The sequence below is a fragment of the Lytechinus variegatus genome, chromosome 9 (assembly GCF_018143015.1).
Source record: "Lytechinus variegatus isolate NC3 chromosome 9, Lvar_3.0, whole genome shotgun sequence".
NCBI lineage: Eukaryota > Metazoa > Echinodermata > Echinoidea > Temnopleuroida > Toxopneustidae > Lytechinus > Lytechinus variegatus.
Window position 1 is genome coordinate 5,168,195 of NC_054748.1, and position 72,089 is coordinate 5,240,283.

The 72,089-nt window shown below is 36.0% G+C and overlaps 2 protein-coding genes across 2 annotated transcripts; one reads left to right on the plus strand and one right to left on the minus strand.

Annotated features, from left to right (window-relative positions):
• The first annotated feature begins 2,596 nt into the window (after window positions 1–2,596).
• On the plus strand, window positions 2,597–45,140 carry LOC121421236. The gene is made up of 12 exons (XM_041615898.1): window positions 2,597–2,977; window positions 3,330–3,757; window positions 4,224–4,507; window positions 12,048–13,693; window positions 14,360–14,509; window positions 14,770–15,167; window positions 16,249–16,342; window positions 21,954–22,109; window positions 38,993–39,160; window positions 42,885–43,055; window positions 43,865–44,035; window positions 44,847–45,140. Exons 1-12 carry the CDS (start codon window positions 2,642–2,644, stop codon window positions 45,051–45,053), a joined length of 4,209 nt encoding a protein of 1,402 aa, XP_041471832.1. The 5' UTR covers window positions 2,597–2,641; the 3' UTR covers window positions 45,054–45,140.
• A 21,259-nt stretch (window positions 45,141–66,399) lies between these two features.
• On the minus strand, window positions 66,400–70,492 carry LOC121421718 (piggyBac transposable element-derived protein 4-like). The gene is made up of 3 exons (XM_041616500.1): window positions 69,940–70,492; window positions 68,763–68,948; window positions 66,400–68,311 (listed from the first exon to the last, which is right to left on the minus strand). Exons 1-3 carry the CDS (start codon window positions 70,422–70,424, stop codon window positions 67,138–67,140), a joined length of 1,845 nt encoding a protein of 614 aa, XP_041472434.1. The 5' UTR covers window positions 70,425–70,492; the 3' UTR covers window positions 66,400–67,137.
• Between the last annotated feature and the right edge of the window lie 1,597 nt (window positions 70,493–72,089).

Sequence of the window (72,089 nt, forward strand, 5' to 3'; positions counted from 1 at the left end):
AATAACGAAGTTGTTAAATTTTAAAGATTTGCATTATTTCGGTGTAGGCATGTCTTCCTGAATATTCATTAGGTAGGCTGATTGTCACATCCCCACTTGTTCTTTTGTAATTTTATTATAAGAAATAAAGTTTGTTTAAAAAAAATAGTCTACCAAGAACTAAAACAGTTGGATTGACAATTGATTAAGTGCATTCATTATTTTAGTATAATGGAGACACATCATTTACACATTTATGAATTAATGTAATAACATACAAAAGCAGGAAAGTGGAGATATGACGTCATCAGCCCAACGAATGGATACTCATGACGACGTGCATATAACTGTTTTCACAAAATATTGCTTAACTTAAAAAATTAATAATTTCGGTATATGTTATCAATTTTTGATTACATTTTCAGCATTTAGCTCTGTGAATTTTACTCCATTTATTTAGATAAGAATATTTTCAGCCCGGACCATTCCTTTAACTTATGACATAATGTGGTAATGCGCTATACAAGAACTGCGTTATTAGTATTATTTTATCTTGAAGCTGAATAAATTCATTATTTGATATCAGATTTGATAACATTTTTAGCACTTTCAACCGTAAATTTAACTTTGATTATTAGGATAAAATTATTTTCAGCCAGGAGTACCTTAACAAAGCTTTCAGCGTTTTATCCTTTCACATTTTCACACTCGTGATTACTCCTTTGGATGAACAACTGTCTCGCACTATGTTCTACATCATCATTATTACAGTGCTAAAATGAATACGTTTGTAATACAAAACGATTGAAATTGGACTTTGAATCTGACGGTTCAGCAAATTTTCTCTACAAATAAGCATGTCCCATAGACCCTGGATTTTTCTAGGGCGAGTTTTTATTTACAGCCGGAATAAAACACTTGTCTAGATTTAATGAAAATGCAAAAGTATTCCACATCTTTGTTAAATTTAATTCATAAAACGATTTTAACTTAATACATGTAAGCTGATTTGCCGATCCATCGAGACCCGATTCTTAAAAAGCAAAAGTTTGAAAAGTACTGCCAAAAAATCATTCGGCGGTAATATTTTGTCGTCATTAATAGCATGTCTGATGTAGATTATGAATCAAGGTACGGTTAGATAATTCGTTTTTCTGAATTCGAAACGGGAAAAGCAAAAACGAAATATTGAGTGAAAAGTGATTTTTTTTTTATTTAAAACAGAAAGACGGTATTTTTTTATATTATTTTTCATTCAAGAATATGTTAAAACGGGAAAACAGAGACTGTTTTTTTTTTGTTTACTGTCTTTACATATTCAAATTTTGTTTTTCATTGAAAAAAACAAAATTGAATAGAAATTTTGTTTCCTTTTTCCGTTTCAAAATTGGAAGCACGAATTATCTGATTGTACCGCCGTCAAAGTACGATTATATATTCCTTTTCCTTTGGCAAAACGGAATATTGAAGACTGCTGAAGCTTCTGCAAAGGCGGGAGGAGGGGGTGGGGGGGACTAAACGTCTATTGCTGGCCAGCCATGTGAAACATTGATGTCTGTATCGGCTTAGCACGTACAAATGCATTGTGAGTCGGTCGAGTAGGCTAGCCTATGATAGGGGCTCACGTTTGGGCAGTCAGCATTGAGGCCGGACAAGCCTGCATAATCAACCCCGCCAAATCAAAGTTTACGCGCCAGCAAGTAGTCTCTGTTCAACTTTGTTACATACATGTAATATTTTAGACTGTTTTATCATCCTAGATAAAAGTTTGTATTTTAGGTATAAACCAATGCATTAAAACTAAGCTCATTTCGCGAACGGGACGGGGCGGCTTCTGAACGGTACTTTTTTCATTTGGAGTATCGAGAGAACTGAGAATTACAGTAGGTCGGAAAAAAGGGGTCATCAAAGCGGTACGTCCCTGTACCATGCCCCCCCCCCCGCGAAAAAAAAATTATCATAAATAGAGGCAAGTATAGATTCTTGAAAGAAAGCAGCATGAGATAACATGCTGGTGTTTCATTCGCCTGATGAAGCCATTAGGACGATTCCATACGTGTCGTACGGGACATTCTGACAACAATTTCTAGATTCCTAGCCATACGCTTTAGCAATATTCCATATTCCTTTTTTGTCAATGATAAAGCTATAGTGGGTAGTCGTGTGAAAAACTAATAAACAACACAAACAAAAACATGATTATGGGTAAATTATAGGTGAAAATGTTGTGTGTCTCACGGGACAAAGATATGTCCCATACGACAAGCAACTTTTTAAGTTCGAATTCCCCTATGGATAACAAATTTTTGTTGGTTGTCAGTTTTTTGCATCTCTAATACCATTTCTACTACTTCCACTAACACCATTTCTACTACTACTACTACTACAACTTTTACTTCTACTATTACTGCTCCAGTCACCATTGTGGTAGAGCGTCCGCCTCTTGAACTCGGCTGAGTCATACCAAAGACATATAAAAGTGGAACGTTTATGCCTTCTTGCTAGGTGCTCAGCATTTACATTGGAGAAGGTTAATGATACCATATCGTGTTACACAGATTATAATTAAAATCGATAATGATAATAATGATAATAATAATTACTCTGTTATTTATTTTAGATCAGAACTTCTTTTGCTGAAGTGTAGTCTGATTTATTCGTCATGCCTGTGGCTTTAAGCGAGTGGAGAGTGCGAATCGGAACCTTTATCCATAGGATAAAAGAATGGGTGGTCAGAGAGATGAGAGAAGAATTGCTTAAACAACGTATTCAGAGGCTAAGAGTTCTTTGGGAACGACTCAAAGCGAAGAAGAATGATTCTGAAGGAGGGTCGCAAGATCACAAGACCAGACAAGCTGAAGGGGATTCAACCAATTCTTCGTTGGTAAATCAACAAGACGACTGCAATGCCGAACCATGCACTAAAAAGGGTCAAGATTCACCACAGCCATGTTATGTCGGGAGTGATACCTTACATCATGAACCATCTGGTCGAACGGTTGGTAACATTTGTGATCATTTCTTAACAACATTATTTCCATGGGGAAGGTAAACTAAAAGAGCATGAAATGTCTGAGATGTCACTTTTAGAACAATTGAATACATACATCTTCTTTAGCACTAAAAAGGCAATGGAAGCGAAAAAATATTATACCTCAGAGATCATTATCTTTTTTACTATTCCCCTCCGGCTCTTATCCCATTAACATTTCTTATTCCTGTTGTCTTACTCTTCATTTTCTGCCTGTTATATCTCCTCCCTTTCCCTGCATGACATGACAGCATAGCCAAATGGTGTTCTTCGACAGCTCTGCGCCCGTGTAACATGACATGCTTTTCTTTCTCAACAGGTAACATCTCAGACAGACTCCGCTTCATTAAGTACACCGACACATCCAACCTCGGGACTTTGCCTATCCCGCCCCTTTCCCTCTTCCTTTCTTTCTCCTTCCTTTTATTTTTGCTTTCCTGTGATTTTCCTATTGATTTCTTCGTTATTGTTGCCCCTTTCTCCCGGATTTGGTATTCCCGTTTCTGTTTCTCTTCCCTTCCTTGTCGTCTTTCTCTTTGTACTTTCACTTTTTCTCTCCCCTCTCCTTCCCTTTTCCCGACGGGAGCGAACTTTTAGAGAGTGTCACACCTGCACAGTCTCTCCCTCAAACTACGGCTCTGGTACGAATGAAACGGTGGATGAACAGTTACCTCAGCAGCCTAATCTACAGGAGTTAATGCTTGTTACTGCGGGGGATGTGGAGCTCAACCCAGGTCCTCGTGAAGGGTAAATACATTTGGAATTATAGATTTTAAAAATACTCAAGACAATTGTATATGTGGTAATTTAATTAAAGTATTTAAACATAAGCATACCCTCAGAAGAAAGAATGATATATTCTTTACTTCTCGAATTGCATCGACATGTGTTTTCTGTATAATCCACAATTATTTTATTGCCTTGTTGGATCATGATATGCCAATTACATACTTGTTTGACTTCATAAAATAATGAACAAGAAAAAGAAATATTAAATACTGGCACCTTCAAAAATTTATTACAAGTCATACCAGGCCAATAGTTAAATGTGTTGTTTTATTGTGCTTCCTTTTTCCATTTCCATGATCCCCTAGCTCTCCCACACTCCTTCATTCAGAGGTTACAAATTCATCTATCATGTCTATGTCGCTGAAGTATACATCAGTGATATTTTAATCTTAACATAAGTCCATTGTCCATCCTCCCAACGCAGTTCGATTGATAGTGCTCTTCAAGAAAAGGAACTTGTATCACTTGCAAAAGAGGTTCCTGGTAACTTCTACGATACGTTGTGCATCACACTTGGCTTCGGCTATACAGAGTGCCGAAACGTTTTGAGTAAACATCTGTTAGACATCCCAGGAGCTTTGATCGAACTCTTCTGCCGATGGAAAATCAAGCAGGTAGATGGCACAGACTGCAGGGCAGTACTTGGAGAGATTCTGAAAGAGGCCAACATGGGTTCGCTTCAGACAAAGCTATTAGAAGGTTGGTACAGTGTTGTAGTTTTTCAGAACAAACGCTCTTCATTTTTTTAATATGTATTATTTATAATGGGAAGAATGTCCTCTTGGGCAATTACTATTATGATTTATTGATATAAACCAAAATGACTGAATACACACAGTACAATACATACATGATTCTAAGACTAACACTCAGCCTGGGGTATCACTTTAATCAACGTGTCACTACATGGGCATGTGGAAACAAAGGAGATTATACATGGATTACTTCCCATAATAACGTACGGAAATTTCTTTGAATATCTATTTGAAATATCTATACTCAAGAAATAAAGTTAGTCCCACACCCCCCCCCCTTAATCAAAATTCAACAATTTTTGAATGAGATAATTTTGATATTTAGAATTTCGCAAGTGGTTTCTACACTCATTGAGCAACTTCAGGGAAAAAAGACATTGATAGACTCGATAGACTTGATGCATGCATAAGTTATCAAAGTCAAAACGACGATTTTTAACAATAACGAGTAATTTTCGGATATAATTTTTAAAAAAGTTTGGCAAAATCTGTTTCCTGTGACTTTTATGGTGGTTGTGTTGATTCATCATCCCCTTTTTAACCACTCAACACAGAATTTTGATCCTGATACTTCGCGGTTAAATGAACACATATTTGAGGGATGCGTAAACATGATAAAAAAGTGCATGAAGGGGAAAAATGTTGATTGCACCCGCTCCCCATTTTTGAACCTCTTCCCCATTTCACATTCTTGACCTACCACTAATATGTATATGAATTCAATTGATCCTGTGAATCGTTAGTAAAGGATCCATATATAAGTATGAACAGTATTCATTCTCAGGTTTTCAAGAGTGCTCGTTCTTCCATGACAAGTCTGCACTGTACGCTCACTCAGTCATAAATGTAGAAATAAATAAATTTTTGCTCAGAATTCAGCGCATAGGTTGATAAACATTACTGCTGTAGTTCCAACATATTGATTAGTGGGTTACTTATACTGAAACATATGCAATCATATTGTACACAATGTCACAAGAGAGGAAATGAAATGTTAACAGCAGTGCAATGAACCGTTGTTTTATGCATACACAGATCTAGCCCCCCCCCCACCCATGGCCAAGCAAATATATATAGTTATTTTTACTTCTACCATTTTTTTTCATGAAACTTCGCACATGGCTTCTTCTCATTTGTATAATTTTCAAATACTTTGTGCTCACTAAACCATTACTCATTGGGATTTTCATAAAAATAAAATCAAATGAACTGTACACAACGTTTTTTGACAGATATGTATAGTCAGTACCCATATTTAGTCCCCCAACACAAAAATGCAGCTTTTTTACATTCCACATGTTCATTCAAGCTTGAATGTTTATTGAAATAAATTGGAATCATTGAAGCATATACACTGGTCATGAACATACCGAATAGAAAATGTTGATTACATGTAAATAATTTCAGTGCTAAAATAATATTGCAAGGAAATATGAAAATGACAGTTTTATTTTCATTGGATGTCCATTGAACTGCGTGGAGATTAAGATTGTTGAAGCTTTTCATCCCAAAAAGGAATGTCATCAAATTACGCTTGTGACTTTCGAAAAGTGATAATTTTGCCGTCTGGTTGTAATCACTGAAGCGGAGCAATGTAAAAATGGCAGCGGTAATAATTGCAGAGGTAAAAATAGCAGGGGTATAAATGGCAAGAGTAAAAATTGCAAGGGTAAAAATAGCAGAGGTAAAGATGGCAGAGGTAATAATTACAGAGGTAAAGATCATGATATTCTACATTAACAAGAATAAGACGTGCCTTTGCAGTTAATATCATCATAATTATTGACCTTGAATATAATTATTCCCATCGACGAAATGAGCGTTATAAACTGATTACATATTATTTGGATTTTTCCACCAGTTTAGGTCTATACTTCATTGTTGATATGATTAAACTAAAACATTTTCATGCCAATGTTTTTTTTCAATTAGTGAGCGATAACAGGATTTTTCTTGGTTAGTTCATATAGTAGAACATGACTTCATTGCTTACATACCAAACGAATTTTAACGTATACACTAATGTGCGCTACCGTTAGCACGCTGAAATAGATAAGTTGGGGATTTCTTTTTACATTTCAACAACATAATGGGTTCGAATAGATATTGATAGGATAGGTATGTAGTTTAATGTAAATGAAATAATAATAACAATTAATGTTCAGCTTTTCAGAGCAAAATACTCTAGCTAGTCCAAGTGGACGTCGGTTTTCTGAACTAGTTTCAGTGGTAATGGTTAAGTGTAGCGAATCAGATATATGAATGTATAGGTGTTTCTTAGGTACCATTCTATCGACTTGTTTTGAAGGTGAAGTTCACCCTGACAAATGGCTTAATGTAAAAATAGCACAAAAAGTAACTGAAGGTTCGCGGAAACCCGTCAAATATTAAGAAAATTATTAGAAGTTTGAGTTTGGGATCTGTGACGTCAAATACATGTACGAGCATTTGCCCCCGTATTTAAATGCACCAAAATGTATACTTTTTAAATTTTTAATAAGTGGTTCGTGATTGCTAAAAAAGATCTTTCAGGAGCGGATGTGAAATTATTTGTATGCTGATAAACAGTAATTGAGGTACACACAAAAAAAGATTTCCTTTTTTTTTCAGAACTGACATGTCATTAATATTTCTTATTACACCATATACGGGAAAAGGTGCTCGAAAAATTACGTCACCGTTAAAAAATAAAAATCTAATAGCTTTCTAAATCTTCGATGGATTCCATAAAACCCTCACCAATATCATTTTAGTAGCTTTCTGTTAATTTTACAATAAACTTCATTTCAGGGTGAATTCCCCTTTAATGAATTAAGTACAATACTTGGGATCCAAAGTGTGCTCCAAATTTGAATATTAGAGGAGCGATTTGCAGAAGAGTATGATTTAAAAAGGTTACTTTTCCATAAGTCCAGCATCATAATTCTTATTTTCTTCTCAGAACCTTTCTTCTATAATCTACTGAACATCGAGGGGCTTTTGGATTTTGGGGGGTATGGGGGTTTAAGACTTGCCATTTATACCTCTTCTTTTTCTAGTGCTGCCATTTATACCTCTGCCAGTGTCACCTTTACAATGTATACCTTTTCCATTTTTACCTCTGCCATTTAACCTTTGCCATTTTTACCTCTGCCATTTCACCTTTGCCACTTTTACCTCTACTATGTTTAAATGTAGCCTGTTTTCTCTGCCATTCTTGTCTCTGCCATTCTCACACCGAGCCACTGAAGCATGACATAAAATATCACAGTAACAATCAATCAGAGGGTAGCTCTAAACTATTACCTAAATGCTCATGTTAAAAGATGTTTAAAACTCCTCCTAGTTCAGAAATTGTGAATGTTTGTTAAAAGGGGGAGGGGGTAATTTTTTTTCTAACGATTTGTTTTTCAATAGTTCAGGAAAAATAACATGTTTTGCGGTTAACCTCAACGTAATTGCGATAAGTTTTTTTCACTGCAAGTTTTTTCTATGAAATTTCCGAAGTGACATACCAACAGTCCAGAAAAAGCAAAGTGCTGGTAAGACGTCCAATTTGCATTATTCCAGAATGGCTACCATAGTGAGAATTTTAAAGATCATTGGTACACTGATCTGATCATGTCATTATCAAAAATAATTTCACAACTGCTATATTTTACAATTAGCTTCATTTTAAAATAGAATTTAAATTAGATTTGACCTCTGCAGACCTCTAAACGTCAATGACCTTAAGGTCACCTACCTCAGAAAAAAATGATAATTTGCGTCATTAAATCACAATAAATATGGTTAGAATGCAAAAGGTTATTGAATTTTGTCTTTCAAGGTGTCCTGATATTCAACATAGAATTTTATTGCAATGTGTTTGTGATCAAACCTCATTTGTTCCTGGATTACAAGGGTTCGATCCGTATTTACATTGTTAGTGTAAATTTTATCAAAGGGATTGTCCGGGCTAAAAATATTCATATCTAAATAAATAGGAGTAAAATTCACAGAGCAAAATGCAGAAAATTTCATGAAAATCGGATAATGAATAACGAAGTTATTGAATTTTAAAGTTTATCAATATCTTTTTGAAAGCGGTTATATGTACATCGTCATGAATATTCATCAGATGGGCCGATGATGTCATATCCCACTTTCTTTTTCTTATGTTATTACATAAAATAATAATTGATTCATGTTTTCATAAATGTGTAAATGATGTGTCTCCATTTTGATGAAATAAGTTGCGCCAATAATTATTTAATGCACTTAATCAGTTGTCAATCCAACTGTTTTAGTTCTTGGTTGAAAATTTTTGAATAGACCTAATTTCATATAATAAAGTACAAAAATAGGGATATGACATCATCAGCCCATCTCGTGAATATTCATTAAGATATGCCAAGAACGGTATCACTGGAATAATGCAATACAAATCTTTAAAATTCAATAACTTCGTTGTTTGTTATCCGATTTTCATCAAATTCTCAGCATTTTGCTCTGTGAATTTTACTCTATTTATTGGGATATGAATATTTCTAACCTGGACCATCCTTTTAAGGCCAACAATAAAGATGCACCATAACTTTATTGACTTTATTTGATCGACCCCAAACATACGCAGAAGAATTAAGTAAAATCAGTGCAGTAGTAAAGGAGTGGATAAATGAAAATAATTATGTCAAGAAATAATGTGCATTTTTGTTCTCTTTCAGGAGGATATCATAAGTCTGATCTTTCAGGAGGATATCATAAATCTGATAGGAATGGTGAGTGCAACTTATTATAATTATCTGCATTCCTCATTCTTTTAAAAAAAGATCGACTCAATATAGTGCAGTGACGTGGTATCATGGTATGGTTTTGAGAGGTCTTTTTCATTTCCAATTGTGATTTTTTTTTTTTTTTTGGGGGGGGCTCGTGCGAAATTATCGAGCCCCACCCCCAATAAAAAAATAATGATAATGATAAAAAGGTCATTCTGTTAATAAGATTTTTGGCGAAAATATTAACTGCTGATTGAGACACGCCGTATGAGCTACGATAAAAAAAAACAAAGAAGAAAAAATTAGTAGTGTTCATTCTGAAAATAACTTGAAATTTAGATTCAATTATTAAATGCCATTTTTAGCTCAATAAACTTGATCCATTCATTTCAATATTCCATGAGCCTTCTTTAGAGCTATCCATTATGAATAAACATGTAGGTATTATATACAGTGCGTATGAAAAAAGTTTACACTTAGATAAAATCTTGTAAAATTATATATTTGTAATGTCCTAAAGATTTCCTTCTCATTTAAGCATTGGTACAGATCCATTGAAGCAAATGACGATATAACTGTCGAAAAATATTTCCGCTTGAGTGAGCACCACTTACTTTTGAAAGGTTGGTGAAAAATGATTTGCGCAGAACTTTGAAATAGTTTTGCGAATAAAAGTAGACCTTAATCATGAAGAACACGTGGAAATTAGTTAGCAAAATTGATTTGAAGATATCTTTTACCTTCTTAAACTTGTTTCCTTGCCCAAACACTTCGAAGAGTGATTTGTTCCCCATTCCACTCCCCCACACACCTAGTCCATCGTGACGATATTTGCTTTACACTGAGCTGTAATTTACATGAAATGGCTTAGGGTTGATTTTCATTTTGTTAATCATTGCCAAGCTTGGGAAAAGTGTGGAGAAACAAGTATTAAAGTGATTGGTTAACACTGGCTTGACTTTTAAAAAATCTGAGCAAGGAGGTCACACTTGTCACCTGTGTCTGTGATATGTTACAAAAGTGAAGCCAAGAAAAAATTGCGTTCAAAAATGATTATTTAGTGCTTCAAAAATTGAAATATAAAGTGACCGGAAACACCAACTTAATTTCATCCCATACACTTATGTGTACTATTTAGGCGTCTATAAGACGCCTATTTACAAAATCGGGGTTTGCCTTGTAGTTTTAGCTTTTCATTCTCAATAATGGTTGTTTTCAGGGTTTATTAGTTATAATACATGCACTTGTACACATGTTTCATCTTGGTTTGATAATTTTTTAAATAGGCTGGTCACAAAGTTAAACAATACCTTTAAATGAAAAATGAAATGTAAACCAACTTTAAATGATAAAAACTTAGTGAAAAATGCTGGAGATGTCTGATATAAACTTTTGTTCAGATTCAGTTATGTCCTCAGATCCAGCTGGCACAAGAAGGGTAAAGGTTGTGCTTACTAAGTGTTGAAATTTCAAATTTGGGCGGCAAAATTGTTACAGAATGCTTGAATTCATCCGTTTTATGTCAATTGGCTAAAAGTGCTAGGGAAATTTATGAGAAATGCTTCGCAGGGTAAGTTTGATTTCGCTCTTTCCCCTTGACACAGCGTGAAAACAAGCATTTCTGCGCAAACAGATTTCTGCAAGCTTTACAAAAATTGACAGTGCTCACTCAAGTGTAACATTCTGTCAAATTTGTTTACTTTCATTGGATAGATGAGACCCAAACCCATGATTATTTGTGAAAAATTACCCACATGTTGTATGTTTGTTAATTCCAATGGCTTTTTCAAAGTGTAAACTTTTTTGACACGCACTGTATATCGACCCCATATGCACGACATATTTCGATAAATAAAACATTGGTTTTAACGTCACATGTTCTGCTGTATGTGGTGGAAATGTCAATAATTCCTCTTATTTAGTCATGTATTATTTTTTTTTACTTTATCATGACATTCACTAAGAAATTATTATTTTCGTCAAAACTTAGATATTACGTGGATATTTTCTATATTGTCTATTCATTCATTAGTCTTTTTTCAGTAGGGTGCCTCATCAGCAGTTATTGCTATTCTATCGTCATTATAGGCCCTGTAACACAAATACTAATTTTATGAACGTATGAAAGAATACACGATGTAAGGACAGACATTTTCGAACCAAAAATAATGTAAAGCAGTAGCGTACCCAAGTTTCTTTGGAAAGAGGGGAGTTTCTCGAGCTGGATAAAACGTTGACAAGCAAAAACAAAGGTCTTCACCGAAAAGTTAAGATCATTGGGTAGTTATTTCTAACCAAAACATTGACAAGCCAAAATATGTGTTTTAGAAAGAATAAAAATGCCCCCCCCCCCTGCGTAGGCTATAAAGAAAGCATAGCATACAAAAAGGTCAGTTTAAGATCGTTTACCATGGTAATTTTTAAAGTATAATAGTAAGTGCAAAATTTGACTTTGGAACTTCTTTGTAAGATTAAGATGAATTATTAAAAATAATGCACTACTAAAATTATAACATCCCTTACCCATGTCTATTTTAGTTTTGGTAAGTTTGAACATGTGTTAAATGCACTACGTGTTCTTATTTAACTAAAAGTAGCGGGTTTCGGGATCACGTTTACTTAAAGTTGGATAACATTTAAACTTAAAATAAGTCCATCTTTCCTGGACTATTAGGATGTAAACCCACTGGAGTATCTTAAGGTTATTTTTATAGCATTCAATTTTATATATCTCTTTTTTCTCTTATTTCTGTTCAGTACCGAGCAAAGGTAACCCTCAAGAAGCCATGACTGAGGAACAAGTTTTACAGTGCGCTGAAGACCTCAAGTCTTTCTATCTTGAACGAATGTGCAAGATAAAACCTGACCCCTTTGATTTCAATCTAATCGTCGAATTCGAAAAACTTTACACCAATCTAGTACTGCTCAGGCACGACAAGGGATTAACAAAAGAAACAACACGTTTGGATTACAAAGATCTCTTCACCACAAATGTGGACGGAGTGCTCCCTAAAAGGCTTCTGGTTGAAGGTGAAGGTGGTGTTGGTAAAACGACTTTGTGTTCTAAGATTGCGTGTGATTGGACACATGGATGTGAGGAGTATAAGCGCTTCAGTTGGATTTTGGTTATACCATTGCGCAATGTTGTAGAAGGTCAGACAATCGGAAAATGCATGAAAGAATATCTTGGTGAAAATAACAAAGTAAGCACAGAACAGATCGAACATTACATGATATCTCAGCCTTCGAAGGTTTTGATCGTACTTGATGGACTCGATGAGTATGATCGAGACCTATCTACCGATGACGGGTCAGATATTTCACAGGTTCTGCGATTAGATAAATTGAAGGAGTGCACGATACTGGTGACCACAAGACCGTGGAGGGCACACGAGATCAAATGCAATCAACAATTTGGTGGGTCTTATGCTTTCATTGCAGTTAAAGGCTTCAGTGCTGAAAATGTCTCGACCTACATTAGCAGGTATTTTGTAAATGACGCCGATGCAGGGAAAGAACTGATTCGTTTCATTGAAGTGAATGATGTGATCAAGGAGAACATGGCGCCCTTCCCAATTTACGTAGCTATGCTTTGCATCCTGTGGGAAAATATAGACAGTGAAAAACGAGAAACAATTCGCAGACTGAAGACATTTTCTCAATTATTTGAGCAAATGATCCTTTTCTTAATAGACCATTATGTTTCAAAAATGAAGGCCGCAAACGCTTCAAATGAAGAATATGAAAAAAGTGAGAGGCAAACTATCAAACTTTGTCTTAGTCAGATAGGATCAGTGGCCTTTAATGGGCTCTTTCAACGACAGATGGTTTTTACGGTAGATGATTTTAGCACGTGTGCTGACGCAATGACAATCTGTTGCAAAATCGGAGTCTTAAGCAGAGAACAAAAAACGGTTCGGAGGCTGGAAAGATCTTTGAGTGCGTCACAAGCCACCAAAAAAATCGTGTTTTTCCCTCACAAGTTATTCCAGGAATACGTAGCAGCTATATATCTTGCTTCTCTCTATAGCGCTGATCGCCAGGAGTGTAAAAGGGCACTGGGCAAAGTAATGGGATATGACATCAAAGAATTCCGCTATCTATTGTATTTCACTGCTGCCCAGGTGAAAGAGATTGGTCTCAAAATAGTTAATATCTTACAAGAGAGCAATCAAATCCATCCGTCCCTCATGGAGGACATCGTATGCTACTCTCCGTCAATATTGACAAGTGGAATAAATGATACTATTCTTGTAGACGTTACCTTTGAAGCTTATGACAAAGATATAGCGAAGGTAGTTGGGCAAAGGATATTTGCAGAGAAACGAAGGCTTGAAATCGATGAAAACATGTCTGCTCACACGGTATCTGGTTACCTTTTCATCATGGAACAGCATCAAGTGGTTTGTATTACAATTCTTAAAATGAATTTCAAAATATCATTAAAAAGATTATGTTCCTTATGTTGAATACAAATGAAATAAAGAAATATGTTTTGTATTCCCTACCAAAATTGAGGGGTGAAATACTTCATTTATTTTGAAATAATTTCTAGGAAAGTTAGATATATAACGTTTATCTTAAAACTTTAGGCCATTGTTAAACAAACTCCCCCAAAGGAGAGAGGTTTTACTTTGAACTAAAAGTTCCTTTTTGCCAATTTATATATAGGGCTTACCTTCGACCGATTTACCATCTGGGTTTAAAAATATCAAATAATATTGTACGCAGGTGAAATGTGGGGTTTTAATAATTATGCCAAGACATGTTACACAGAAAGAAAGACTCGTGCAGATGTAAGTAAAGTAAAAACAAATATGTATCTATCAGCCCGTGTTTTTCCTTTCTCACATTTTGATTGTAAGTAGACTTCTAGAATATCTATTTGTGCATTTTCGTTTTTGATGCATAAAAGTTCGCGTGTCTCGGAGAAATAAAGGATCTGCTAGATAGCCTTATCAAACGTAAAAAAAATCCTCGATAATTAATGACATAACCTTAAACGTTCTTCTTCAATCTATTCTTTTATCACTCATTTAATAGATTACTTTATGTGTTATGGTTCTCAGGAAACGCTGGAGTTAAGAAGATATTGCGGGCCGACTGTATCTCGTGACATAGCAGATCTGCTTTCTTCACCATCTTCTTTGTCAACATTGGTGCTTTTGGAAACGGATCTCGATAACGAGTTCTATTCTATGACATCAAAGGTTTCGAAGGTATTCATATTCCCAACACCATTTGTATTCAAGCTATACGACACATTATTTTGATAAATAAATTTTAAAACATTATACAAATTAAACAGTACATTTAAATAATTAAATTTGAATAGGATTGAGGACATATTATTACCATAATGGGATTTAAGATGTCAAGTTCACACTGTTTATTTGGTCCCTGTTATTCCTTCTATCGTTTGCGTTATTTTATAGTGAGTAAAGTTGTGTTGTTGTTTTTTTGCTTTATTGTAAATTAGAGAGGTGGGTTGATCAACGTAGTTCAGGAACTCCATATTGATGATCGGTTCCTTGGCGGCCTACACAAATTTGACACAACCATCAAAACCATACTCCCCAACCTGAAACGGCTGAGAATTTTGACTCTTCACACTGTCACTCCGGTGATGGTTAAACGATTGGCGCATGCCAGACTAGAGGAGTTGTCTATCGAGCGCGTACTTGATCCGACATACGGACACCTTGTGTATCGTCAACCAGTTCCTCTCATTGGAGAACCTGTTTCACTAGAACATCTTTTCTCAGAATCATTCCCACAACTCACCTCTCTGGTATTCAAAGAGCTCATGATTGGAAACACACGCACTAGGTCAATACTGCAGAGTCTAAAGAAGCACCGGCATTTAAAATCATTAAGGTAATTCAATTATTTATTTCAATTCCATTCAAACATAATATAAATTAATACAAAACATATACAAATTTACAGATTAAAAGTTTTTAAAAGCGATATTAAATTTAGCGTATGGAAATAGAAATGAAGGGTTCCTACGCTCAGATGTTTGAACTGGCAACATTACATTTACATGCAGATGATATAGTGGTAATTCCCATTAAAGATGAAATGGTGTATTAGGAAAATTTTGTAGTAATATTAAAGAGAACATCTAACATTTTTTAATGTATGGATGACGCATTAACGTGTACTAATGAGTCAATGGCTTTTGATTGAAATTCATGCTTTTTTGAGCACTTAGATTTTGGAAAGCGTCTTAGTTTTTAAATCGTTATTTAAATACTACAATTTAATTAGTTTTTTAAATATCGGTGTTTTAATATCGGTCACATGCGCCCTTGCGTTGTTATTTTGATTGCAGTATATAAAATACCGATTTATTATGCTAAGTGAACGCACCAAATTCGAAAATTATGCAAATAAGAGGAAACTTCAAGGCATTTGGCCCAAAATTACATAATTATCAAAACTCCCCATGAAACAAATCTTCAGTTCACTTTGATTATTTTTTTATTGTTTCCCTCTCATTTATATTTTGTAAAATCTTGATGAATACATTTAAAGGTTACTAGCCAGTTATCTAATATAGTAAATGTTTGGGTAAAAAATATACGGGGCGATATCATTCAATGGTGTGTGTTAACACATGAGCAAGATTGTGGGCAAAAATGACATGATTGAACACACGTGAAATAAAGAAATGCTATTTTCAAAGGCACTATTGCCTGTTGAGGTTTATCAAGCCCCCCCCCCCCCCCTGTAAAATATACCGTCAATAATTAGTTTTAAAATGACAGAGGAGGGGGGGGGGGTCTTCAAACCACTCTGATGATGCGTCATATTATTGGAAATTTCGCTGACTCAACTACAGTTTTGATAACTGAGAGAAAAACAACATACATGTAGGATTACAATCTGTTAGGGATATTTTCAAGTTTAATTAATGTTAACGTAAACCTATATAATGTATATTTCGTTCTAGTATCTTCGCTTGTTTTACGGATAACGAAGTAGATCCCCTGGCAGAACAAATTAATGCCGAGAACAGGATTAAAGTGACACTTCAACATGACGAGGTAAATGCTGTATAAAACTGCCGTATAATAATAAATACAAAAGGAAAATTAAAATGAGCAGATGGATCCGAAATGGCAAGGGGTTATGAACATGCCATATTAATGTGTATTCGAAAATTGTACATTTTTCTTTTAAAATTTCATAGTCACATGCAAAAGCCTTACTTTGTGTGAATGACTAAAGATTTATATACAACACAGTCCAATGTGTATTGTTTTTTGTAAAGCGTGTAATGCTAACATTAAACAGAATACGAAATACTACGATTGTAGATATAATCATTACAATTGCATCAAAATAATGTGTCTGTGGCACGTTACGAGATCAAGAAATCGTGTGATGGACCTCTACAATATGAAAGAGAACAATCAAATAATTAAAGACGGAATGCCATTTAAAATTCCATTTCAACCAAACAGAGAACGTTATGGCTTCATCTCCGTGGATAAAAGAAATACTAAATGTTTTCTCTAGAGTGTCCTTCATTCTCGTGAGGTTATTATATTTTATTTGTAATTGATTTTATATCAAAACTCGATTGACGTGTTTAAACATTTCTTATATTTGTATTGTTGACTATTGTATATCGCTTCCCGGGTATCTTCAAGCAATTTGCAATCAACATGTTTTATTTTGTTAAAGTCTTATTTCTGTCTCACCAAAACAATGATAAAGTAATCGTTCTAAAAGGTGAATAAAATCACATATATGAAAGCAATGTACATCTGGTAAACCTTTGTGTGTGGGGCGGGTATAAAATGTACCCCACCTCATTTCTAGTGAATCCTGTTTGCAGTTTGTGCAACAATCTTGTTCTGGAATTGCATTGTGTGACAACGCAGGATCCAGGCGCTTAACAATATGTCAAAATGATAAACTTGTGCAGAGCCTTGACCCTGATAAAATGGCACAATAATTCTCTTTTCTGGAAAGAAGTGTCACCATTATCAAGAGTTTGTTCTAAATATCTGGTTTGGGTGATAAAACAATATTGACTGGATCTTCTTTCGACGAACATCAAGTGTATTGCCCTTACAAGACACATATTGCCCTCGCCTAAAGATTTGGGCTTATATAACTCTTTTGCCGGCAATACAGTGCGTCACACAAAAAAAGAAAACCCGTTTTTAGAGAGATTTCACAATGTAATTTAATATAAATTCGATACTCATGGCAATAGTGTAATCTCCTCTCGAATTTGAAATCAACAGCTAAGAAAATCGTTCACGCATTGCAGATTGCAAATAATGAATATTGAGGCATATCAGAAACGATTTGCCCAGAAACTCACGTGTGAATCTGTATCCACTCTCATTTCTTGGATCAACGAGAGAATCTTAACAAAGAATTCCAAAAAAAAAAATGTTAATGAGCCAATCGTATCTCGAACCAATCTTGTCCCATTAATCTGCACAACCTGGTTCGACTTTAAAATTTCAAACTCGTCGCGCTCATTAATGCGTGAAATGTTTGTCTCGTGTTAGGTATCAAAGTAAAAAAAAGAATAGATAAATTTGCCTTTGAAGAAAATAGACATGGGAATCCCGGTTACCCCTTTTCACGGACACACTGTATTTATAATGTTCCCCTTAGTTTGGTAGATTTGATCAAAATTATTGCATGACCGTCAAGTTGGGTATGACTGCGATTTATTTTTCTGGAAGATGTAGTAGGGGGTGTCTACTTCAAGAGTCGGCCGGGTTCCACCTGGCACCTGGGTACCCTTGGGCATTTTTTTTCTCGAAGTCATAGGCCACGCCTACTTTTTCACAGGCCTCTTAAATATGAATTTCATATTTTGAGAAATAAACATGTCATGATTGGTATCGAATTAAAGATAATGAAAATCAAATGTAATGTATGGATCACCGGACAATAAAATCACGCATAGGCCGGTAATGGTCATCTGAGATCTTAAACGGTCAAACTGACTTACAAATATAAGTAATACATATAATGTAGAACATATCATGTTTTAAATTAAAACAAGTTGGATATTATGTGAATCTATTGTCAAAGGTTAAGCTGAGGGTGTGCATATCATCTTTGGGAATTTTTTTTTTGTGACGTCATAAACCACACCAGCTTTCTTACATTCCTGTTAAATAATTAGCGGAATTAACATATCGTGTTTGATATCGAATTAAGTCAGATTAAAAATAAAATCCACATATATGAATCTCAAAGCCCTTAAAACTTTTCCAGGGGAATTAAAGGTCATATTAATGTTATTAAAGGTCAAACTTGGCCACAAATGTAATGAATTATAATGTCAAATATCTCATGTTAGGTTGAGGGTGTGTTTATTAAGGAAAGGTGTTACCTCTTCATCCTTTGGCAATATTTATTTTCTGACGCCAAGAACCACGCCCACTTTTCACATAGGCCTATAAGTAATTATCAAAAAATGTGATACTCGACACAAATTCACTTTTAGGCAATATCCAGTTAGACAAGTTAGGCATTTGCTATCATTCTAACTCCAGTACATTTTTTACTCTCATTCATCTTTTATCTTCCAGACCGATTTCCCCCTCTTTAGTCTCAACTGTGTGGTCAGTTTTATCAAATGTTATTTACATTACGATACACGAGAAGTGGCAAATGCTAACCCTAGAGCAGGGGTTGTCAAACTCTTTTCTTTGAAGGGCCAGATAAGGCTCCAAGTAAACCTGAAAGGGCAAAGATGATGTGGATACTTAAAAAAAATGTGCGTGAAGCGCAAAGACCCTTGCGGTCGGGGGTCCTAGATTCTCTCTTGTGCAATCTGGCCCTTATTTTGGGCGCATTTAATTCCAACAAATTTTTGTAGTTTCATATGGAACGCAGGCAAAACAGCGAGAGTCAATATTAATGATAACAAAATTGTATTACTTTGTTAAAAGTAATCTAGATGGTACCTATACATTCTTGGTATTGGGTAGACTGTCAGATAATGTCTTGGAGTATAAATATTTTTCAGTGGCCACGGAAGCAGAGGCCAGGGAAGCGGGGAGGGAGGGGGGGGGCTTGAGCCCCCACTTTTTTCCAAAACCATGTACAAAAACGTAAAAATGACCACATGATTGTAATTTCTTGCATTGCCAGCCCCCCCCCCCCCCCCGCCTTGAAACCGTTCAACGGCCCCTGCCAAGGTACTTCGGTATGAGATAGTTCTTTAAAATATTCATTGTGGAAAATGCACTTTCGCACCTTTATCCAAACATGGTGAGAACAACGCTGGTCATCTAATGAGAAAGTAGATTGAACAGACAGAAAAGTCTCCACTAACCTTTTTTAAAAAGTGAAATTAAGTTGACAGCCACTACTTTTATTACGGTTGGGTCTACATGGATACACAATGTAATCAATTTGAGCTATGTAACATACTATGACTTAAAAGTGATTAAAAAAACCAGCAGAGTCTCGCGGGCCAGATTGAGAAGCTCCAAGGGCCGGATCCGGCCCGCGGGCCGTATTTGAGAACCCCTGCCCTAGAGCATGCTGGCCCCGATTTAAATACACATGGAATAAGTTTGGATAATTCCTTGGGAGTAACTAATGTGCTATGAACAGGTACAGGAGTGTCTTCCTAACTTATACTTCCCACACATACATGGGAGGCAAGCTGCAAGGGAGTCATTCTGATCAGTTGCTCTCCAGATAAAGCTCATGAGGAAGAGCACCTTTGATAATCATGCTCTTTTGCTGACTTGTCAGTTTGGGGTAGGCTCAAGATCTTTGAAGCATATTTCTTCTTGCTAAATAGTGTAAAGTAGTGCTAAGTAATTTTAGACATATCATTGCATTTGTTGTATTAGTTACGAAAGATTAAAAGTATTAATATTATGCCAGTAACTTTTCGGACTTTATAGATTAAGATCTTATTCGAGCAGCAAGTTTAGAGTGGAAAACTTTCCCTTGCCGAATTGTCACAACATGGTATCACAGCCAGATACGGAATTTTCTGTGCGAAGCTAGCATTTTTCTCCAAAACGCCAAATGTCATGAATGTCGTACTTTATTGTCAATTATTTTTCCATCAGTATGCAAAAGGCTTGTAAACCCAAAATAAGAACACTGGTAGAACAGAAGTCTCAGTGTCCGAGAAAAATTATATGTGCTTCTACTGCCATTACATCTTCAGAAGATAGCTCATAGTACATTGAACAGGACATTTTGCCTACTCGTACTTATTCAAGACAGAGTGGTTTACTCCCAAGGAATTAAAAGACTTTCCTTGTCGATAGAAGTCAGCGTCACATTGTTCTATAACTTTTAAGGATTAATGCAGTTGCTGGTCGGCCGTCGAATCATATATTTCATAGTTCATACTGCAAGTGTGAATCGACGTGAGACAGCTCTAGCAGAGGCATGTAGATGAGATTGTTGGTAAAGGGGAATGTTATGAGCATCTGGTCGAAGAGCTATGGTACAGAGGGCAGTTGTGAGAGGAATATAACAGAACATGGTGGAAAATGTTAAAGTGGTGTAGATTATTTGCAGTCACATGATATTTTTGGATGCAAAATTATATATTAAACATTTGGTTTTTAAAGTGACTCTATAACTCGCGCGATCATCAACCCTTTAAGCGTGTAAATGGTCTAAAGGTCACCTCACAAGTGCTTCATCTTTTTCTAACATTTAAATCTACATTTCATTTCCCATAAGCTTTAATCTAATACCAAACATGATCTTGTTTATTTAGTACACTAGATAAGACATAATTAAGAGATTGACCTACATGTATGTAAAAAAGGGTGTGGTTTATACTGTCAGAAAAGGACGTTGCTTAAGGTTGCCAAAATGGCCTTCTTCATATTCTTAATCTGCACATCTTCCACATGACTTTCAGCCAAAAATAGACCTACATTCATAATGCCCCACTTGTTTGTATTCCTCATTATATGTTGCATTACTTACATTTGTGACCCAATTTGACCTTGTATGACCGTAAATGACCTTTAATAGCCCTGGACACGTTTTAAAGGCGCAGTGATTCATATTTATGTGGTTGTTTTTATGCATTTTTTTAATGTGATTTCAAACATGATATGTTTCTTCCACTAAATAGAAACGCCCAATTTAAGAGGAATGTAATTGAAAGTTTGTGTGGCTTAATGACTTCAGAAAAAATAAATTCCTCAAGATGCCAAGGTAGCATCCAACGTAATTGTAATATGCACAATCTCAATTTTATGCTTTGCAAAAACATGCATATTATACTTAACTTGTTTGTGTTTAAAGCATAGTATGTTCCGCATTATATGTCTCACTTACATTTGCTAGACAATTTGACAGATCTTAAATAGCATTTAACTGACCTACGTGTAATTCAAATGCGCAGTTATCCATATATTTGCATTTGACTTTTCATTAGCTTTCGTTTGATACCAAAAATGACATAGGAATTTCGTAAGAAATGAAAATTATATTTGAGAGGTATGTGAAAAAGTAGGCATGGGCTATGACGTCAAAGAAAAGAAAAGGTGCCCAGGTGGCACCCGTCGGTATCTTACAATAAAAAAAAAATGCAGTCATACTCAACTTGACGGTTATGTTGGGGCTCTACTTGACTACCTCAAGGACAGTCAATATTTTGTAATCATTCCACATATATTTCAACAGGAACAAAGCACATTGCAAGTTAAGCCATGGACCATGTCGACAGACTTGCTAGATGCAATTTGCCATCGAACGAGTGTTTGTAAGTTATTGGTGTTTGGAACTGAGAAAGTTGACGTGTGTTTTCCAGACCTTCATGGCAAAGAGGTAGATTCCAAGGTAGGTGAACTGCCCCTCAATACCGGATAGGCAATTGCCATGGTTAAGGGCGCCATGGGAAAATAATACTCGTTTACCCTGATCCCATGTACTCTACCCTGAGGATGATTTCCTTGTTTCGGGGGGGGGGGGGGGGGACTTATCAGAAAATCTCAACCATGACTACTAGGTTATGATTACCATGATTACAGTGCCTACAGAGAACTCCGATATGTATATATTCTATACGATATCTTTGCTCTTTTGCTTTTAATTTGCATAGGGCCTAGCTCTGCGTTTCATCCAACGTATCTTTATTATGTATCATTTTGTAATTATTTCTCCTTGTAACCAAACCTAAAATTTTGTGGTTGATTTTTTTTAGAAAGTGCAGAGGCGGGTTTCAAAAGTCTCGGACCCAGGCCCCCCCCCTTCAAGTTTGATGAAGTTGCAATTCTCCGTTGGGGTTAGTGATTTACAGGGGTTGACTCATTATTCGTAGCCTACGTAATTGAATGAATTTAAAATTGCAATGACGCTTCAAGGGGGAAGGGGCCAAGGACGAGGTTCTCACAAAAGAATGATAAACAAAATTATATTTAGCTGAAAGGGTTTTCTAACAGAGAATCTGCCAAACGTTTGAAAAATTGGCATGTTTGGACCGAGAGTCAGACTGAAGACATCAAAAAAGAGATACAATTTGTGGATATATCCTTCAGCCTCGACAAACCTAACATATCTCCATTGTGCATCCAAAAGAATAGCAACCATCCTCCCATCAATCCTCGAAGTATCAACAAGCGAATGCCCTGCATTTCTTTCAGCAAAGGAACATTCAAACAAACGGCATCCCCGTACAAGGGAGTGTTATACAAAAAAGTGGATATGACTGTAAGCTAAAGTGTACCCCACAACCACCCGTTGAAAACAGAAGACAGAATACCATAGCACTTAAAACCAACATAGGAAAGCTTTCCATTCTGATCATCGATGTGTTCAACCAGATCGTCCACAACACAATATCATCGGTTCTAGGACAATTACCCCCCGACAACTCCCCCCGGACAATTAACCCCCGAGGACAATTACCCCCCGGACAACTACCCCCCGGACAACTACCCCCGGACAATTACCACCCCGGACAATTACCCCCCGGATAACTACCCCTCGGACACTAACCCCGGACAACTACCCCCCCGGACAATTACCCCGGAAAATCCCCCCCCCCCTCTTCTCTCCAGCATCAATGTTAGAATTAAGCGGGACCCAATGTAAGTTTTAGTCGGTGGCACATGTTTTCGAAATATTTCATATTTTATCTTACGTTAATAACTTTTTCTTTCTCTTTTATATTGCTCTTTTTCCTGTTCTTTCACTTTCTTCTTTTTTCCTTTTTTGGTTTAGTGGCGCCTTCTGCATCATGAAAAATGGGGGGGGGGGGGGCTCTACCCAAAACCTCCCGTTTGGTTATGCATATATTCATCAGAAAATGTGTAATAGAAAGATTCAACAAGATTAGTCATAATAACCACAAATGCTGAATATCTCTGATTTTAACTAATCTGATTTCTAAAAATATTTATTTTGGGTTCAATTTCAGGAAAGAAATCAGGCAAATAGATAAAATGTAAAAAAAGACAGTCTTCATAGGTAGAAATATTGAAAGTCGATAGCGCAACTATCAACACTAACACTGTCCCATAAGACCGATAAACCTGTTATTTTAAAATAATTAGTAACAAGAAGCTAAGAATTATGAAACAATTGGTGCACATTCCAGATTAAGATGTGACTCTATGACTTAATACAGTAAGCTTAAAAAAAAAATTATGCAAAGATAATACACACAAGAACACCTTGCAATTTTACCATTTTAGGCCCTAAATGGTAAAATTATAAGGTGTTTTTGTGTGTATTATTCTTGGGTGAAAGCAATTAAACATTAAAGAAGGAAATTAAGTACCAAAATTACTAAATTGTAAACATTATGACATAATCAAATACAGTGTTTTTTCTATACAAATTGGCAATCATGATACAATTCCTTTAAGGTGCATTTTAAGGACGGCTTGTAAGAATTTATAAAGTAGGCCTATGCAAATCAAATAATGCGACCAAGCAGCGTGAGGTGAAATTATTAATAGTTATCAATTCGTCAATTTAAAAATACTAAAAGCTCGATATCTGAGATGAAATATGTTTTGTATATTGACTTAAAAACTTGATATTTTAAGCTCCATATCAACTTATATTGAGCAAGATATGAATCTCATCGAAAAGGCAATGCGAGCGGAAATGAGCGAAAATTTTATAAAGTGACATAAAAATAAAGTCTTCCCTTCACCTTATATTATTCAATCCTCTTCCTCCTTTTTATTTTCCTCTTCTTTTTCTTCTATCTTTCCCCTTACTTTTTCTTTCATTCTCCCCCTTTTTTTTGCTCCGTCAATTTTTTCAGGGGGGCAAACCAAATCTCAGGGAGGGGCACGTGCCCCCTGGCCCCCCCCCCTGTATACTACACCACTGCGAAGATTGCCAAAACGAATGATCTTAAGCTATGGTGACATACAAATTATGATCGAATTCTGGGTTTCGTAAAGTTTTGTAGATGGCAGGGGCGAATCCAGCTCTTCCCAATTGGGGGGCGAATTTTTTTCACCCATATTTACCCAGATCGGCCGCTCAAAGTTGATTTTTATTTGTTTTTGAAGGGGTTGTCCCAGTGAAGTAATGATCCAAAATTTTTGAGGGGGCTCAATACAGCGTATCACGTAAAAATTAATAAGAAGTTGCGGGCGAAGCGAGCTAGCAAGAATTTCAACATTTTTATCACAAAAAAATTTTGATAGATTGTGACATAACCCTTTTTTTTTAATTGTAGGTCTATATTTCACCCTCATCCCTTTTCATTTCTCTTTTTTCTTGGTCGTGAAAAATAAGGGCGGTGAGGGGGGGTGTTGCACCCACAAATGTAATATTCCCACTTTTCCCACAAATGTAAAAATGCACTTTACCCACAAAGTAATAATATTTGATCGCCCACAAATGTAATAATGACTTTACCCACAAATGAATAAATTTGAAGGGATTTTGGCGATTCCGTTCTAAACTAAAATCCTATAGTAATGCGTTCATATAGCACAAAGTGCAAAGTCTTTGTTGGAGATAAGTCCAAAGTATTTTTCCTGACCAGGTTGTTTAAAAAACTATTATATAAGTCCAAAGTCTTTTTTCCAGACCTGGTTGTTTGAAAAATTATAATATAAGTCCAAACTAAGATACGATAATGATATTCCAGTGGAATTAAAATGAGAATCGAGCGTAGACTTTTCTCCAGACCCAGTTAATTAAGACTGGTAGAATTAATGTCTGTGTTGTTGTTTCAACTTATATGGCTCATATTGTGAATATATGCGATAAAAGTAAATCGAGAATCAAGCGTAGTCTTTTCTCCAGACCTGGTAACTTAAAACTAATATCTAAAACCCTAACGTCTTCATATAGCACAAAAGTGCATTCTGTTTTCCAGAGCCGGTTAATTAAAAAATTACAATTTAAGTCTAAACTAAGATACGATAACGATATTCCAGTGGAATAAAAATGAGAATCGAGCATAGTCTTTTCTCCAGACCCAGTTAATCAAGACTGGTGGAATTACTGACTTTGTTGTTGTTTCAACTTGCACGGCTTATATTGTGAATATGCGCTGAGAGTAAATGGAGAATCAAGCGTAGTCTTTTCGCCAGACCCGGTTACTTAAACTAAAAACTAAACCCTATAGTAATGTGTTCATATAGCACAATAGTGTAAAGTCTTTTTTCCAGACCCAGTTAAATCAAAAATTGAAATATAAGTCCAAAGTCATTAATCCAGACCCAGTTGTTAAACAAATTATACGATATGTCCAAATTCTTTTTTCAGACCCGGGTATTTCAAGAATTATAATATAAGTCCAAACTAAGATACGATAATGATATTCCAGTGGAATAAAAATGAGAATCGAGCTTAACTCTTACTATGCCAGGTCCAATACCCCTCTAGTGCCAGGGATTTTCGAGGAATCCTAAATTGACCGAAACGTAAGCAAAGACTGATTTTAAAACGGTAACTCTTTACCCGTACGTTGTATAATGAAAACTTCTACACATGAAATGATGCATGGTTCATGGACTTTATGATCATGTTATGACCTTTCAAATCTGCGTTTGGAAAAATTGAGAAAAGATGAAATATTTTACATCGTTTTTTTCAATAAGTAAAACCTAGAAAAATTATGATTTCATGAACATTTCAAAGAGTAAATAACCCAAGGAATTGTAGAGATACCAAGAAATTAAGAATATAAAATGAAAGTTCAATGTTTACCCTTTCAAATGACGTATCTATTGATGTAACTGAACAAACAAAAAATATGAAAAATAATGATCTTTTGAATGAAATACTATTTTGCTATTCAAGTTATTTCCTCTGAAATACGAGAGGGTTTATACACACACAATTGAAACCGTCCTTTTCCAAAAAGGGCATTGTCGTCGATCAAGTGACCAATCACAGCACAGCTGCGATCCCCACGCAAACACACACAATAATATATTAGAGCCATGTATCTTCACAGTGCAGCCGACCGTACCCTTACATTCGTGTAGTCTTCAAAACAAGACCCGGTAATTTTTTAGAATGCGCGGTATTCCGCAACAAAATTATTAGTGCAGAGTAAATTTTTATGTCATTTCAATTCTTTTCAATATTGTCGTAATTCAAAACATGCTTTGGAAAATTTGTAACCTGGATACGATTTGTGGTGTGCGATGTACTCAACTATATACTGTTTTGGATAATGTAGGCGATTTCTATCCAGTGTCGCCAACAAACATTTGCGACCCAGTCAACTATCGTTCGATCATGAATCAGTGTAAAGTTTGGTCATATTTTGTCAGGGTCTATTCGTCGTACATACGGGCTTTCGTACTGTAACAAAGTTATTGCCAGTCACAAGGAGACAAAATATAGAAAACTAAAGATGATGTATTTAAATATAGATAAAGAGGGATCGGACAGATTCAATACACTAATACCCCTTTCATAAAACTATGCGGATAATTCAATAAAAATTGCGTTCATAAACTCCGAAAATAATCCGCATTATTTTTACGAGCGCCCGTCCTGAAAAAGGAGGATAATCGTCATGGAAACCGCACCCCCCGGATGCGGTTGCGTTTGAAAAGGGTGACCTTGTGATCGCTCCATGGCAATTACCCGCCTTAGTTTCGAAATGCGTTCATAAAGTCAAAATCTGGTCCCGATGCTGCTATTATGCCGATAATTGCAGCATAAAAATAATGTGGATAACTCTGGTCCTCTTCCGATTTTACGACCAAATTATGCTGCTATATAATTAGCCGCATAATTAGGTTTATGAAAGGGGTATAACAGGTTTGGGGTGTAAAATCCCACAAAATTATATGAACGTTCTTGGCAAAGTACACAGAACTAGATTTTTTTTTTCGTGAATCAAGACGAGGAAATGCAGATCAGTTCCAAACTAAAAATCAATACAAATTTTCAAAATGAAAATAGGCCTATTTGTTCTGTATTTCTGGTCTGATCCCCCGCCTAAAAAAATGTGATGTCAGGTGGAAATGTTTATGTTGATTTTTAGCCCTTTTTTGTGATGACCCAGGTTGAATACAAAATTAAATGTATTTATTACCAAACATAATTCTAGCATAATATTTATACATTATCATTATTACGTAATTGATCTCACATCTCTCTCTCTCTATCTATCCATCGATCTCTCGTAATCTCTGGACTCTCCTTTCTTTTTCATCTCGGGTTTTTTTTTTCAATATATGCTGGATATTCTTTTTCTTGTGGAAAATATAATGCAATATAAATATGAAAATATAATGACAATCTGAGACAAGAAAAGGGCCTCATTGCATATTTTGCCTTTGAATAATTGATTATTATCAAACTGTAGGCTTCATTTCATTCAGCGAGCGAGCATACATAGCAAGCGGTTTGAAAAAAAGGCAACGGTCTTCGTCGACATGCCAGGAAACCCAATGGGATCACTATTTGATATAAAATCGTAGCTGAACAGTGAAAGAACGATAGATAAAACAGGTAAAATTCACTCTGTGGACATTTCATGATGGGGTGAAATATTCATTATATCTGTTCGGCATTAAAAAGAATAATGTTCGACCAAAGTAGCAACCTGTCTGATAGCGACTACATTTTATTGTTCATTCCACCAAGTCATAAACAATAGATGCCCAGACTCCCTTTCATGAGGAATGTCTAATCCGCGCTCCCTCCTGACCTATTATCGAGGAAAGCAATTTAGCACAGGATGTTTATAGAAATCGGGCCACGCGCGCGTCTTTTGATTTGACAATTGAATACTTTCAAAGGTTCCGATACGAACAATAGCTTTTCTCTCCGTTGAGATCAAGATTAAAATTCCTCTGTCTCTTTCCCCAACACCTTCCATTGACTTATTGCCATTAAAATACATAATTTTTATTAAAATATTTGTTTCGACTTTAAGACATTTTGCATCAACAATATGCGTCAAATTTCCTGTAATCTAACTGATGATGATGACGATAGGGATGATGGTAAAGATGCCATGGATAATGTCGAGAATGATAACAAGAAATCAAGGGGGAAACAGCACACCTCCACCACCACGACCACCAGCACAAACACTGGCAGCGTTACTTCCACTTATCAAAAGCATAAAGAAAACAAATAGTTTAAAATAAATAAATCAACTTATAGCTGTATCCTACTTTGCATATTTAGAAATAAAGGATAAAGATGAAATTTAAGATTGAAGAAATGTATAAGCTATATACATGTAATTCTTGACAAATCAAACATACAGAAAATTGAAAGATAAAAGCGGAAAAAGAAATAACGAAGCGATGGGATGTGAAGGTAGCAATTACTAACAATTTGTAGAAATTTAGATCTTTATAATTTGTTAAACCTTTGTTTATTCAAGTAATATGTTTGTAATGGATCATCTATCGGAAAAGTAAGATATTGCTTTCGACAATATCAGAAATTATATTTACTACACCTCTTATTTGTGATATCGATAATTACCCCGTCATTGAAAATATTAATCTGGTAAGGATTAATTTGACTTCCCCTTTCCTGAAAAAAAATGAAATGGACATCATTTGCTGTTCACATTTTATATAAATGACACCAATAAACTTCTTTATAACGTGCATTGTCAATATTTTATTCATGCGGTAGGACTCATGCACAATAAACATACTCGATATGTTAGTACATTTAACATTTTCAATTTCAAATTTCAATTTTCAAATTTGCTTGATATATTATTTTTTTCATTTAGTAGTATATGATATCAGATTTGACATATGAGCTCAGCGTGTAGGGTTATTTACCCATCATCGTTTTGCTGGCAAAAAGGGAAAATCAAAAGAAAGCGGATCATCGGAAGAAATGATACATTGATTAATATTAATTATTTCTCGCTAATAAAACAAATGAGGAAGAATGAAAAAAAACGCATTGCGGAAAATGCATGAAATTCACAGAATTTTGTAAATAAAAGATCACACACATCATACATTTTATTTCGCCCTTGCCGCATTGACTTTTAAAATTCAATAACTTTGTTATTTGTTATCCAGTTTTTATGAATTTTTCGGTAATTTGCTCAGTGAATCCTGCCCTATTTATAAAACTATAAAACTTTCAGCCCGGACCATCCCTTTAATGATAATAAGAATAAGGTGAAGGAGAAAAATATCGAAAATGATAATAATAATTAAAATAACAATAATATAATAATGATAATGATAATAGTCATACTAATAATGATAATAATAATAACAATAATAAATTAATAAATAAACAATGAGTGTGATGATTGCAGTGCGACGAGAGTTGGATGACAGCCTTCTTTACTCATATATTCATAAAGAGAACAATATTATGAGAATGCAAAAAACAAAGTATAAAACCTCCCCCCCCAAAAAAAAAATAAAAATCTCCCCCAAACCGTGAACATTTGCAGGCACAAAAAAGCCTTGACACAAGAATACTACCATACCGGCCTGCAAAAGACCCGATCGATACCTCATGAATATTCATGTAACAATAGCGAATGGGCGAGTAGTGCTGGGTGAGGATCATCGTACCGCTCTGTCATTGGTCAATTCTGAGCTCAATGCCTTCGTACACTCGCCTTTGCTCTGCCCATAGAAGTACGTGTATTGCTACACACAACCGTTATATCACATGTTTCTATAGGGGAAATCTTGATTCAGATCGCTGCAATATCCAAAATCAACTCTTCAAAATAATGATGCAAAAATACAATCTTACTCAAAAAATGTCTATGTAAACCACTATTTGTTATATGATAAAATGAATTGTGAATTTCTTGCCAGTATAACAACATAAAAAACACAGAATATGGTGTTGATTTTCTGGCTGTAAAATTGGTTAAACAAAAAAAAAGTTACTTTGTCACAAATAGCTGCCACCGGCATAAGTGGCCTATGGGCACAAATAGCTGCCAATGGCGCTTAAAGAGTTAATCTTTTCTCTAGACCCAGTTAATGAAGACTGGTGGAATTAATGTCTGTAGTTGTTATTCAACTTATTTGGTGTATTATTGTGAATACATGCGCTAAGAGTAAATTGAGAATCAAGCGTAGTCTTTTTTCCAGACCTGGTTAATTAAAAAAATGAAATATAAGTCCGAAGTCTTTTTTCCATACCCAGTTGATAAAAAATTATACGATATGTCCAAAGTCTTTTTTCAGACACGGGTATTTCTAAATTACAATATAAGTCCAAACTAAGATACGATAATGATATTCCAGTGGAATAAAGGGGGGGGGGGTTCTTATCTTTTTTTGGCAACCAGTCAAATGAGAATCGAGCTTAGTCTTTTTTCCAGACCCAGTTAATGAAGACTGGTGGAATTAATGTATGTGGCTGCTTCAGCTTATGTGGTGTATAATTGTGAATATATGCGCTTAGAGTAAAGTGAGAATCAAGCGTAATCTTGACCTGGTTACTTAAAACTAAAAACTAAACCCAATAGTAAGCGTTCATGTAGCACAAAACTGCAAAGTCTTTTCTGTCGACCCGGTTACTTAAAACTAAAAACTAAACCCTATATTAATGCATTCATATAGCTCAGACACGTTTCTCGGGTTATTTAAAACATCAAATCTTAAAAAAAGACCACACAATCTATTGATGTTGAATAACATGAAAATAAAGTGTAGACATTCATCCAGATCAGATTATTTCAAAATAAGAAATGATTGAAAAAAAAGATCCTCCACTCTTGGTAATGTTGAATTCCATGAAAATATAGCATAGTCTTTCCTCCTTAATTATGAATTACATGTACATTTTCAAAACAATATAAAGACCCCATAATCTTATTAAAGCTGGATAACATGGACATACACATGTAGCGCAGTCTTTCAGCCCGACCCAGTTTTATTTTTCAAAATTACGCTAATGGTAATTATGATTAAAAAAATCAAAATCTAAGACCAAACGATCCTTCAACCTAAGAAATGCTTTAAAAAAGAAGGTTAGAGCGTCGTCTTTAGTCCAGACCTAATCATTAAAACAAATACGCAAAAAAATATTCTAACATAATTCTCTATCATATTCTTATTCTTGTGAAATAGCGTGAGTTTGAAAATCTACTCTTTTCTCCAGACCCGGCTATTTAAAAATGAATTTATAAAACTTCAAATCTAAGACCAGTCTTCCAAAGTTACACCCAGTAAAGAAATATGACTTTACCCCACCTAGTTTTTTTTAATAATACTACGAGCCCAACAAAACATTGCAATAATGCATGGGTAAAGCAAACATCCTTCCTCCAGACTTTGTTATTATTTGAAAAAAATGGAATAGTTTTTAAAAATATTCTAAAACGAAGACCCAATAATTTCATTACTGTGGAATAACACGAAGACCAATTGTCGAAGATCGACTTTCCTCCAGGCACAATTATTTCAAAAATAAAAAATCAATAAACCCCAACCCCCAACAACGAATCTAAGAACAAACAATTCTCCAAATTAAGACCATGCATGTAGAAAAGGACATGTTTAGAGTGTTGTCTTTATTCCAGACCCAGTGATTTAAAAATGATTTAAACAATTTTAAGAAAACATAAGACTTTGTCATATTCTTATTCTTGTGGAATAAGACGACTATTATGCTTAGTCTTTCTTCAAGACCCGGTTATTTAAAAGATAAACAAATATTGAAAAAAATAACAGCTAAGACCAATCTTCAAAATTAAACCCAGTGTAAATGCTTGGGCTTAAAGTAATGTCTTTACCCCTCACCCAGTTCTCTTAAAAATACAAATAAACATTACTCTTAAACCTTCTTCCAAAGTATAAAACCCTCGTGATAACGCATACTTAATTTGACTAGACCAGCTTGTTAAAAAAAACCAGAACAACAAAACAAACATTTAAAATTAAAACCCTCTTCCAGCCTAAGATCCTGTAATATATAATGTATTTAAACATTCACTTTTTCTTCCAGGCAAAGAAATTTATAATTAATAACAACCATCAAAACTTAGAGCTCGGGGAGCATTTCATGAAAAACGAGTTGTCTGACGTTTAATCCGACAAGTCCCATTTTATCCGACACTAGCCATGGAAGCACTGCATCTTAGCCAATCAACATCAAGGTCGGACATAAATGTTGATGAAATACTCCCACAATCATCTTATTCGTGTTGAAAAGGCACGAGAATAAGATTGAGTCTTAGTTATGAAGATTTCATTTATCTTATATTTGAAAATGACAAGGTCTGGAATAAAGAAAACTCTCTAAACTTTTATTCATTGAAGGTTATTAGTTTGAAGGATAGTTGGGTTTTAGATTCTGTTGTTCTTTTTTAACATAATTTTTGTTATTTTGAAATAATTGGGTCTGGAGAAAGACTACACCATATTTCCATGCTATTCAATAGTGATAAGATTACAGGGTCTTTGTTTTGCTGTTGGTTGTTGTTGTGTGTTTTATGATTTTTATAACTGGGTCTGGAGGAAAGACCACGCTATATTTCCATGTTACTCAACATAAATAGGATCGTGGGTCTTTGTTTGCTTTTCTTTTTTATTGTTACTAATTTATTGTTGTTATTCATCATGTGTTATTTGAAAGATGTGGGTCTGGATGAAAGACTATGCTATATTTCCATGTTATTAAACATTAATAAGAGGGTTGGGTTACTTTTTGCCTGATTCCACCAGTTTTGAATAACAGGGTGTGGAGAAAACACTATGCTTGATTCTCATTTTTATTCAGCCACTAGAATATCATTGTCGTATGTTAGTTTGGACCTATATTATAATTTTTGAAATAAACAGGTCTGGAAAAAAGACTTTGGACTTATATAATAATTTTTTTATTAACTGGGTCTGGAAAAAAGAATTTGGACTCACATAATAATTTCTGAAACCACTGGGTATGGAAAAAAGACTTTGGACTGATATTATAATTTTTTAATTAACCGGGTCTGGAAAAAAAGACTTTGGACTTATATAATAATTTTTTTCATTAACTGGGTCTGGAAAAAACTTTGGAGTGATATTTTGATTTTTCAATCAACCGGGTCTGGAAAAAAAGACTTTGGACTTATACAATATTTTTTTTAACAACTGGGTCTGGAAAAAAGACTTTGGACTCATATAACAATTAAAAAAAACTGGGTCTGGAAAAAAGACTTTGGACTTATATACTAGTTTTTTAATTAATCGGGTCTGGAAAAAAAAACTTTGGACTTATCCTCAAGAAAGAGTTTGCACTTTTGTGCTATATGAATGCATTTCTATAGGATTTTAGTTTAGGACGGATTCGTCAAAAATCCCTTCAAATTTATTACATTTGTGGGTAAAGTCATTATTACATTTGTGGGCGATCAAAAATTATTACATTTGTGGGTAAAGTGCATTATTACATTTGTGGGCGAAGTTATTACATTTGTGGGCGTTATTACATTTGTAGGTAAAGTGTTATTACATTTGTGGGCGATTATTACATTTGTGGGCGTTATTACATTTGTGGGCGATTATTACATTTGTGGGTGTAACAGGGGGCAAAACGCTGATGTCCTAACAGTCATTTCTACGCTTTATTCTTATAAAACAACATAAAAACTGTAATTATCTTATAAGCCCTATTTAAATATTGCGACCGCCAAATACTCATCTCTTTCGTACTTTGTAGTTGTTAAAATATTACATTTAATTAATTTATTGTAAGCGGTTTGGGCCTAATATGAAAAGCGCAGTACAAATAACAAGTAATAATGAATAATAATGATATTTATTTTAACCTGAAAATTGACTATTCTGGGCAATGTTTGTGAAGCTGAACAAGATGCGTACTGCGAGCGATAAGCGCGAGCAGAAATTTTTAATATGGTTTCGGGCTTGATCGACAAGGGACCTGTAAAGTAGGTTTTGCAGTTAGCCATTAAAACGATGCATATTTCAACTATTAAATAATGTGAGCGCAAAGCGCGGGGTGAATTTCTTGTGAAATTCTGACCTAAAAATGGGACACTCTAATCATGTTTTGTTCAGTTTATTTATTCATTCATTTCAATCTTAAAAAAGGCATTGAGTACAGATATATAAATAGAAAAAAACACATTCAAATATATACATCAGTATTTTAAAAATGTAAACATTCAAAACACTACTTAAAATAAACACAATGATATTCATGTATAATTAGGCCTGTGTACGGTAATAATAATGAGAAACGAAAAGGAGGACTTAAAATAAAGCCAAAAGTGGCCTTGGGGGTTAAAGTCTCCGTAGAATAATAAATGCTAATTTGGAGGCTACTTAGTATATTATACAATAATCAAAGAATGTATGACAACTTAGGTTGCAAAAGTAAGTGGATTAGTATAAATCATGAAAAAGGATGGGTATTTTTTTTCTTCCTACATTAATTATGCGAGCGCAAAGCACGATCTGATCTGAATCTAGACAATTTTAGCACGTTTTGAATAAAGATGAAGCTGCGCCGTATCTCAATATTGCGCGTGTGTTTTAGAGTTAGACAGAATCTGGGCATTCTGATATTTCTATCACGAAAATCAATAATGCAAGCGAAAAGCGCGAGCGGAAAATATTTGATATTCCGGTATGAAAATGGTGTAGTGGATGTGGAAAGCACTTGATAAATGATGCGAGTGTGAAGCGCGAGCTGATATCTTCATTAATATTTTGACCAAGGACCTAGACATTCTAGGTCTAAGGACATTTTGTCATCATATGAAACTGGTGACAACTTTCTTATTCCTCTTCCTAAGAGCGATATGAAACAAATGAAACTGTGGTGTTGTCGATATTCTTTTCTGAAAAGGGACAATTTAGTCATTAAGAATTCATGATTTTTTATTATCATATTTATTAATGTAATAAGCCTGAGTGACTGAAATGTGCTGACACCGATGCCTGAAAACTGAATTTTTTAAGCACTTTTGTAATCAAAAATAGGATTTGTGAGTTGATATATTTTTAACGAAAATGCGAGCGCAAATCGTGAGACTGTCATAAACAAGGGGGGGGGGGGTTTAAGTAGTTTTTATATAATTTGGCAAATCAAATTATGCGAGCGCATAGTGCAAGCTGCAAGTTGTATTCACACCATAGAACGGACATTAAACAGAGCACTTAAAAATCAGTTTGTAAATTAAACAAAATAATGAATACTGTCCGAGCTGAAATATGCTTTGTATATCGACTTCAAAACTTAATTTTAAGCTACATACCAGTCTATTTAGCAGGATATGTACCTCGTCAAACAGGCTATGTAAGCGCGAAGCGCCTGCGACAAATTTAATGTAGTGACATGAAATATATTTTTCAATCATTTTCCAAGTCTTCCCCTGACCTTTTTAAACTCGTCTCCCTCATCTTATTTTACCTCTTCTTTTCCCTCTTTTTCCCCCTTTTCCTTTTTTTCTTTCCTTCCCCTTTTTTTCATTTGTTTGCTCCGCCAATAGGGGGAGGGGCGGGCACCTCGGCCCCCCTTGATCTATCTGCCTATGGATGGAGCTCACTTTTAAAGCTTTCTTACAGCGTTCGTTTGATTCCAAGATACTCAAGAATACCTTGAGTACATCTTACGTCAAGCGTACGGCTGACGTATGACTCTGTGCACTCCCTTTGTCTAGGGGGTTATTGTCCGGGGGGAGGTAATTGTTCTTGGTGGTAATTGTCCGGGGAGTTATTGTCCTGGGGGTATTTGCCCGGGGGGTAATTGTCCGGGGGTAGTTGTCCGGGGGGGGGGTAATTGTCCGGGGGTAATTGTCCGGGGGTAATTGTTCGGGGGGTTATTGTCCTGGATGTAATTTTCCGGGGGGTAATTGTCCGGGGGTAGTTGTCCGGGGGTAATTCCCCAAGGGTAGTTGTGCGGGGGGTAATTGTCCGGGGGTAATTGCCCTCAGGGGGTAATAGTCCTCAGGGGTAGTTGTCTGGGGGTAGTTGTCCGGGGGGTAATTGTCATCGGGGGGGTAATTGTCCGGGGGTAGTTGTCCACGAACCAATGTCATCAACCGCAGCACAGTCAAAATAAGCTCCAGTCATGACAGTTTCTAACCGAATATGAAGTAGGCATAAACAATCTTAGGGGACATAAGCAGATACTAAACAGTCCAGGCATAGAGCTGAGCATGCTGAAAAAGAGAAAATGGAAAACCACCGTGAATGCATATGCGGAAACTCCGCAAAATTTTTCGGTTGAAGGAAAATGTTTAAAAAGAGAGCGTTGTCTACCAAGTTCCAGTTACAACGCTGAACACTAACACAATTGAAAAGGATTTTAGTTAAACCGAGAACGCATTCAAAACGAGATATAACGGACACAGAAGCAGCTATAACAGCAAGCTTTACTATTACAGAAACACCAAGGTCCTCGATATTAAAATACAGCAACACGCCATTTTCCATCCGTTGGAAAGAAAGCATAACTTACTCAACTGCGTCATAAACATAGGGGTAATCAAGTATCGCTGACAAGTCTTAGGTCACATGATCAAGTTCAAATGCAATTTAGGGTCAATAAATGTCGTGTTGTATCATTATATGAATTTTTGTGTTTTTTGTAATTAGTTTATAGTAGTTTTCAAAGTCATTACTGCTGCTGTATTGAATCGCGTACTGCGTGTGAGACTGCCACAGTCGCTTCACTTGTTTCGTCTCACCTGCTGAGCAGAGTGACCCTATAGGCGCCACTTTTTAAGGCGGCGGCGGCGTCAAAATCAAATATTAACCGAAGGTGATTTTTTTTTAATGACAGCATAACTTAAAAAGTATAAGGACCTAGTTCATAAAACTGAAATATAAGATTAATCAAGTATTTCTGAACATCCTGATTGAGTTTAAGGTCACAGGATTAAATTCAAATGTCATTTAGGGTCAATGAACATTTTTCCAAGTTGAGGGTATCTGTTGAATCATCATCATAACTTTTAAAGTTTATTGGTCTAGTTCATAACTCTTAGACATAAGAGTAATCAAGTATCACTGAACATCTCACGCGAGTTTCAGGTCACATGATCAAAGTCAACGGTCATTCTAGGTCATCGAACTTTGGTCGTCTTCGAGAAAATTATTCGATTGCTGTCATAACTTTCAAAGTTTATAAATATAGTTTATAAAATGTGGATATAGGGGTAATCAACTATCACAAATTTTGGGTCGCATGATCGATGTCAAATTTCATTTATTTTCAATGATAATATTGTATCACTATATTATGGGCCTTTTGTAAATATCAGTTTGCAAAGTCAGCACTGTCGCTATATTGAGTCGCGTGATGCAGGTGAGACTGTCAGATGCGCTCCACTTGTTTTTTTTTCTGGGTCTCGCCGTACATTTCTTTAAAAGGAATTGGGATTTTGAGAATATAAGGATGTTGCTTTGTGGAATGATTTAATGAATTCCTAGTAAGAGAAAACTTATAACATACTAAGAAAACTAATTATGTATCCAAAAAGTTTGTAATTCTTCAATGCGTCGAATACTTTATCTAGAAGTTCACGAAGAAATAGAAAGACGTAAAATGATTATTGGTTTATTTTGTGTGGAAGGGGAGGGGTTACTCCATCACTGAACTATTTGATAACAATAAAAAACAAGAGCAAAAATATCCTTTTCGAGTAGGGGTCGAACAAAACTATTTATTACTCAGATTTCTAGGCATTGTTATTTAGCAAAGAACATTAAACAGGTGTTATAGCACGATTCATAAACAAAACAGGATATATGGGGCTAGCAAAAGCAAAATCGTATAAAGGTTGATATTGGATTCAGATGAAAGAAGACAAGTGCATCTTTTTGTTCATTTAAAAATAAAGATTTTTTTTGCACATAATTTATACAAATGTAAATCACCTGTGGCAACTCTCTTGTAAATAATAAACAGTAAAATAAATGTTAATGACAGAATGATAGATACGTAGCTTCACTCAAGATCCCTCAGAGCTCTCATCAAGTTTGAATCAGAGGTTGAAAAAATGCTTTCGCCGGTAATCGAATTAAACATATGAGAGGGACATTGATTTTTCATTTACCACCTAATCATTAGAAATAAACGGATAATACTTTTTTTCAAATTAGAGTATACGGGAGTAAGTGATTATTGCTCAGATTTATTCAATAAAAACTCAACAGCTCAAAGAGGGAAATTATGCGGGTATTACACCCTCTGTGAAGTTGCGTTGTTATATCAGTCTGATGGTCTAGTAGTGGGGAACATGCTACTAATGTAAATGGGATCTAGACCATTGACCAATGATTCAACAAACCTATCATACATTTTCATTTTTATAGATCCACACTGTAAATTTCAGTGGTTTGGACGTTGTGAATCAGCAATCAGGATCATGTTGTCTTGGGAAATTTCTCTCTCTACTCCCTCGTCTTACACACCTGACGATCTCCTCCTGTTCCTTTCATGATGATTTCTACAGAGAGATCGCTGAACCTGCTTCAACTCAGGTTAGATATACAAAGATAAATTTGAGCTTTGATTAGAAAGGTATATAAATCTAAATGTAACCCCAAAACAATTTTCTGAAAGTAAAACGTCAGCTTTGATGAAGAATACAATGAAGAATATATTTCACTCTCTTTCTTTTAGGTGTGAATTATTGGAAACTAGAAATTACAGGTGTTCTCGCACGATTCATAACAAAACAGGATATATGGGGCTAGCAAAAGCAAAATCGTATAAAGGTTGAGATTGGATTCAGATGAAAGAAGAGAAGTGCATCTTTTTGTTAATTTAAAAATAAAGATTTTTTGCACATAATTTATACAAATGTGAATAACCTGTGGCAACTCTCTTGTAAGTAATAAGCAGTAAAACAAATGTACATAACAGAATGATAGATGCATAGCTTCACTCAAGATTCCTCAGAGCTCTCATCAATTCTGAATCAGAGGTTGAAAAAATGCTTTCGCCGGTAATCAAACCCGGGTCTCTTGCTCGGACCGCCATTGCCTTAACCACTAGACCACGGAGGCGGCCCAGCAGTTAGACGAGATCGAGTTGAATTAGCTGGCAGGCAAATTCCTAACTTTTTTATTGATTCTTTTGTCTTTTGGAGCAGATGAGTTAATGAACAATGAGTAGTCGAGTGCCGGAGTTGGATCTCAGCTAATACAAGCCTGAATATATGCATTCATCGGGAAGGAGGAAATATATGGAAACAAATTAGATAATTAGACAATTTACAAGATAGTTGCCACAAGTTGTTTGCATTTATCTAATTTATTCCATGAATAGCAAATGTACTATAGTATATTAGACCTTTACTATGAATATTCCAAAATCAATTGTGGCTGCACCCAACAAGCTCCGCTGCTAACAGCCTCTTTTATTTCCAAACTGCTTATATGATATCTTGATGTAATATTCATACACATTTTATTTATCTTATTGCGTATAATTTGTATATATATATATATATATATATATATATATATATATATATATATATATATATATATGTATATATTGTAAAGAAATGGATGAAGAGAACAATGGTAGGCGTAGCTTATATCAAGGTGATGCCGAAAGAATGTCTCTGCCGGGAATCGAACCAGGGCCCCCAGCTTTGAACGCCGGTGCCTTAACCACTAGACCACAGAGACGGGTTAGTGGCTTGGCCGAACCCAATCCGATTGACCGTCAGATAGACAGATTTTCGACACTATACCAATTACAATTTCATTTCTTGGGTGAAGGTGGGTTTAGAACAATGACAAGCCGCCATGCCTCAGCTGGATCAGAGCTATTGCTTCGATACAGTACATGTATGGGAGAAGAGATACAAATGTGTAAAGTTATATATTTACAACAGTTTTTGGCAACTCTTTTTTATTTAAATATTGTAAAGAAATGGATTAAGAAAACAATGGTAGGCGTAACTTAAACCAAGGTTCCCCAGAGTTTTTTCAGGCTACGCCTTCCATTGTTCTCTTCATCATTTTTTTTACAATATTTAAATAAAAAAGAGTTGCCAAAAGCTGTTGTACATAATTATATAACTTTACACTTTTGTATTTCTTCTCCCATACATGTACTGTATCGAAGCAATAGCTTTGATCCAGCTGAGGCATGGCAGCTTGTCATTGTTCTAAACCCACCTTCACCCGACAAAGGAAATTATAATTGGTATAATGTCGAAAAAATGTCTTTCTGACGGTCAATTGGATTGGGTTCGGCCTAGCCACTAACCCGTCTCTGCGGTCTAGTGGTTAAGGGACCAGTGTTCAAAGCTAGGGGCCCGGGATCGAATCCCGGCAGAGACATTTTTTGGGCATCACCAATTTTTCCAAAGGGTAGATAGCTCTGGGGAACCTTGATTTAAGCTACGCCTACCATTGTTCTCTTCATCCATTTCTTTACAATATTTAAATTAAAAAGAGATGCCAAAAGCTGTTGTACATATATAACTTTACACATATATATATATATATATATATATATATATATATATATATATATATATATATATATATATGTATATACAGTGCCGGCCGCGGGAAACGTCACAGTGCCCCCTAGGGCGGACGCGGTAGCCCGTAGCGGGCATTTGAGGGGAGCGGACGCGGGCGTCTTCCCGCGTCCTAGAAAATTATTGCCCTAGGGAACCGCCCGCGTCTATCCCCGGGGCACTGTGACGTTTCCCGCGGCCGGGAAAAAAGATATATATATATATTGTATATATATATATATATATCTTTCCCTTTCCTTTATCCCTTCTGTTCCCTTTCCCCCCCCCCCTTCCTTTTCTGTGCCCCCTTTCACTCCTTGATTTGTTTCTCCCCTTTATTTTCTATTGCTTTCCCTTTCCCTTCTTTTGTAATACCCCCTCCGTTATATTGCGAAACAACAGTTTCTTGTATTCTATAGAAATGTATAAGTAGCTTAATTTAACATAGCATTATATGTTGGGAAGATAGAAAGAGTAGTTTTAGAGAGGATTGAGAAAGAACTAAACGATAAATGAAAATAAATTTGATGATGAGAGGTGCATATGAAAATGATGTCCACAGATAAACATCGGGAAAAGATGAGAGCTAGTGGTTGAGATAGATAAAGGTAAATCAGGAAGGGGATAAAAAATGATGAAAATTAGAGAGGGGTTCCAGTATTTTGATAAGAATAGTCATATCCTTTTCTTTCATTTTCCTTGTTTCTTTTCTTAGTCCCTTTCCCTCTCTCTTTCTCGCCTTCAGTAACATTTATCCCCGCTATTTCATCTTTCTCAATTTTCCCTTCCTTTTTAATTTCTCACCCCTTATTCCTTCTCTTTATCCTTCTTTCTTTTATTTGCCTTCCACCTTCCCTCTTTTCTTTCTATCTCACCTTCGCTTTTTTTCATCACCTCTGTTTTCTTTCTCTCTAGGTTCTTCTTCTTGGTTTAATTTTCCCCTTTCTTATCCCTTCTCCATTTTACCTTTTCCCTCTTTCTCTTCTTCACCCCCCCCCCCTCTATTCTCTTTCTCCCCTTTCCCCTTCTCTCAGTCCGGGCTCCCAGTTTTCTTTTTCTTTTATCAGCCTTTTATTACCTTTTGCTTCCGATTTGAAAGATTTTTTTCGAAAAGTTTTAGTGTTACAGTGCCGGCTGCGGGAAACGTCACAGTGCCCCGGGGATAGACGCGGGCGGTCATTTTCTAGGAGGGCGGATGCGGGCGTCTTCCCGCGTCCGCTCCCCTCAAATGCCCGTTACGGGCTACCGCGTCCGCCTTAGGGGGCACTTAGACGTTTCCCGCGGCCGGTACTGTATATATATATATATATATACATACAGGTATTGGAAATAAACGAAATGATCTGAAATGAAATATTCAATGATCATGATGATTGTAAGATTTAGATTATACATATACGATTAGGGGTTCAACATCATCATGATTCTGTAAAAATTCTGACATAATGCATATTAAAAACGTTTATGCAGATTATTTATCACTTAACTATTCGAAATAAAAATACTATTTTCGAATTAGGATCAGATTAATTGATTGTTGGGGAGATTCATGCCATGAGCACTCAAAGTTTGAAAGTAACAAGGTATTACATCCTTTGTGAATTTGACCTTTTATATCAATCTGATGGAGGGGAAACTGCTATTAATGTAAACGGTATCTAGACCATTTGATCCATGGTTCACCTATTCATTACCGAAATTACGCGTTTTTATTTCCATAGATCCACAATGTAGAACTCTCCTATCTGAACCTTGTAGATCAGCAATCAGGATCATGTTGTTTTGGGAGGTTTATATCTCTCCTCCCTCGTCTTACAGACCTGACGATCAACAAATGTTCCTTTCATGATGATTTCTACGAGGAAATTGCTAAACGTGCTTCTTCATCTCAGGTTAGATATACAAAGATATATTTATGTTTCATTCGGAAAGGAATCTAGGCTAAGTAACCCCAAAACAATTTTCTGAAATTAAAATGTCAGCTTTAATGAAGAATATAATGAAAAAGAGTATTTCACTCTATCTTTCTTTTAGGAGGCGTGAACTATTGGGAACTAGAAATTATGTTAAAATCTTGAAATAGCTGAACACCTTTTAAAGGGCATTGTGATGAAGAGCAAAAAAAGCGTCATTGAAGAATATAAGCATGAAAGATGAGGTAATAAAAAGCCAGGCTTGTAGTCCCTCGTCGGGTTAGAAACCTATTGCAATGAAGAGAGTAGCAATAGTGCACGAGCGAAATTAAAATATGTTTTATTCAGACGAAAGTGAATTACTATACTATACATAATATTCAAGATGATGTCAATGATGATTGGTTGGCAAACCAAGATTACTCGGTTGATGGTATTATGATTCTTGAGAATAACGGTGTCAATATATTTGAATAAAAAATGAAATATCACTATTGTGTAATAATGATGATGAAACATATGAGAGGGACATTGATCACTCATCAATTGGAAAAAAAGAAGAATACTTCAATTTTCAAATTAGACTATATGGATGTATTTGAATATTGTGAAGATTTATGCCATAAGCAATCAAAGGGGGAAATCAAGTGGATATTACATCCTCTGTGAATTTGATCTTTTATATCAATTTTATGGTCTAGCAGTGGGAAAACTGCCGCTAATGTAAACGTGATCTAGACCATTGACCAATGATTCAACAGTCCTATTATACATTTTTATTTCCATAGATCCAGACTGTAAAATTAATCCGTTTGGACAATGTGAATCAGCAATCAGGATCATGTAGTATTGGGAGGTTTCTCTGTCCACTCTCTCGTCTTACAGACCTGATGATCAACCAAAGTTCCTTTCATGATGATTTCTACAGAGAGATCGCTGAACGTGCTTCTTCATCTCAGGTTAGATATACAAAGATAAATTTGAGCTTTGATTAGAAAGGAATAAAAATGGAGATATAACCCCAAAACAATTTTCTGAAAGTAAAATGTCAGCTTTGATGAAGAATATAATGAAAAAAGTGTTTCACTCTATCTTTCTTTTAGGAGGGTTAAATTATTTTGGAACTAGAAATTATTACACATTAAAATCTTAAATGAGCTGAACACCTTTTAAAAGGCATTGTGAAGAAAACCAAAAAAAAAGAGGAATTGTATAATACGAACATGAAAGATGAACCAATAAAAAGCCAGGTTTGTAGTCCCTCGTCAGGTTAGAAACAAATTGCAATGAAGAGAGTAGCAATAGTGCATGAACAAAGTAAAAATATGTTTTATTCAGACGAATGGGAATACACATGCACTACACATGCAAATATTCAAGATCATAAATGTTGATTGGCTAACCAAGATTAATCAGTTAATGGTATTATGATTTGTTATAATAACGGTGTAAATATATATGAATAAAAACAGATATATCACGATTGTGTAATAATGATAATGAAACATGTGAGAGGGACATTGATCACTAAACAATTGGAAAAAAGAATACTATTTTCAAATTAGAGTATATGGATGTATTTGATTATTGCTCAGATTTATGCCATAAGCAATCAAAGGGGGAAATCAAGTGGATATTACATCCTCTGTAAATTTGATCTTTGATATCAATTTCATGGTCTAGCAGTGGGAAACCTGCAACTAATGTGAATGGGATCTAGACCATTGACCAATGATTCAACAAACCTATTATACATTTTTATTTCCATAGATCCAGACTCTACAGTTAAACGGTTTGTACGTTGTGAATCACCAATCAGGATCATGTTTTCTTGGGAGGTTTCTCTGTCTACTCCCTCGTCTTACAGACCTGATGATCAACCACAGTTCCTTTCATGATGATTTGTACAGAGAGATCGCTGAACGTGCTTCTTCATCTCAGGTTAGATATAAGAAGATAAATTTGAGCTTTGATTAGAAAGGAATATAAATCGAAATGTAACCCCAAAACAATTTTCTGAAAGTAAAATGTCAGCTTTGATGAAGAATATAATGCAAAAAAGTATTTCACTCTATATTTTTTTTAGGAGGGGTGAATTATTTCGGAACTAAAAATTATTACAAATCAAAATCTTAAATAACCTGAACACCTTTTTAAAGGCATTGTGAAGAAGAGCAAAAAAAACAGAGGCACTGAAGAATATGAACAGGAAAGATGACCCAATAAGAAGCCAGGTTTGTAGTTCCTCGTCAGGTTAGAAACATATTGCAATGAAGAGAGTAGCAATAGTGCATGAACAAAGTAAAAATATGTTTTATTCAGACGAATGGGAATACACATGCACTACACATGCAAATATTCAAGATCATAAATGTTGGTTGGCTAACCAAGATTAATCGGTTGATGATATTATATTTTTTTATAATAACGGTGTCAATATATTTGAATAAAAAATGAAATATCACGATTGTGTAATAATGATAATGAAACATATGAGAGGGACATTGATCATTAAACAATTTGAAAAAAAAATACTCTTTTCAAATAAGAGTATTATGGGAGTAATTGATTATTGCTCAGATTTATTCCATAATCACTGTAAGGGAAAATTAAAGGGGTATTACATCCTCTGTGAATCTGACCTTTTATATCAACCTGATGGTCTAGTAATGGGGATCCTGCTGCTCATGTTAATGGGATCAATGGTAAATAAAGAGGCTTTAATAGGAGGAAATTATAACGTTTAACTTTTTTTTGGCATTACTCCTATTAGTTTGAGATCTGTATACTCGATCTGTAATGAAAATCATAAGTCAGAAAAAAATTGAACTAGTGGGATTCGAACCCACCATCTATTGCTTTCCGGGTAGCGACTGAACCACCAGGCTATTCTTGTCAATGGCTAAGCCACGATGAACTGGAATTCAAATACCCTTGATCCTCTTTCTGACTCATTAAAATGCAAATACCGTCCACCGTGGACATTAGATAGTAAATAAAGCTGCTTTAATAGGAGGAAATTGTAATTTTAACCAACTTTCGGCATTACTCTTATTAGTTTAAGATATGTTCGATCTGTAATGCAAATCATAAGTTAGAAAAATGTGTAACCAGTGGGATTCAAACCAGCCATCTACTGCTTTCCGGGCAGCGACTTAACCACCAGGCTATTCTGGTTCATGAGCGATTAACTGGAATTCAACTTATTCAAGTAGCCTCAATCCTCTTCTTTCTGACTCATTAATATGCTAATGCCGTCCGACGTGGACGATGAATAGTAAAATAAAGAGGAAATTATAATTTGTTAAACAATTTTTTTTCTGACATGTGATTTTCATTACAGATCGAGCATACATATCTTAAACTAATAGGAGTTATGCCAAACAATTGTTAACAAATTATTGATCAATGGTTCACATATTCATTCATATGGAATTTACCCAAACATTTAAGCGTCAACCACTTCAAATACACCGCGCGCCGCCGTGAAAAGCAGCAAAAATGTGCCATTCCCCTCCCCCCCTTTCAAATATATATTTTTAACCGATTGGCCTAGTTCACCACCGGAAAAAGCATTAGAAAATTAAACTCTTCTTCGTTATGGTGATGTAAAATCACGATTTTTTGTTGTGCCATCGCACCGTCATTTATTGTTTATTTTCCATCAATTTGGTAAAAATTTCTGTGGTATTGAACTTTTTGAATGAACGCTTCCGGCTAGATCTGGCGGTTTCTTGCCGAGAGTGGGCTATTTTTTACCACAGGAAATAGATTCAAGTCATTCAATTCATTCTGAACATTTTGATATATACATGATTCTCATTGGCGGTTTCTTGCCGAGAGTGGGCTATTTTTTACCACAGGAAAAAGATTCAAGTCATTCAGTTCATTCTGAACATTATATACATGATTCTCATTGGACAAAAAAACCGTCAAAAGATTAAACAAATTGGAGCCTCCGTCTGATTTGGGGAACTTTGCTACATTTGCGCATTTCATTTCTCTACGAGGGAGGGGAAGAGAAACCCGACACCGGGTATCGATGAGCTTGAATGAGAAAATGAAGAAGAAGAGAGGCGACATTTGTACTGATCTTCAGTAAAGCAGAGAGCGATGAGACAGCTAATGAATTGCATCTCACATTCCTTGAAAAGAAAATGACAAGAAACAATGCCTGCTGAAAATAAACAGTGTCAAGAAATCGCCGTACGTGTCCGTCCCACCATGCCCAAATCCGTGTCACCCTTGCTCTAAATAGAACGGCCGCAAACCTAGCGTGATCCAATCCGATCCAATCAGATTCAACCACATAGCTGAGCGACAATTGTATGCTTTAGTCGGTTCTGTGTGTACGCGCAGCTGACCCGGGCCTGATTAAAAGCTTCAAATTAGGTGAAAGAAATCGGGGGTCACAAATTCATATGATACATTTTATTTCCATAGATCCACACTGTAAAGCTATACAATCTGAACCTTGTAAACAGTGGCGTGGGGGCAGCCTCCCCCCACCAAAAATGTGCACAGGAAAAAACGGGAACAGAAGAAAAGGGAGGGAGAAAGAAAGAAAGGAAAAGGGGAAGGGGAAGGGGAAGAAAAGGGGCAAAGAAGAAAGGAGGAAAACGGAAAAAGTGAACAGAAACATTTGGGAAAAATGTAAAACGGAAGGGAAGCGGGAAAAGGAACGAAAGAAGAACATGTGAGAAATAACAAATCCTTCCGAAATAGCAAACAATAGCGGGAAATTAAAAAAAAAGAATGCAGGGGCAGATCCAGCCTTAACCAATAGAGGGGGGGCGGACATTTTTCAGAAATATATTTCCCCGATCGGCCGCTCGATGTCGATTTCTGTTTGTTTCTTTGAAGGGGTAGTCCTAATAGTCACTAGCTTTATTCTTATAAATCAACATATGTAAAATATAATCCAATAAGCCTTCTTTAAATGAGGCGAGAGCGAAGCGCGAGCTATTTTTTGGTTGTTGAGATTTTATGGAATTTGTCCTACAATTCTGGGCAATGTTTGTGATGCCTGAGCAGATGCATATGCAACTAAATAATTACTGCCAGCGCGAAGAGCGAGCAAACAATATATATATATATATATATATATATGTATATATATATATATATATATATATATATATATATATATATATATATATACATATTAAGACGGTATGTACTCGTCGAAACTTTGTGGACTTCAATAAATTTTGTACGATTAAAGCATGAAAGTTTCAACCTTGTTTTTCTCTCTCTCTCTCTCTATATATATATATATCTATATAGGCCTATATAAACCCCTAAAAAAAGTTTGGAATTCTGTGTTTGGCCATTAATTTCTCCCAACTTACAATTTAACGCAAAATATGTTTTACATCATTGAAAAGATCATTTAATTATCTTAAAAATGATACTATGCTTATTATGATCATGCCATCAAGAAAAGAGCAGGATTCAAAAGTGTTGGATGAGGTATGAATTGAAAAGCTGCAAAACGAGCAGAAATAGTCACGAAGGGTCAATGCAGAACATGATTCTTTTGTCTGTGTCAGTAGAGATGAAAATCCATTCAAATCAAGCCCCTGCTTCTAGAGTGATAGTACTGTGAGATAACATGGTTTGAATCGTTGTCTGAAATACCCATGCATGATTGTTTGTTTGTTATGTGTTGTATGGTATTATTTTAAAGAAAATTAAATGATCTATTCATTAATATTAATCACACATTGATATTTATTACAAAACCGATGAGGAATTATCGATCAAAGTAAAAAAAAAAAAACGCTGAGAAACTCACTCATTACCACGGAAAAAAGAACAATGACTTTTAATATTGTCATTTTGCAGCTTTTGAATTTTGACCTTGCCCCACATATCAAGGCACTGCACCTCCATGTGAACCATAATCATATCATGTAGAGTATCATTTTAAAGAGAATTAAATGTTCTTTACATTGCTATGATTGCACATTAATATTTACTAAAACCGAGAAGGGATTATCGATCAAATTCGGATTTCTAAATAATGTTATATATATATATATATATATTTTGATCTGATCGAAAAGTTACCTCTTAAGGGGCCCGTTGCATAAAACTTTTGCCATAAAAAACGTTTTAATGTGTAGTTTTCAATGGCATTATTACGTTTACCAGAGTTTTTTTTTGGCCAGAGTTATTTTTATGGCAAAGGTTTTATGCAACGGGCCCAAGGACTGCTTGCAGTTAGACATGAAGACATGTTACATGTCAACAATCAAATAACGCTAGCGGAAAGCATGAATTTAAGATTTTTGACATTTCTACAAAAAGAATGGAAATTCCAAGCATTTTATTTTTGTACTCGTGAATAGGGTAGGTTTTATGTTACTAAACAATTGATGCGAGCGGGAAAATTTGAGATTTAGACTTAATAACGGGACCATCTATTCATGTTTAGTGAATTCTGAAAAGGATCAATTGGGGTTGTTCCTACAATACTAATGTGGTTGCAAAGCTAGAGCTGAAAACTTAAACATTTCTACCAAAATAATGGAAATTCAAAGCAATTTTTGTAATCGTGAACAGGATAGGTATATAACTTAACGATTGATGAGAGCGCGTATAACATGCGGAAAAATTCAAGATGTAGACCTACAAACGGGACAATCTAATTATGTTTTGTAAATCACTTAAAGGATGGGTAATTGGGGATCTTACTACCTTGATAATGCGAGCGCAAAGCGTGAGCCACAAATTTTTGATATTCTGATCTGAAACTGGATAAACATGCGCATGTTTCTTTCAGATTTAGACCTAGAATCTGGGTATTCTGAATGCATTAGTCATCACGAAAATAATTAAAGCAAGCGCGAGGCGCGAGCTTAACATATTTGATATTCCGATCTGAAAAAAAGGCAATTTGAGCTCTATCTTTCAATTACTTTGTAGAAATAGTATGAGTTCGATATCGATCGCACTTCACTTCTTAATAACAAAGGGCTGATATTTGTAACTATCATTGCTTTGAATTTTGACATAGGACCGGGATATGCTAAGGACATTTTGTCATAATATGAACATGATGACTATCTTCCTATTCCTGTTCCTATAAGCGCGAGATAAAACTAGTTGATATTCTATTCTTAAAAAGTACAATTGAATTGTTGAAATAATTATTATATTAGTTAATTTATTATCTCATTGAAGCTCGAAATATGATAATAATATGGCCTTAAAACTGTACATTTAAAGCACTCTTGTAATTATGAATAGGATGCATGAGTTGATATATTTTAACAGTTAATGCGGGCGCAAATCTCGAGCCGAATTTATTTTTATAAACTGTTACGAAATGCTGATTTTAAGTTTATTAAAGAATTGATTTTGAAATATATACATAACTCACCCCCCCAAAAAAAAAAATAATAATAAATATATAAAAAATAAATGCGATCGTGCAGCGCTAGCGGACACTTTTTAATAATCAGACCTGAATAAAGGACAGCGGGTAAGCCGAACATTTATGCAAAGTCTTCCCCTTACCTTTTTTTTCCTACATCTTCCTTCTTGTATTTTTTCGCTTGTTTTTGTTCTCCTCTCCTTTCCCATTTTTTTTTTTCGTTTTTTTCCCTCCAATATTCCTTTTTATTTGGCTGCGGAATGGGGGGGCTCCTCGTCCACCCCCTCCCCATGGATTCGCCTATGGAATGGAATGAACCAGGAACTAATTTGGATAATGAACAACTAATTTTGACAATAAAACAAAACTAAATAACACGACCGGACTGCCGAGGATTGAACATAAAGAACAGGAAGAAAGATGGACTAACATACAAAAAAGATGTGTTACAAATAAGAATAATTGTAAAAGAATTTTAAAAGCAATTACATTCATTGATTAGTTATTTCCCCTTAAGGATAGCCAAGAATTGTAAAGAACTTTCCAGAATGTCTTTTTATTATGCAGGCCTTGCCTATTTAAAAGGCCAAGGAGTTTTATTATTTCTGAATAGAGATCAGGAACAATAGGCTTAGCTATATTATTGACACTGTTGATTTCAGTGAGGTCATTCAAAAGTCTTCTGGATTTTGACTGCTCCTGAAAAGAGAATGTTCTTTTGGAAGAAGGTGCTAGAACCTTCCATGGTGTTGAAATTTTTGAGAATGGTCTAGAATACTTGTAATTAATATATAAGGCTGGCAGATTTTCCAAGGATCATCACATCATATGAGATCACTTTACCAGATCAGATCAGAGCAGTTTATTTCCACCTGGAATATCTATATCGTGTGGAATTATTTGCCCACCATCAATGAACTGTTTGCAGTTATTTTGAGAGAGAAATTATCAGTTCTCATCCAGATCATCAACATCATCAACCTGTTCAATGAACACGCTTCAACCCATGGATTGCTGAAATTGACTGTTAATCATCATCAACATCGTCTTCACGGACATTTCAACTCGTTACAGTGACTCTTATTATTCATCGTCCTTCAACATCAGTTTCATCATCGCCATCATCAATAAGGAATCTTCCCAGCCTACCTGGAATATATATTGGACTATAACAGTGAACTACAACCCTGGATTGTAAATCAGACACTTCAAGAGATTAATGTAAGATTATTTGGTTTTATTTCGTTTAAGTACATGATCAATTTCCTGTAATAAAAAAGGGAAAATTTAAACTTTATATATCAATTTCTGATTGTTATTTGTTGCAGTATCGTAACAAATAATTTTGGGGGCTTGTCCGGGAAACGAAAACCAAATTTGTATAAGCCAATTTGAAACTAAACACAGTTTTTCGGGAAACGAAAACCAAATTTGTATAAGCCAATTTTGAAATTAAAACCAGTTGTCCGGGAAACATAAACCAAATTCGTATAAGCCAATTTGAAACTAAAACCATTTGAGACGAAAGTCAGTTTGAAACAAAAGCCAATTTGAATTGGAAACATTTTGGAAATTTTTGGAAAGTTCTAGAATATACTGTACTGTGTTATTACTTGGTTGTATTTTTGTATATTCACCATGGCTACATTTGATGTTGAAGAATTTCTTGCAATGACAGAATTGTCATATGATCATTTGAAGTCACTGAAGAAGGATGATTTGATAACAGTGTGATCGTTTGGGTGTATCTCTAGCCCCAGGTTTAAAGAAGGCAGATATAAATGACTTGTTAGCTAGTCACATGAGGCTTACAGAGGAGTCTGAAACTTCTATCCATATGTCAGATGATGCTCGGATCCAACTGGCAAACATTGAATTGGAAAAGGAGAAAATTAAACTTGAAAAAGAGGAAATAAAAATCAAAGAACACCTTAAAAAGGAAATAGAAATGGAGAAAATGAGATTAGAGTACCAGTTGAAATTGAAAGAAATGTAGTTAGCTCATGCAAATACTAACTCCGCTAAAGATAAATCGCCCCAAGGCTTTGATGTGGCGAAGAATATTGGCCTCGTGCCAAAATTTGATGAAGAGGGAGTTGATACATATTTTGTGTCATTTGAAAAAGTGGCCAAGAGACTGAATTGGCCCGAGAAATACTGGACTCTTCTCCTTCAAAGTGTTTTTTGTTGGAAAGGCTGCAAAAGTATATTCTTCGCTCTCTGAAATGCAATCATGTGACTATGCTACAGTGAAAGAAACAATTCTCAATGCATATGAGTTGGTACCAGAAGCGTACAGACATAAATTTAGGAACATGCAAAGACAATCACGCCAGACATATGTTGAATTTGCTAGGGAACAAGAAATGATGTTCGATAAGTGGTACAGATCACTGAAAGTTGACAAAGATTTTGTTCACCTTCGGGAAGTTGTCCTCCTAGAAGAATTAAAAAAGAGTCTCCCTTTTGGCATTAAATCTCACTTAGAAGACCACAGAGTTACTGAAGTCAGTAAAGCAGCCATAGTAGCTGATGAATTTGAGGTCACACATAACGGTAGTGGAGATAGGCCTCCTTTCAAGAATTATTGGAAAAAGAAAGATAAAGGGTCATTTGAATCCCACAATAAACCTAGTGAGGGAAAATATGCAAGCAAGGACAAGGACACTAACAAGAATCAGGCTAGTAGGGGCACAGAATCAACCAAAAGGTCTGAGAGTCGTAGTTCCAAAATTTGTACTCATTGTAATAAATCGGGACATTTGAAAGAATCATGTTGGAAATTGGTTGGAATGCCAACCAAAGTTAAGAAAGACATGGGTTTTGTCAAGCAAACAAGTGTTCCCTCGATGGAGTTTGTTCCATCAGAGCCCAATCGAGATGTTGAGAGTGTTTCTCTGGTATTTGCTGATAAAGTCAAGCAGGTTGATGAAACTTTTAGAAGTTTTTTGCATGATGGTGAAGTATCCCCTTGTTCGACTGGTGCTGCTGGTAGGTCAGTGGTGATCCTTAGGGATACAGGGGCTGCACAGTCCCTGATGGTGCCAGGTGATTCGGCTCTTCCTCCGGAGAGTTCAGAGAATGCCAACGTCTTAGCTCAAGGTATTGGCCCAAATTTCATGTCGGTTCCTTTGCATAAGGTCGACTTAAAGTGTGACCTAGTTAGTGGTCCTGTGACTGTTGGTGTCGTTCCAGAATTACCCATGGAAGGTGTTGATTTCTTGTTAGGTAACGACTTGGCTGGAGATAGAGTTGTTGCATCTCCAGTGGTTTCGGAGAAGCCCGTTGAGGTAGCTGAAACTGAATTGTTGCGGGAAGATTTTCCTGGGATTTTCCCGGATCGTGTTGTTACTAGGTCTTAGTCTTGTAGAGCTGAAAAGGATGATGCGGAATATGCTGATGTAGAGGAGAGTACTGATGTCTGGTTAGCTGAAACCCTTTTCAAGGATTTGAATGGGGATAGTGTTGAAGGCTCTGTTGCTAACAATGATAGTTTGTTTAGTAAATCCTCCCTTGTACAGGCACAACAGGCAGACCCAGAATTGAAAAGCTTGTCACAAAAAGAAGGTTCTGATGCTGATAAGGTTCCCGAGTGCTTTTATGTCAAAGATGACATTTTGATGAGGAAATGGAGACCTCCCCGGAGACCAGCTGATGAAGATTGGTGTATAATTCACCAGGTTGTAGTTCCTCCTTGTTACCGCACAGATATTCTGAAAATGGCTCATGAGTTACCTATGGCAGGTCATGTCGGTATTCGGAAGACAGAAGATAGAATTATGAGGCATTTCTATTGGCCTAAGATGCACAAAGATGTTGTGCATTTCTGTAAGACATGTCACACATGTCAGATTATTGGTAAGGCACAGCCTTCTATCAAGCCTGCTCCATTGATACCCATTCCTGCATTTGATGAACCTTTTACTAGGGTTCTTGTTGATTGTGTCGGACCCTTACCCAGAACGAGGTCGGGTCACAGATTTCTCCTGACGATTATGGACTTGTCTACACGGTTTCCAGAGGCGATACCTTTGAGGAGTATCACTGCAAAGACAGTGGTGCAGGCGTTGGTGCAGTTTTTCACTAGGTACGGTCTGCCGAAGGAAATTCAATCTGATCAAGGGTCAAATTTCATGTCAGGAATATTTCAGCAAGTTATGAAGGAGTTGGGAATAAAGCAGATCAAGTCCTCTGCTTATCACCCACAGTCCCAAGGAGCGTTAGAACGCTATCATCAGACTTTGAATACCATGATTAGGGCTTATTGTGAAGACTATCCTGATGACTGGGATAAAGGGATCTCATTCCTACTGTTTGCAACTAGGGATTCCCCGAATGAGTCCACGGGTTTCAGTCCATTTGAATTGGTCTATGGTCATGAGGTTAGGGGTCCCCTAAAGCTTATCAAAGAGAGGTTTATGGTTCAGGATGATGATGTAAACCTTCTAGTCTATGTGTCGAAGTTTAGAGAAAGGCTCTCAAAAGCTTGTGATGTGGCTAAGGAACACTTGAAAGAGTCGCAGGGGAAAATGAAAGCTCAAGCTGACAAAAATGCAAAAGAGCGAAGTTTCAAGCCAGGAGACAAAGTGTTAGTGTTGTTGCATTTGCAAGGTGAGCCCTTGAAAGCTAGGTTTAGTGGTCCCTACATAGTCAAAAAGAAATTGAATGATGTCAACTATGTGATCAGTACCCCTGATCGAACAAAGTCTCAAAGAGTTTGTCATGTAACATGTTAAAAGAATACTTTGAGCGAGAGGCTAGTCAGCCAATAGGTACAACGCAGGTCAAAGAAGAAAAACATGTAAATGTACATGAAGAAGAATGCTATGGAAAGACAGATAATGAATTGTCTTATACAGATGTATCTAAGAACGAACCCTGTGGTGTAAAGTTGTCTAACTCAGAGATGTTAGGAAACATGGATGAGGCATTAAAACACCTGCCTGAAGATCAGAGAAATGATATATCTTGCCTGTTAAGAGAATATGAGAATGTATGTAAAGACAAACCAGGTCGTACACCTTTAACTGTACATGATGTAGACATAGGTGATGTAAGACCTATCAAACAGAATCCTTATAGGCTCAATCCAAGCAAGTTGGAAATGGTGAATAAGGTTTACATGGTTTATGTTAGATAATGACATAATCGAACCGAGTCAGAGTAGTTGGAGTTCTCCCATTGTAATGGTTCCAAAGCCAGACGGCTCTGAGAGATTTTGCATTGATTACCGAAAGGTAAATGCAGTTACTAAGACTGACTCGTATCCAATTCCAAGGTTAGAAGATTGTATTGATAGAGTTGGAAATTCTGCCTATATCACAAAGATAGACTTGCTTAAAGGATATTGGCAAGTGCCACTGACTGACCGAGCCAAGGAGATATCAGCCTTTGTCACACCTGAAGGCTTATTTCAATGCAAAGTCGTGCCTTTTGGAATGAAAAATGCACCAGCAACCTTCCAAAGGTTAACAAATCAAGTGATTGCCGGACTCGACAATTGTGTCGTACACATAGACGACATACTAGTATACAGTGATACTTGGAATGATCATTTGAATCATTTGCGAGCACTGTTTGACAGGCTGGACAAAGCCAATCTAGTAGTGAATCTGATGAAAAGTGAATTTGCCAAGGCAAAGGTCACATATCTTTGTCATGTGGTTGGTCAAGGGCAAGTGCTACCAAGAGAAGCCAAGGTACAAGCTATCTTAGACTTCCCAATTCCCACAACTAAGAAAGAATTGCTCAGATTCTTAGGTATGAGTGGCTTCTACAGGAAATTTGTTCCAAATTACAGTACTGTGGTTAGTCCTCTGACAAACCTGCTGAAGGCAAAAGTGAAGTATGTTTGGTCTGACGAATGTCAAAGATCATTTGAGAAATTAAAGGCCATTTTGGTGAATGAGCCTGTTTTGGCAGCTCCAAACTTCACAAAGCCATTCAAAGTAGCTATTGATGCATGTGATGTTGGAGTAGGAGCAGTATTGCTCCAAGAAGATGAAGAAGGCATCGAAAAAACCAGTGTGCTACTTCTCTAAGAAACTCAATCGATTTCAGAAGAAGTACTCAACTATTGAAAAAGAGGCCCTGAGTCTCGTACTAGCCCTTCAGCAGTTTGAGGTGTATTTAACCAATGGAGAGATTACAGTCTATACAGATCACAATCCTCTTGTGTTTTTGGAGAAATTCAAAACAAAGAATCAAAGACTGTATAGATGGAGCCTAATGCTCCAACCATTTCCTTTGAAAATTGTACACATAAAGGGAAAGAATAATGTAATTGCTGATGCTCTGTCAAGAGTATAAAAAGTAAAATTATTCATGATTTTGACCAGGTTTGTCATTTGAAGAAAACATCTTTGATGTTCATTTATTTTAACATGTTCGTTAAGTAGTATATCTTTGTACACGATAACGGTAAATGATTTATCAAGATGACTTTGAACAGTGAAAAGAAAAAGTAATCTTAAAGAAACCTTTACTACGGTAAAGCTTTCTTTTCCCCCGTGGGGGAGGTGTTACATATAAGAATAATTGTAAAAGAATTTTAAAAGCAATTACATTCATCTATTACTTATTTCCCTTAAGGATAGCCAAGAATTGTAAAGAATTTTCCAGAATGTCTTTTTATTATGTAGGCCTTGCCTATTTAAAAGGCCAAGGAGTTTTATTATTTCTGAATAGAGATTAGGAACAATAGGCTTAGCTATGTTATTGACACTGTTGATTTCAATGAGGTCATTCAAGAGTCTTCTGGATTTTGACTGCTCCTGAAAAGAGAATGTTCTTTTGGAAGAAGGTGCTAGAACCTTCCATGGTGGTGAAATTTTTGAGAATGATCTAGAATACTTGTAATTAGTATATAAGGCTGGCAGATTTTCCAAGGATCATCACATCATATGAGAGCAGGAGATCACATCACATCATATGAGATCACTTCACCAGATCAGATCAGAGCAGTTTATTTCCACCTGGAATATCTATATTGTGTGGAATTATTTGCCCACCATCAATGAACTGTTTGCAGTTATTTTGAGAGAGAAAGTATCAGTTCTCATCGAGATCATCAACATCATCAACCTGTTCAATGAACACGCTTCAACCCATGGATTGCTGAAATTGACTGTTAATCATCATCAACATCGTCTTCACGGACATTTCAACTCGTTACAGTGACTCTTATTATTCATCGTCCTTCAACATCAGTTTCATCATCGCCATCATCAATAAGGAATCTTCCCAGCCTACCTGGAATATATATTAGACTATAACAGTGAACTATAACCCTGAATTGTACATCAGACACTTCAAGAGATTAATGTAAGATTATTTGGTTTTATTTCGTTTAAGTACATGATCAATTTCCTGTAATAAAAAAGGGAATATTTAAACTTTATATCTCAATTTCTGATTGTTATTTGTTGCAGTATCGTAACAGATGGATTATAAATAAAATTAAACTTTTTTAACCCTATCCAACGATTCGCGCAATATTTTCGTCACGCGATGTTCTTTTTTTGACCGCGCCGCTCGTTTACATTTTAATTTTAAATCTTGCGCAACTTTTGACACCAATTTGGTGCCATCCAGGTACGCGGTTCTGATATTACGCAACATTATGTAAGTGCATGTCAGACCAAAAATTGCTCAAAAACGCGATTTCGTATAAAAAGTCAAAGCAAATTGTGTTTTCAACCAAAGATCATAAATGTATGATTATCTTTAGTTTTGCTAGTCTAAATGTATTCATTTTATGCCGTTTATTATCTCAGAAGAGTATCCAACAAATACTATTGAACAACAAAGAAAGACAAAAGGTTATCAAAAACATAGAAAATACATAAGAAATTGCAAAAAAATAAAATACATAAGAAACTGATCCGATGTCGCAATTTTGTTCATGTACACTTGCTACGAACACAAACAAAAAGTTTTTATACCAAAAATTTGAACATTTGGAGCTTTCTTTAGGGAGTTAGAGGGAAAAGTATGATTTTGTTTACTAATTATAACCGTAATTGCTTTATACCAATTCGCGTGAAGTAAATTACTATACAGTTTTGTAGAGTATGTCGAAGACAACCTGGGGGCCAGTTTTCGGCGCGATCAAACGTCAAACGGCCAAAATCTCAAAGGGGGCCCTTGCAGCCCCCCCCCCCCTCCATATGAACTCCCAAAATACCCCGGCCTAGATATCGTTAAATCTTATGCAACAATGGTCGCATCCAGGGCAAAAATGTCCTTTGCCAAAGGCTTGAAATATCCCGTTATTCGTTAAATGCCCTACCTACGAAAAGCTATACACTGCGCAAGATTAACCGCGTATGTTTACTTTAGGTAAAGGGTCTCGTATCCTTCGCAGTTGGGGCTCTTCTTCAAATGGCTCTAAAACGCCCCCTGGTGTGAAGGGTGGGGGTAATGTGATGAACTAAATGGCATACAAGGAAATATGTTATTTAATGAATATTACGTAAACATAAATAATTTAATAATAAAAAATGAATTTCATTTCAAAACGCCAATTGTTTTTCGGGCTCTCTTCGCTCGCTGGCGACTTTTAATTTTTTTTTCCACACGGCTATGTTGTGACCCCTCAAAATGTTTGTTCCATTGCGCAAATGCGTTGAATTAATGTGTTGTGTACAAGATATATACTGTATGAATATGCGAGTTGATTAAGAATAGCGGCAATCTCCAAGGTTACCCGCTTAGCACTGGCGGTTTGGCCATGGCTCTAAAAGTTCTACAACCAAGAACAAAAGAGAAAAAGAGGAAAGAAAAGCTAAGGAAAAGTGCAAGATATGATGTTAGGGACAATATAAAGTCATAAATGTCTCTAAATTAGATAATCATGAAAAGGTATATTATTTTCTCACTCGCTCAGGACTTCTATTACGCAGCCTTTTTGCGCATGCGCCATACTGCGCACTTTTTCGATTTACTATTCACGCTACCACCGCGTAATACCTCGGTAACAGTTGTTCTACGGCGGCCGTACGGCGAGTCGAAAACAGTCGTTTTATTCATTTTTATTCAAACCACCAATATGTAGCTGGTACAAAAAATGTTAAAACGGCTGTTTTCTACTCGCCCTACGGCCGCCGTAGTACAAATGTGACCAAGGTATTAGTCTCCTCGCACAATCATTAAAAAATCGAATCCTGATCACAGTGGCCTAGAGACAAAAAAAAGAAAGAGAAGGAGGGAGAGAAGAAAACATGTATCATTTTCTGAATATTTTGTGAAAGTCTGTCACAAAATTTGATTTCTTTAATATTGTCGAATTTTTGCTCGCCCACTTCGCTTGCTGCAACTTTTTTAGGGAATACTTTCTGCCCGGAACGCCAAATCTGGACCCTCAAAAATGTTGCCTCATTACACCACTGCCCCTTCATACCATGATTACCATAAGGATTTTTTTTGGCTCTTGCCCCCCCCCCCCCCGGCCGCGACCTCTGTTACACCCCTGCTAGTAAAGCAACAATGAGGATATTGCGGTCTTGAGACATTTCTTTCACTACTCCCTAGTCTCACAAACTTGATATATATATGTGTTCTTTCATGATGATTTCTACAGAGTCCTTCTTTATCTTGGGTTGGACAAACGATTGGATAGCTGGATTTCAATATTAACGTAATATCAGCCCAAATTTAACGACAAAAATAATTGCCGGAAAATATTGAGGTTTTTTTTAGCTTTAATGTGTTTTTTTTTTAAGAAAAAAAAAATATATTTTTACTCTCTTTCTTTTTGGAGGGGGTTATCAGTAATTAGAAATTATTACATATTGAAATCTTAAATGAGCTGAATAGCTTATAAGGAATCGTGTGAATAAAAGCATGAACAGACACACATAGAAGAAAATTATAAGTAGCTTGACTTGTATAACCTTAGTCCCTTAGTCGGGTTAGATGCATATTGTAATGAAGAGAGTAACAATAGTGCATTTTATTGGCGAAAGATTTATTTTTCATACGAATGGGAATTCACTATACATCTAAATATTCAAGATCATAAAATGCCAATGATTGTCGGTCGGCTAATCAATATTAATATGCAGGTTGTATTTTGATTCTATATAACAACGGAGTCGATTACATGTTTGACTTTAAAAAAAAAACAACATTCAATAGCAATGGTGCATTTTATTGCTGAAAGAAAAATATGTTTTTGGTTAAATCAATGGGAATATACAAGCAATACATATATTTATTTGAGATCATTAATTTTCATGATGGTGGTTGGTTGGCTATCTAACATTAATTAGCAGATGGTTTAATGATTCTTTATAATAAGGAATTAAATTAATATAAAAAATAATGATTCTGTAATAATGATAATGAAACATAAAGGACAATTATTTCAAATTATTCATCACCAATTTCGAAATAAAAGAAAATGCTATTTTCGAATTACGGTGAGAGTAATTGACTTACATCCTTCGTGATATCCATCTGAAAGAGGTTGAAACCTGTTACTAATGTAAATGGTATCTAGGGTATTTGATCCATGGTTCACCTACTCATTTTTTTTTCTTAGATCCAGACCGTAAATCTCTGGGATCTGAGCCTTGTAAATCAGCAATCGGGATCCCGCTGTCTTGGGAGGTTTCTATCTCTCCTCCCTCGTCTTACAGACCTGACGATCAATCGCTGTTACTTCCATGATGATTTCTACAGAGAGATCGCTGATCGTGCTTCTTCATCCGAGGTAGGATATTGAATGATATATATAGGTTTCATTTAGAAAATAAATATTAGGGGTAAAGAAGCAAAGACAATGTCAAATTAATGAATATCGGAATTATTTTCCCCCAAAAAAATTGGATTTCTCCGTAGTTTTACTCTTTAATGCAATAATTTCTTTCAACTTGTTAGTGGAAATGGGGTGATCTTTTTTAACAAGATAACTATCATTGCTTTGAATTTTGACATGGGACCGGGATATGCTAAGGACATTTTGTCATAATAAGAACATGATGACTATCTTCCTATTCTGTTCCTATAAGCGCGAGATAAAACTAGTTGATATTCTACTCTTAAAAAGGGCAATTTAATCATTGAAGTAAATATTATATCAGTTAATTTACTATCCCATGAAAGCTCGAAATATGATAATGATATGGCCTTAAACATGTTAAAACTGTACATTTAAAGCACTCTTGTAATTATGAATAGGATGCATGAGTTGATATATTTTAACAGTTAAGGCGAGCGCAAATCTCGAGCCGAATTTATTTTAGTAAACTGTTACAAAATGCTATTTTTAAGTTTGTTAAAGAATTGATATTGTAATATATACATAACTCACCCCCCAAAACAATAAATAAATAAATAAAAAATAAATGCGATCGTGCAGCACTAGCGGACACTTTTTGACAATCAGACCTGAATAAAGGACAGCGGGTAAGCTGAACATTTATGCAAAGTCTTCCCCTTACTTTTTTTTCCTTCATCTTCTTTTTTTCGTTTTTTTCCCTCCAATATTACTTTTTATTTGGCTCCAGCTATGGGGGGGGGGGCTCCTCGTCCACCCCCTCCCCATGGATTCGCCTATGGAATGGAATGATCCAGGAACTAATTTGGATAATGAGTAACTAATTTTGACAATAAAACAATACTAAGTAACACGACCGGGCTGCCGAGGATTGAAAATAAAGAAAAGGAAGAAAGATGGACTAACATACAAAAAAGATGGATTAAAAATAACATTAAACTTTTTTAACCGTATCCAACGATTCGCGCAATATTTTCGCCACGCGATGGTTTTTTTGACCGCGCCGCTCGTTTACATTTTAATGTTAAATCTTGCGCAACTTTTGAGACTAATTTAGTGTCATCTGGGTACACGGTTCTGATATTACGCAACATTATGTAAGTGCATGTCAGACCAAATATTGCTCAAAAACGGGATTTCGTATACAAAGTCAAAGCAAATTGTGTTTTCAACCAAAGATCATAAATGTATGATTATCTTTAGTTTTGCTGGTCTAAATGTTTTATTTTATGCCGTTTATTATCTCAGACGATTAATCAACAAATACTATTGAAAAACAAGGAAAAACAAAAGGTCCAAAATACATAGAAATACATAAGAAATTGGAAAAAAAATAGAATACATGAGAAACTGATCTGATGTCGCAATTTTGTTCATGTACACTTGCTACGAACACCAAAAAGAGTTTTTATACCAAAAATTTGAACATTTGGAGCTTTCTTTAGGGAGTTAGAGGGAAAAGTATGATTTTGCTTACTAATTACGCATTAATAACCATAATTGCTTTATACCAATTCGCGTGAAGTAAATTACTATACAGTTTTGTAGAGTATGTCCAAGACAACCTGGGGGCCAGTTTTCGGCGCGATCAAACGTCAAACGGCCAAAATCTCAAAGGGGGCCCTTGCAGCCCCCCCCCCCCTCCATATGAACTCCCAAAATACCCCGGCCTAGATATCGTTAAATCTTATGCAACAATGGTCGCAACCAGGGCAAAAATGTCCTTTGCCAAAGGCTTGAAATATCCCGTTATTCGTTAAATGCCCTACCTAGGTAAAGCTTTACACTGCGCAAGATTTACGGTATAAATGTTTACTTTAGCTAAAGGGTCCCATATCCTGCGCAGTAGGGGCTCTTCATCTGTAACCTTCAAATGGCTCTAAAATGCCCCCTGGTGTGAAGGGAGGGGGCAACGTAATGAACTAAATGGAAAACAATGAAATATGTTATTTACTGAATATAACGTAAAAATTAATAATTTAATAATAAAAAATGAATTTCATTTCACAACGCCAATTGTTTTTTGGGCTCTCTTCGCTCGATGGCGACTTTTTACATTTTTTTTCACACGGCTATGTTGTGACCCCTCAAAACATTTGTTCCATTGTGCAAATGCGTTGAATTAATGTGTTGTGTACTAGATATATACTGTATGTATATGCGAGTTGATTTTAAATGTTGGAAAGATTGCGGGGTCTCTTTTTTGGTTGTTGTCGTTGTTGTTGTTGTATTGTTTTTGAATGATTTTTGTATAACTAGGTCTGGAGGAAAGATTACGCTATATTTCCATTTATTCAACATTAAGAAGAATGAATTTTGGGATCTTTGTTTGGAAGACTCTAAAATGTTTTATATAACCGGCTCTGAAGAAAAAAAGACTGTGAATTTGCGTTATATGACCGCATTACTATAGGGTTTTAGTTTAGAACAGATTCGCCAAAAATCCCTTCAAATTTATAACATTTGTGGGTAAAGTCATTATTACATTTCTGGCCAATCAAAATGATTACATTTGTGGGTAAAGTGTTATTACATTTGTGGGCGTTTATTACATCTGTGGGTGTAACAGTGGGTAGTGATAATTTATGGACGTACTTTCGACGCCTGTACCAACTACAAATCGAAATCCGAAAGAAAGTTCAAAGCAAAATAACAAAAAAAAACAACATAAAAACAGGATATACTATATATATATATATATATATATATATATATATATATATATATATACACAACAAAAAAAGTAATTCCCCCCTAAATCAAACTGCTGTAACTTTTGAACCGAATTATTTTGAGATATGATATTTCATGGGTGGTTTTATACACTCATTAAGCAACTTCTGGGGAAAAATGAGATCGATCGGTTGAGTCATGCATGAGTAATTAAAGATTGAATTAAAAGTGACCATTTTTGAAAGTCACAAGAGTCGTTTTTCAGATTGTGCAAATACAAAGTTGGGCAAAAATTAATTTTAGGTGAATTTTATAGTGTTAAGCTGTCTTACTATCCATCATTTAACCATTTCAGACCAAATTTTGATATCGTATGTTCATGGTTGAGTGAGCACGATGTATTGCAGGGGCCGCGGAAGCGGGGAGGGGGGGGGCTTAAGCTCCCCCACTCTTTTCCATAAGCAAGTACAAAAATGTAATACGATTGTGATTTTTGGCATGGTCAGCCCCCCCCCCCCTTTGAAAACTGCTCTGCGGCCCCTGTATTGTGACGTGTCATCATAGGGTTTTGGGGGTATTATCTTTTACAACTTGTTAGATCATGTTAAAATTTGAAAATGTTGATGGCTCCCCCGATTATAGGCCCCTCCCCCATTTGAAATTCTGGATCCACCACTGATCTGTCCATACATCCAACTGATCCTGAGAAATTGTTAGGAAAAGAATACATTTATGCAGTATAAAGAGTATTCATTCCTAAATTTTCGAATGTGCTCGCTCAACCATGAAATGGCTAAAGTTCGGAAAGTGTTTGGTGATAGAAATGATGGATGATAAAAACAGCAGCAATTAACTCTTAACATGCCATACACACTACTAACCCAATGCCACAGTGCTAATCCGATGCTAATCCCCTGTGCCAGCCACAAAACCCCCCTGTGCCACATTGTTTTTGGGGTCACGAGTCCTATTCGTTCCTTTCAATAGTCATGATTACAATTGCTTGTAACTCTCTAACGATTAGTTTATCCACAAAATATTGTGTAGTAAAGTTGTAGGAAATTTCATACCCTTTATAATGGTGCCCTCATTATATGGATTGGTTATTATCTATACTGCTAAAATATTAGTTGTATCAAGAAGTTCCATTTTGTTCAGTGTTTTGTAGGCATCATGGCAATAGTCACTTGCTATTACATGCACTGCCACTTCCTGCTCTTTGTTTTCAAAGAGCACACTTGCTTTCATTCAAGTAAAAGCTTGCTTTTATCCTGTCATAAGGCTTTTGGACCCTAGTCTCATACTCAAACTTCCTGTTTTTTGTTACAAATTATTGTCAAATAAATTGGTTCTCATAAATTTGGTTAAAGCTGTTCGATAAATGTTGTTTTATTTTGAGAAGTATTTGTACCTTTCGATGTAAAACATATTTCTTGTACCATGTAGCCTACATGTAATAGAACAATCGTCTTCAATTGCAAAATAATAAATGTAATTCATGCTTAGAAATAGTTGATTTGTTTCATTGTGCAAATATATGAGTGGATGAATGGTTTGATATTAATTTAAGTTCTCATTTCCTATGTCACTATAATTTTATGACGACCCCCTCCCCCTTCTCTTTCTATCACTCTCCCCCTTATTTCTCTCCTTCTCCCTCTCAAATTACTTTCTATCGTCTTTTCTCGTTTCTTTATCTTCCATGTTTTTGTATCTCCCTTTTTTATAACTTGTTTTTTCTATCTTTCATATCACTCTCCTTACTCTCTCATCTGCCCCACTCTCTCTCTCTTTCAATCTCTTGATATTTCATTTTTTTTCTTGTCCTCGTTACCCACCTGTTTCTTTTATTCATTTTTTCTCCTTTTTTGTATCTCTACCAGTGTCTTTCTATCTCCCCCTCTCACCTTCGTTTTTTTCTATCTCTCCTTATCTTTCTTTCTCTCACATTCTATATGTCACGATATTTCAACCTATTTATGTCGCTCCCTTCCTATGGCTGTACACTTTCTTTTTTGGAGGGAGGGGGTGGGGAGTAGGTATTCTATTTCCCTCTCTCTTCCATGTATTTCTATCTCCCTATCCCACTGTTACTATCTTACTCTTCCTCCCTCTGTTAAATTTTTTCATTATTTGTTCCTATCTCTCTCCCTCCCTCTCTTTTTCTTTATTTCTCTCTCACTCGTTCTACCTCTTCCATGTCTATCTATCTCCTTATCTCATACCTCGCTTTTTCTATTTCTCCCTGTTTTTTTCGTCACAATTGTCCATCTTTCTTTCTCTCCCCTCTTTTTCTATGCATATCTTTCTCTTTCACATCCATCCTTCAATCTCCATTTTACCAATCTTCTTATTCATTCTGTCTTATATTATTTTTTCATTTACTTATAAAACTATTCAAAATTAATTAACTATTTCACATATCACCACCATACATGTATAACAACAAAACTCCAACTATAATAACTATTGACTCACAGAATGACAAATAACTTTGTGATACAGTTGAATACTGTTTGGTTACATTTTACTGGATCCATGTGACAAATTGAAACAACATTTTATCAATTAGTTCAATCAGTAAAGTATGGCAATATTCATGGCATAAAGTTTTTCAAATGCACAGACTGTGCAAAAGAAACAATAAATATCAGCTATCAATAAATAACAAAGTAAATGAAATATTGCTTTTCACATCATAAGTTACATATGTACAACGCCTCCAGTAATATCACGGAATATTGTCAATAACTCATTATACATGTATTTGAATATGACTGTATGTACAATATTTACAGTAATCAGAAAATAATTCAGCCTTGTAAATGCTTGTCAGAGGATTACCATTACTAAAAACTATATTGCATAAATAAAGCAGGTGTTCAATTAATATATTACGGCAATAATCATGGCACAAAGTTTGAAAAATAACTTATGAAATAGACAAAATAGACAAAATAGACAACAGCCATCACCTCCAAACTACCTCAGAAAAATCGGTGCATATTCATTGACTTAGTTATATAAGACATAAATGATAACGTAAAAATAATAAGATTATCATTTAAGAGTAAACAATGGATACATGATAAAACAATAAGAAACAACATTGCACAATTATTAGGATTGCACTAATGATACTGCCATGGCATAGTCCTTTAGATAAAACTAAAAGAGGTGACAAAACCAAGACATCACATGGGCCAAGTCAGTAAACTATTCAGTGTTCAAGCACGTGGAGAGTGGTAGTTCTGGAAGCACGGTTCCAAGCACATGGGCAGTTGGCATCGCTTGCAATAGTAGGAAGTTGTCTTACGTCCATTTCCGTTCTTCTTAGAGCAAACAACACAGTCTGGGTAGTATCTCCCCTTCCCACCAGAGCATCTCTTCCCCGCGAAGTGTTGGCCTTCATATCTCAGGGCATCCCGGTTGTCACGTGTCGATTCTCTTAGTACCTTAGGGCGACCTGCTGGCTTCTTCACGAAGCCATTGACGAGTCCATTGATGACCTCCATCCGAAACTTCCTTGTTGACACAGAAGAGCCCGTAGCCAAACGATAGGCGAGATATCCGTTGACGAGTGCAACTTCAAGTAAAAAGTGGAATACCACCATATACCATTTTATATGCCGGTGAGGATAGCGATAGTAGGACATACGCTGGTCCAGTAAGTCTACTCCTCCCATTGATGAATTGTAGCCACAGATTGCAGTTGGCTTGGTGACCTGACGAACCCCTCCTGCCGATCTTCTGTCACGCACCTGCCTCTGTTGACATCCAGATGGGTGGATGGTTGACAGAGCGCTGACCCGCTTTGTGTCGTGCCATGTGACACCCAGCATGTCACCTCTCCTGAAGAATTTTGGTGCGTCACCTTTCCGGGCTGCGGCAGCTGCTTCCCTCATCATTGGCGGTATGCCCCTTCGGTTGAGACGGAGGGTCCCACATGCACCAAGATTAACTTCCTTCAGGTCCTCGAATAACTGTGGCGATGTATAAAAATTGTCCATGTATACATGGCGTCCACTCCCAGCATAAGGCCGAGTCAGGTCTTTGACGACTTTGGTGCTCAAACCGTCTCCTCCTCTCCCTTCCTCCTTGCCGGTGTATACGCTCCAATCCAGACAGAAACCGTTGGATGAGTCGGTAATTACCCAGAACTTTACACCAAACTTCTTTGGCTTCATAGGCATGAATTGTCGAAAAGAGAGTCTCCCTTTGAACGGTGCCAAGCTTTCGTCGACCGCCAGTTCACGACCTGGTGAAAAAGACTGCTGGTATGTTGGGCGAACAAGGTCTATAACAGGCTGGACTTTGAACAGAGGATCATAACCAGGTTGTCCGCGGGGAATCCTCAGCTCATTGTCGACCAGGTGCAGCATGGAGTTTAGCAGTTGGTACCTGAAAATACATAAAAAAATATATAACATTATTATAGTTTTTACAAAACTGATTTCATTGACTCTAAAATATATTGTTTTTACATCAATTAAAAATTTAAATATAAAATGCATATATCTGAAACAATGTTTTCCAAACAAGAGAAAAATGTTTTGAATTTAATGCTTCCCCTAAATTGACAGAAACAGCAAAACGTTACTGTTCATATTACTTTATCCCTCTCTGACTTTATTAGAATAAACTTGGTTTATTTTCTTTCTGCCCAAAACCCTTCCTCTCTGAAATTTTGAGTCAGCTGGGACCCCACTCATCCCATCAATATCCACCCTACAGTATGATTGTAACATAAATGATGAAATGAATCACACAATAAATCTAGATTGTTAACACAAATGTCTTGATCACAAGATAATAAACTAATAAATGGAAAACATAGATGATAGATACTAACCTATTACAACACATGACTGTAGAGAATCCAGGTGTGCCGAGAAGCCAGTTTTCCTCCCAGTACTGGTCGGTAGCAGACTTGGTCACGAGGCCCATCGCCATTTGAAGAGCTATAAAGGCTTTCAGCTCTGCAGGAGTCGTATCCGTCCACTTGTTCAATCTGGAGTGTTGCTGCAGCACACCTAACCTGAAGAGAGAAAAAAATGTAACATTAGAGTCAATGATCATACAAAGTATATATCGTAATGATTATCAATAATACATTTTTCACAAGTAAATTGAAACAAATAAATGACAGGAAATGCGTATTTTGGATTTTTATTTAATTTTTGCAACCAGCTGTGATTCTAAACATGAGTGTAAAGGAAGCTCGGGCACATGCACAATCTTAACAGCCAAAATATAATGGAAAAAATAAATGTAAGAGTGAAGTGGAACATTTGACAGACCATCAGAAAAAAAATATCAAGAAATGGCAAGGACATTTTTCTAAAATAATTCTAACCAAATATTCAACTTTGTAGCTGAAAAGGACTGTAAAGTTCCATTGGAATTTGGAAAGAAATTTTGTAAGGAAATCAAATTCTTTTTAGTCTATAAATGCAGTTGAAATCTTTGCTTTGTTGCGAAATCTTGATCAGCATTTGCGGTGGAAGCCCAAACATTTAGGGGGGTGGGACAAGCAAAAAAAAGGTCATCAATCTTAATTTTAGGGGGACCGAAAACATTTCAGGGGGGGGGGGTCCACGTGAATTTAGGGGGGGAACGCAGGAAACAAAATTGCAAAATCGACAAGCAAAAACAAAAAAAAGTCATCAATCTTAATTTTAAGGGGGGACCACAAACATTTCAGGGGGGTCCACGTGAATTTAGGGGGGAACGCAGGATAATAAATTATGCAACAAAAAAAAAATTATCAACAAAGAATTTTATAGGGGGACCGTATGATTTCTGGCTCAGTCAAACACTGAACTGAAAAATCTTGGTGTAGATTCAGTCTATACTATTCTAATATAGGCCCTACATGTATTTATACAATATAGACTCTAGACTCAGTCTAGCAACCAAATTGTTAGCACAGTCCCACTTATTGATTCATGTGTTAGAAGTTCTTTATCATTCATGGGTGGGGGGGGGTAATACACAAAGATTGAAATACAAAAAATAATTAAACCTACCTTCCAATGGTCTGTTTTGCGTACAAATTTGTCTGAGTTGCCATCAGCTCAAACACTTCATCAGGAAAGAACTGTGAGAAGTAGTCGACAGGCTCGTAGTCGGTGTGATCGAAGAGAAGTTTTGGCCTTTCTTGGTACGAGTTCTGCTGCCACGAAGGTGCCCAGTCTTCATCGCCGAGATCAATCCACATGTCTGGTTGCTGTTGTGGTAGCTGTTGTTGTGGTTGATCGTCATCATCTTCAACCTCGCTGTCAGAATCATGCTGATAATCGTCCGTCCCTAAACCGCCACCGACCTCTCCGCCCTGCTCATCGCCGGACCTCTCCGGCTCCAAGTCTGGCTCTGACTCGCTCGCACTTTCTAGCGACTCATCCGAATCAGAATCGGCCCTAGCTAATGCTGGTGGTGTCTCTCTCATAACCATCTCACGAACCTCATCAGGATCAAAAAACCTGGGTCTCTTCCCTCTCGGAGGTGGAGCCATATCTTGTAAAAAATGTAGAAATACTCGAAAAAGTCGAATGTAAACCGCATGAGTAAGTTGATCTGTCAGAAAGCCGAGTTCGCACTGCACACAATAATGATAATTACGGCGTTCACGCGATGCGCAATACAATGCAAAACAGCGTAACAATCATTGTAATTCCGAATGTGCGCAGTCATGCACGAAGCAGGCGAGGGTAGGAAACAATGCAAGCACAAAGCAATCAATAGTAGGCGTGCGAGCACGCGTGTGGCATGTTACAGTAGGATACGTAGCATGCACGAAGCACTCAATGAGTTAAAGACACCTTTCAAACCAAATTTGCCCCCAATATTTACTTTATTACCCTTTAAAATGAGTCTGTGACATTGAAAATACCAATTTTCCCACTTTGATGCGTGCTCACTCATCCATAAACAAACAAATCGATTTCATTTTTGCACAGAATTCTGGCCATAGGTTGATAAACATTACTGCCAAACGACATTGCTAAAGACAGTCTTGAAAAAAGTTCCACCATATTGAATAAGGGGTTTACATATGCTTAAACATATGCACCCATAATGTACACAAGTCTATGAGAGAGGAAGTCAAAATTTTAACAAATATGAAAATGAGGGTTTGATTCATGGACGGTTTTTGTTACTTTTGCCAAAAGTTATTTCATGAAACTTCGCACATGGCTTCAGAGTAACACTATCCAAAATGTGCGCATACCAAAATAACCATTCGATTCGGTACAGAGTGGGGACAAGGCCTTGAACTTTCTTCTCATTTGCATAATTTTCGAATATTGTGTGCTCACTGATGCATTAAACATCGGGATTTTCATAAAAATCAAATCAAATGAACTGTGCAAGGAGTTGTGTGACAGATATCCATAGTTACAAATTGCAGTGTTTCCAATAACGTAAAAAAGAGCTAATCACATTCCACATGTTCATTCAAGCGTAAATGTTTAATTTGACACTTTTGAATAATTGAAGCATGTTAATTGGTCATGAACATAACAAAAAAGTTGAGAAAAGATCATTTTCAGTTAGAAAAATGAAGCAATACTTGCCTACGATATTTGAAAATCGCATTATTTGTTTCCAATAAATGTTCATTGAACCGTGAAACGCTGAATATTGTTGGAGATAGTCTTCCCCAAAATAACTGTCATCATATTCTAGCATTTTGTAATGAAAGACATGTGTAAAAATCCAGATATAGCAAATTTGGACTTGAGTTTATTCAACCGTGAAATTTAGCTTAAAAAGTTTATTGTCTTTTAGAAAGTACCCTTTCCAAGCCTTCTGACTAGTTTTCATGATGAGAATGTGGAATTAGTTCCAATACAATGGAATCAAAGTCGTGATATTTTGCTTGTGACTTTTGAAAAGTGACATTTTTGCCTTCTGATGGTGCTCACTGAAGTATGACGTAAGATACATCCATAACATTTACTCATAGGGTAGCTTATAAAATTACCTACACGCTCATGTAAAAATATATCAAAAACTCGCATTGGTTCGGAAATTATTGATGTTTGTTTAGGGGGGGACTTACTTTTTTTGTTGTGTATATATTATGATCGCGTTAAGCGAGGGCATCCGTGTTCTTTGGACGCGTCAAATTTCTAGTTTACAGTGGGTTACTCCAGTCTGAGATAGGATTCGAACA

What these genes read in the sequence shown, in the direction of transcription:
- LOC121421236 (XM_041615898.1), top strand. Translation starts at nt 2,642, where the DNA reads ATGCCTGTGGCTTTAAGCGAGTGGAGAGTGCGAATCGGAACCTTTATC. An exon ending in TGACATCAAAGGTTTCGAAG is followed by an intron (nt 14,510 to 14,769) that starts GTATTCATATTC and finishes ATTGTAAATTAG; the next exon opens with AGAGGTGGGTTGATCAACGT. An exon ending in GCAAAGAGGTAGATTCCAAG is followed by an intron (nt 22,110 to 38,992) that starts GTAGGTGAACTG and finishes TCATTTTTATAG; the next exon opens with ATCCACACTGTAAATTTCAG.
- LOC121421718 (XM_041616500.1), bottom strand. Translation starts at nt 70,424, where the DNA reads ATGGCTCCACCTCCGAGAGGGAAGAGACCCAGGTTTTTTGATCCTGAT. An exon ending in GCAAAACAGACCATTGGAAG is followed by an intron (nt 68,949 to 69,939) that starts GTAGGTTTAATT and finishes TTCTCTCTTCAG; the next exon opens with GTTAGGTGTGCTGCAGCAAC. An exon ending in ACAGTCATGTGTTGTAATAG is followed by an intron (nt 68,312 to 68,762) that starts GTTAGTATCTAT and finishes ATGTATTTTCAG; the next exon opens with GTACCAACTGCTAAACTCCA.